Source organism: Nansenia antarctica (assembly GCF_963989245.1).
Source record: "Nansenia antarctica genome assembly, chromosome: 19".
In the NCBI taxonomy this organism is placed as follows: domain Eukaryota; kingdom Metazoa; phylum Chordata; class Actinopteri; order Argentiniformes; family Microstomatidae; genus Nansenia; species Nansenia antarctica.
In genome coordinates, this window is record NC_137692.1 from 7530695 (window position 1) to 7598894 (window position 68200).

General features: G+C 45.6%; 1 protein-coding gene across 1 annotated transcript; it reads left to right on the forward strand.

The window, feature by feature from the left end:
• The first annotated feature begins 1924 nt into the window (after positions 1–1924).
• On the forward strand, positions 1925–39562 carry ube3c (ubiquitin protein ligase E3C). The gene is made up of 24 exons (XM_080549138.1): positions 1925–2018; positions 2770–2864; positions 3031–3084; positions 3284–3358; positions 3540–3686; positions 3870–3985; positions 4106–4263; positions 4429–4582; positions 7608–7828; positions 8741–8892; positions 10477–10661; positions 14477–14563; positions 18314–18471; positions 19214–19440; positions 21495–21599; positions 21758–21845; positions 23486–23583; positions 23846–23978; positions 24805–25052; positions 32709–32921; positions 34585–34773; positions 35261–35327; positions 37170–37300; positions 39220–39562. Exons 2-24 carry the CDS (start codon positions 2799–2801, stop codon positions 39388–39390), a joined length of 3243 nt encoding a protein of 1080 aa, XP_080405264.1. The 5' UTR covers positions 1925–2018; positions 2770–2798; the 3' UTR covers positions 39391–39562.
• The last annotated feature ends 28638 nt before the right edge of the window (positions 39563–68200 follow it).

Sequence of the window (68200 nt, forward strand, 5' to 3'; positions counted from 1 at the left end):
AATAGTATTTATGCAACTCAATGTCATGCAGCTTAGGTATAAGGAACAGGGAGAGGTAAGGAGGGGTGTTTCCGATATTCGTCTCAAGGCTCAAGTGTTTCATAAAAAGGTTCCAGGACTCTTTTTGTTTATGGCTCATTGTGATAAACTTGAATTTCCATTAAATTAAGTGTCATCTCTCTTAATTATTACAATTAACACTAGTTGTACCAATGAATACAGTGTCAACAGGAAAAAAATGTCCTAAAACGGATCTTTTCATCCATTAGCAAACTGCAATGAATTTCCTTGTGGAACATCCATCACCCAAAAACCTACCCCCCCCCCCCCCCCCACCACCACCACCACCACTACCACAGACAGTAAATTATGCTGATTTATTTTTCAAAAAGACAGGCTAAATGGATTAGATTAGATGTACAACATCATGCAGACCTTCTATTTTTCAAAACTGAATCCTTTACACTTATATAGGCCCACCCTGACTTGCAGATGAAGCACACAGATGGATGATATTTTCAAATGTATTCACACAACATCAATGTTTTGGCTCAGTCTTAACAAGATAAATAAAACATACCTATGGGCCCTCATTATTAGCACTGAGGCAACTCTCAACAGTGTTAGGTTAATAGTATATAGGCTTCGATGTTTCTGTTTACATGGTGTCAGTTGCCTGTGATTGTGCTGATGCATTCTAATGAAGACGTTTTAGATAGTGATGGTTATGGGAGTCGTAGGTGAATAAGAAGTGTAGACATAATAATGTCTAAGGAAGTTTCTTTGCTGGGAATATCAATAAAGCCAGCAAACAGTTGACAGACTAACGGTCCCTCAAACAATTAAATGATTAAAAGGTCTTGACCATGAAGTATGATGTTTAATTGCACACAGAAGATGTCACAAATGCTTTACCTTTTTAATCTAATTGGAGGGAAGAGAGTGACTGAAGCATCTCCAGCAGAATCACTAGATCTGCTCCTTATATCTTTTTCAAACTGAAAGTGGATTAAATCAATCAGAAGTCCATAAATCCCTTGGAGTGTAAATGGGAATTTAAGTGAACAGTTTCAAGTACTACTTTAAACAAAACAAAACTGTCAGAGTCATGTGTGGATACAGTACATCCTGGAATGGGGTAGCAATGTGGATACCGCTAGGTTATAGAACTCACAACCAACAGATTAACCAACTCTCCACTAACCCTCATGATATCGTAACAACTAACCCTTACCCTCCCTAATCCAAAACCCTACCCAACTGAATTGGTGTACATGGATGTACAGTCTACAGATGTTCAAACTATAAACTATTGATTTAAAAGGGGCGGTCCAGTTTGACAGGCATTCATCTTTCTAGCCAAATCTGGAAATGCAAGTGACTCAATGTTCAATGCATTGTGTTTATATTTGGGTGTTTAATAATGATAATGATCTAACACATGCGTTGAGGAACTTACAGGTTACAGTTGTCTTTGCCAACACATTGCTCCAGCCCTGTGTCTCCAAACCCAGAACCAAAATCGTGAGCTTAGAATGATAAGGTTCTATCTCCGTTTAGGGCAGTTCAGAGATATTGAGCGTCAAAGTTTTTACATTCCATTATGTTTTGTGAGATGGAACCTTTGTGTTTTATTAATTACTAACTAAAAAATGTCAACATTTTTAAAATAACACCACACAGGCATTGATAAACACCTAATGGATCAGATTATGTAAAAAACTAAATTTTGACAAAAATGGAGATAGAACCTTATAATTCTAACGTCACGAAATCATGAATCCACTGAGCAGGACCCAATGGGGGAGGGACCACGAGGAATGTTGTTGACATCGCATCTAACCAATAGGGTTCGAGAGGAGAAGCGAACGTCCAATCAGATGTCAGCGTTGTGACGCGAGCGGATGTACCGTGTGTGTTGTGTTTCTGGACAGAAGAGAGAAGAAGGAAACACGATTCGTTTTTTGTTTCATTATTCTATGCTCTTTCATTTCTGTCGCTCATTTCATTAATCAAAGGTAAACTAAGTTCTAGTTCATGTGTTACTGAGTCTAACAGGTGTGTCGTGTTGAGACACAGATGTCAGAGTGGCTAGGCAGAGAGACAGTTAGCTAGCAGCTAACTATGCTATGTGTCTGTTAGCTAGCTGGCTAACCACCAGCCTTGCCAACACACTGAGGGTCCTGTAAGCGACGTTGGCGAACGAATAAAGTCTATAGATCGACTGTCTGACACATGTTATGCGATGAAGCTTCTCCAGTGGTCGTTGGACTGACCGCTAAGAGTGATGTAACACAGTTTGACAGCTGCTGAGTCATTAGCTAACCAGGCTAACTGAGCTAACTGAGCTAACCATGGCTCTGTCATCCCATGACAGCACACAGTGTTTTACCTGATCACCCACTGCTGTGGATACAGTCATAAGTTAGCTGAATACATGTCATGTTATTTGTCCCCATAGGGATCTGTCGTTAGTGATGTCATGTTGTGATGAACAGTAGCTGCTACACATAGCTAGCTGCCTAGCTAAGCTGCCTTTGTTGATGGAGAATGTCATTGTAGCAATCTGTTGTTGACAAGACCTGATGAATCACTTACTGCCACAATCACAACAGACAGTTGATCACTATGGCTGTGTTTATTCAGCTTGATGTTGTTGGATGTCAGATCAGATCAGATGGCCCCCCAGCAGTGACATGTTTGTCTGGTCATGTGACATGTCTGAGCTTCTGACTCCTTTGTTTGTTTCACTTTCTTCTCCACGTAAAGGATCACTCCTCAATGGGAAAAGTCTAACCATGTTTAGCTTTGAGGGAGATTTCAAAACAAGACCCAAGGTGTCACTGGGGGGAGCGAGTAAAAAGGTATGTGTGCCATAACATAGGAATACACACACACACACACACACACACACACACACACACACACACACACACACACACACACAATGCCAGACAATTGACATTGTTACTGTGTGCATTTTCTCTTTAATTTCCTCTGACAATCAAGCTAACATGCTTTGCCTTTCAGGAGGAAAAAGCAACTCTCCTACATCGCACACAAGAGGAAAGAAGGAAACGAGAGGTAACAACATGAATTAAGAGCTTTGTGTGAAAGAGGCTTGTGAATGTAAAATCATGGAGCTTTATGTGAATTGGCTAAAGTAATTTCTTTGTGATTGAGAAAGCTTAAACAAGTCATTTAGATTATTGTTTGGAAAGAAGATGTGCACTGTCACCCTTCTGCAAACATTGCAATTAATGCCGCCCTGTCATTCTCTTAGGATGAAAGGAGAAGACTGAAGAATGCAATTATAATTCAGTCCTATATACGAGGGTACCATGACCGGAAACAGCAAGTATGTCGTCAAGCATTGTCCTCAAGTCCTAAATGCACTCACACTCCTTCATCATAGTTCCTTTTTCAGCACACTTCGTCCTTACAATTCTTCATTGTAGTATACACTATCATTCCTAAACGTTGCTATACTGTTCCACCTAACCCCTCTAATCATGTCCACGTGTTTGACCTGGTTACAGTATGCCATCCAGAGGGGCAAGTTTGACCACTGTGTCTGCCAGGCACAATCAGGGGGTGGGCCGCCTGTCTCAGACAGTGCCAGCCTGAGCCTCCTAACAAGACAACTCTTATTTTTCTACAGACAGAGAGAGGACTCACATAGATTGGTGAGGACCATTGTTTATTTAATTGTGCTGTTTAGTAAGAACCTTTATTTTATTTTTATTTTTAAATTTATTTATACATTTTGTTTATTGTGATGTATTAGTTAAAACATAAACGTGTCATTGGATCTGGCTGATCCTGATGTCATGCATGTGAAAATAACACATCTTTTTCTATTTCCACAGATATGGATGTGTCAGAATCTAGTGAGAAGTAACAGCCAGTTTGTGAAGCTTCTGGCAGGGCCTGAGAGTCAGACATGTTTGTTTCAGATCAAGAGGATGCTAGGCTTTTGCTGCAGGTACAGGGGCTGCCTCCTGAATGTCTGGAGGAATGAATGAATGAATGAATGAATGAATTAATTAATTAATTAATTAATTAAATAAGCAGTCAACATTGCACCTCTCCCTCTCTCTCATAGACTTCTGCAGATTTGCAAGGATGACAGTTTGAATGTTGCTGTTCCCATGAGGATGCTGGAGATCTTTTCTTCAGAGAGAACCTATCTTCCTGTCCTTCAAGATGTCAATCGTGTAGCATCGTTAATTGAGCAGATTTTGCACTATATGGTACAGAAAGGTAAGGTAACACAATGACACTGCTTTTGTAGCGGTTCACTATGTGATCTTCATTTACCTTTTGCACAAATCGTGTAATTCCAATGTCCATTGTATTTATGCTTCATCTTCTCCTTTTCCGTCTCTTCTCCTCACATCTTCTCGCTCTGTCTTTCTCCTCTCTCAGGATACTACAGGTCGCTGTATATTCTAGTGAATCACAAGCTCCCTTCCAGTCTGGAGTATAGTGACTCTCCTTCTATCCCTCTGGCAAGCACACTGTTGGAGCACACGCTAAAGCCCCTGCACTTTACCTACTCTTCCTGCACAACAGGCGCAAGGTACAGCTTGAGAAATCTCTGTAGAGTCAAAAACATACAATTTACACATGTTTTTAAAAGATTTTTAAAATGTTTTATTTATGAACATTTTCGTTTTAAGAACTAGAAACTCAAATAGAAAATCTGAGATTCTTTACAAGGAAATATAACACAATAATATAACGGAAACAAACAAATATCAGGTCATGGGATAATCAAATTAAATAAAAAACAGAATTAGTCTATTTTTTAACATACATCGTTACATATTGTACATACAATAGTCATGAGGAATGAGATGCATTGGCTAAATAAATACACCATTTATCCCAGCGTTTTTCTCCCAGTTCTTTTGCCTTATGGTGTGAGTCATGTGTTCTAAATGATGCAGTGGGTTAACAATATTGACAAAGAGGCCAGCAGTAGGGCAGTTTCTGGAGCCAGTATTTTGTAATGGCTAATGGAAGTAAATGGAAAGATGATACCTACCTAAATGGAAGTAGCCATTTTTACTTGCCGCTAACAAAATCTTTAGGAGGTAGGTATCATCTTTCAATCAATTTACACATCTTAACCAGAACAGATATCAAGACTTCTCAAAGTTTCACTTCCAAAGAACACATGAAAATAGACTTCTGAACATGTGGGAAAGACCATAGTTTGGAGGCGGGATAGGAATGTCTTTGTCTGTGGTGTTTGCTGTTAAAATTGTCCAGTAAACTGATAATACAAACTTCAGCACTGTTTATCCTTCGAGTCGGTGGAGACATCGTAATTGATTCACCGACCTCTTTACAACAAGCAATAAAAGTGACCCAGACTCGCTTACTCGACAGAGTGCAGAATAACTATTTGCCCTCAATTTGAGACATTCTTAATGACAAATGACCTGGGGTTTCTTTTCTTTTTGAAGAAAGGCAGGACAGGAGTGAGAACAACTTGTGTACACACTCCCTCTAACAGCTGATTATCTGCCTGGGACCACCAGATGTGTTTGACAAGACAATATTGGTCCACTTACAAAGCTGAAAGGAGGAGACACTTTTAGAACAACCTACTCTCTCTATAAAACTGCATTGTCTGTGTATGAGTAATGAGTTTGACAGAAAAACCTTCTAGAATCATCTCAATTCATATGCTTGCTTATATACACTCATGAGAACTTTATTAGGAACACTACTAATAATGTGTAGGGCCTCCCTTTGCTCTCAAAACAGCCTCAATTCTTTGAGGCATTGATTCCACAAGATGTTGAAAACATTCCTTCGAGGTTCTGGTCCAAGATGACATTCAGGTGTCCTTTCAAGATGTAAATCTCCCATTCTAACACATCCCAAAGGTGTTCTATTGGATTCAGTTCTGGTGATTGGGAAGGTTTTTGCTTTGTCATATCAGGTGCGTTATCATGCTGGAAGTAGCCATTAGAAGATGGGTACATTGTGACCATGAAGGGATGCACAAATGCTCAAATAGGCTGTGGCATTCAAGTGATTGATTGTATTAACTGTCTGGCCCAAAGTGTGCCAAGAAAACCTTCCCCACACCATTACACCATTACACCACCTGAATGAATGAGAAGGTGTACAGGTGTTTCTAATAATGAGTTTAGTGAGTGTAAAGGCATTATCATGTATTACATATGAACTTATTATTCATCCATCTGACAGTGTTTGGATTGTGTGCCCTAGACATGTGTGTAATTACAATTAGGGCTGCAACTAACGATTATTTAGATAATCGATTAATCTGCAGATAATTTTTCCGATTAATCGTTTTTTTTGGGGGGGGGTGGGGAATTAAAAAAGATTTATATGGCAAATTGTATTTTATGTTTTCTAAATCAGCCAGGCCTATACATATACATGTGCAAAATGAATAAGTATTAATAACAAAATAAAAATAATATAAATAAAAAAGGCTTTGCTACATCAAATAGGTTTAACAACAGGCCATGGACTATGGCGGTAGATTGTTTCAATAAAGTAGTTGAACTCTAGCTCAATACATGCATTGTTTTAGGTAATAACTTTGCTTAATGTAAAGGTCAGTAACCCAAAGTGCAATATAGGCTACAGACAAGACACTAATGTTTTTATATAACAGATATGCTCCAAAACAATGCAATGTGTCCTCTCACTCCATACAATAGGCTAGGCGACAGTCAGTGCCTCACTCTAACTCACGGGTAGCTTGGTAGGCTACCACTAGCTAGCCTTTAGCTTATCACCTCTGCTCTACCACTGACGTTAGCCAGCTAGCTAAATACACTTGTCATGCAATATTGAATTCATGAATGCGAGCAAACACTCACTGGCTATCGCATTACATTACAGTCATTTAGCTGACGCTTCGCCAGAACTCACACTAACACATTTGCATGGAGAGCAGGAGACCATGGAAGGGCTGAGCCCAGCAGGACTTATATAATAAAACAATAGGAAGTTAGCTGTAACCCTCCTCTATAGAAACATAGTTAGTGTAACCCTCCTCTATAGAAACATAGTTAGTGTAACCCTCCTCTATAGAAACATAGTTAGTGCTCTGGTTCTTAGCACAGCTACGCAGACTACAGCTGGACGAGCAGCGTAGTGACAGTCAGCTAGCGGCAGCAGCGAGCTAACCCTGCTAGCTAACTCACTAGCATGTCCTGACAGCAGACAGCTTCACTCTCAAGGCTTTTGAGTAGCATGATTTAAATGTAGCCACCGCGCCGGTGTAGGTACCGGATTTTCCCACTTTTCCGGTTCCGGTCATAGGTTCTGCCCTTTCCGGCCATAGGTAGCGCTATGATTCGCTATGATTCGCGATGCCTACACCGGCCGGTGCGTCAACAGAAAGTAGGTTTGTTATGGAAACAAAACCCGAAAAAAAAATTTAATAAAAAAAATAAAAAAATAACAACGAATCGATAATGGCATTCGCCGCCAACGAATTGCATTATCGATTTTTAGCGATTTAATCGATTCGTTGTTGCAGCCCTAATTACAATATTGCTTGCCCTCTCCCCCTTCTCCCTTTCTCTCTCCCTTGTTTTCTTGTCACACAGGCAGTTTGTGTTTTCAGCCTTCACAGAGGAGTTTATCTCAGCCCCGTTCACAGAGCAGATCTTTCACTTCGTCATCCCAGCGTTATCGGACCCCCGCCTCTCCTTCCCATTTGAAGCCTTCCTGGGCTCCCTACAGGCCACCGTAGGCTCCTCTGCTGCTGCTCAGAGCCAGGCGCCTTGGCTCTTCTACTTTGTCCTGTCGGTGGGAGAAACCTGCTTAGGTAGGTTCTCTTAGGTATACCAGTCATGGCTTAGGTAGGTTCTCTTAGGTATACCAGTCATGGCTTAGGTAGGTTCTCTTAGGTATACCAGGCATGGCTTAGGTAGGTTCTCTTAGGTATACCAGTCATGGCTTAGGTAGGTTCTCTTAGGTATACCAGGCATGGCTTAGGTAGGTTCTCTTAGGTATACCAGGCATGGCTTAGGTAGGTTCTCTTAGGTATACCAGTCATGGCTTAGGTAGGTTCTCTTAGGTATACCAGTCATGGCTTAGGTAGGTTCTCTTAGGTATACCAGGCATGGCTTAGGTAGGTTCTCTTAGGTATACCAGGCATGGCTTAGGTAGGTTCTCTTAGGTATACCAGTCATGGCTTAGGTAGGTTCTCTTAGGTATACCAGGCATGGCTTAGGTAGGTTCTCTTAGGTATACCAGGCATGGCTTAGGTAGGTTCTCTTAGGTATACCAGGCATGGCTTAGGTAGGTTCTCTTAGGTATACCAGTCATGGCTTAGGTAGGTTCTCTTAGGTATACCAGTCATGGCTTAGGTAGGTTCTCTTAGGTATACCAGGCATGGCTTAGGTAGGTTCTCTTAGGTATACCAGTCATGGCTTAGGTAGGTTCTCTTAGGTATACCAGCCATGGCTTGGGTAGGTTCTCTTAGGTATACCAGTCATGGCTTGGGTATGTGTTTGGGTTAAATCGCCCTTAGATGGCTGACTCTTTTGCAGTCAGGGTAATAAGGGGATGTTTATAAAATGTGTGGTGAAAGGGAATGTGTGTGTGTGTGTGTAATCATTGTGTGTGTGTGTAATCCTTGTGTGTGTGTGTGTGTGTGTGTGTAATCATTGTGTGTGTGTGTGTGTGTGTGTAATCATTGTGTGTATGTGTGTGATCATTGTGTGTGTGTTGGCAGGCAAGCTATCAGAAGAGGGCCTCCACCTGTACCTGCGAGCCCTGCAGACTCTGCTGCCCCTCCTCCCCGTGTCAGAGAGCAGCAGCAGGCCTGAGGTCCACAGTGACTCAGAGGATGAGGATGACTCTGGCACCCATCCCAAATCCACACAGGTAACTATCACACACGCAGGCAGCGACCAGAAACCACTTTCGCATAATGACATATTGACATGCCTTTTTATACCCCGCCCCAAAAAAAAGGAAATTGAGTGTTCTCTAACGCAGTGGTTCTGGACTGGTCTGGCTTCTCTAACACAGTGGTTCTGGATTGGTCTGGCTTCTCTAACACAGTGGTTCTGGACTGGTCTGGCTTCTCTAACACAGTGGTTCTGGACTGGTCTGGCTTCTCTAACACAGTGGTTCTGGACTGGTCTGGCTTCTCTAACACAGTGGTTCTGGACTGGTCTGGCTTCTCTAACACAGTGGTTCTGGACTGGTCTGGCTTCTCTAACACAGTGGTTCTGGACTGGTCTGGCTTCTCTAACACAGTGGTTCTGGACTGGTCTGGCTTCGGGACACATTTTCCCAGGGTCATTAAGTCTGACCCAATTTTATAGAATTCAAACCAAGCAAATCTATTTCTAAAAAATGGACTAGTAAACAGTCCATTTAGTTATAAAATAACAAATCGAGCACATTACTCTAACAATAGCATAGCACACTGATCCTGATTAATAAACGGACGAGTATGAGCATCACAGCTGTGTGCTGCTGATCCTGGTAATTATGAATAAAATGAACATCCTAACTACATATCTGTGTTTACACACGCAATATGATCATCTCTCTGAGTTGGCTACTAAACGGGCTGTCACTCAACATGCGTTTGGGCAAGCTGATGAGATAATTGGGGATGTGCTTTACTCCTGATAAGTCGGGTGATGGCAGACAGAATCACCTTTTAGGAGTACTTCCACTACATGAGTAGCGAGGGACGGATACTAAATGGTGAATGGTAAACGGACTGCACTTATAGAGCGCCTTTTATCCAAAGCGCTTTTCAACGGCCTCTCTTTCACCCATTCACACACACATTCACACACCAATGGCGGCAAGCTACCATGCAAGGCGCCCTGGGAGCAATTTGGCGGTTCAGTGTCTTGCCCAAGGACACCTCAACATGTGGCCAGCCGGGGCTCGAACCGCCGATCTGCCAACCTTGCGATCATTAGATGGCAGCTCTACCTCCTGCGCCACAGCCGCCCCAGGATACTATCCCATCACATCGTTACACCAGAACTGGGGGAGGCTTACCTCACCGAATTTCCTTTTCTGAAAGGAAGGCTGTGATTTCTGTTCTTAAAAAAGTGACGAGAGCTTTCCCCCCGATAGCCAGCGATAGCCAACAAACCACTGAGTGATACAACATCAATACGTGCTCAGAGCCACACACTGGGGCTTCAGTCCCTTCTTATATTGTTTTTATATTATGTCAATGTACGTAAATCCCTATTTGCACTTTGCCATATTTAGCTGCTAATGACAGGTGACAGGCTGAGTCCATGTCGTCAATCAAATGTTGACGTGACCATGGCAACGACTAGCCTACCGCACGTCTTTCACGCACGTCTGTCAAAATTCAAAATAAAAGTCTGAAAGCTAAGTACTAGAAATATTTTTGGCTTTTCTCGTGTTAAAATAGACAAATGACCCACGAGCTCTAACGCTTGTAAATGTTGTATTCCCCCCCCACAGGATGACAGGATATCAGTGCAGCTGATCACAGAGGAGTGTGTCCACAAGCTGGACACCAAGCTGCAGACCAATGCACTGCTCAACCTGGTGTGGAGGGACTCTGCCAGCGAGGAGGTCTTCACCATGATGGCCTCCATCTGCCACACGCTCATGGTGCAGCACCGCATGATGGTTCCCAAAGTCAGGTCAGTAGCCCAGAGGGCTTACCAGGGTTCCCTACCAGGGTTCCCTACCAGGGTTCCCACAGGTCGTTGAAATCCTTGAAAGTTTGTGAATTTGCGGGAAAAAAATCAAGGAACAAAATCGACATGGGTCATTGAAAGTGCTTGAATTCCCCTCTCTCTCTCTCTCTCTCTCTCTCTCTCTCTCTCTCTCTCTCTCTCTCTCTCTCTCTCTCTCTCTCTCTCTCTCTCTCTCTCTCTCTCTCTCTCTCTCTCTCTCTCTCTCTCTCTCTCTCTCTCTCTCTCTCTCTCTCTCTCTCTCTCTAAAAAATATATATAGGTAACATGTAGAAGGGAATAAAACAACCATACTAGTTAATTAGTTAGCTAGATTTTAAACCGACATAACGCCGTTAGATTTGAAAACCGTTCATGGTCATTCCTATTATATACATTCTCATCTAGATCTGTCTCAAACGATGCCGTGGTGGGCCCTTGAATTTGAAGGAATTTAGTCTTGAAAGTCCTTGAAAGGTGCTTGAATTTGATGTTTCAAAAGGTGTGAGAACCTTGTTCTTTACAACATACTTCTTTGACCAAAGTAGTGTTCATTTGATTATTGTCTTAGACATTCTAGAAACTGTCTAGAAACCTGAATATTTGATCCTGAAACTTCTGTGGGGAGCTGAACAAACAGGACGGACAGCAGACTCATCTGGATTTGCACAAAAGTGAAACTGGGAGCGTCTTCTTCATTCACGTGTTGTAAGCACTAATGTAAATAACGCTGAAGCCAACCCGTTATCTGTCCTTTTAACCCACTGGCGTTTTACGGCCGGCAGAGGAAGTAGGGATGTCAGGGAAGCTGTCACTCTTGGATGAGGGTTATTAGCTGTCTCTCTTCAGGCTCATTGCATTAGAGGCAGGATGTGAGGGGGGAGATGGGAGCTGCTGCAGCTGACTAAGGGGGCTCCTGGCTGGGCTTCATGGTAGGCTGCCACCCCCTGGTTAATCATTACTGGAGCTAAACGAACAGTACTACCTGTAGGCACCGCGTACGAGTGAGATGGATGTGTATCTCAGGGTGAGATCATTACTACACTCACCACAATGAAGCTCTTGCAGGACAAGGTAAATGTGGTCATTATTTAGTACTTTAGTAGAGTATTTAGTATTTAGGAGAGTATTTAGTATTTAGGAGAGTATCACCTGAGACATTTGGCCTGGTCTCATTTTGCAAGATTCCACAATGTTCTCTAGATTACATAAAAAACAGTATAGCCTCAAATTAGTTACCCCCCCACCCCGCCCCAAAACTAAAATATGCTATCTGATAGATGCCACAGTTTGCTTACCAAATCACTTGGTGGAATAGTTCCCTCCTTAGTATTTTCCTCCTCATTTTACAGCTTCCTCAGTTCCTACGGCTTTTACCATAAATCCCCCTCCTCGTCCTCCATCATTATCGGATATCTGTACAAAATAATTAGCTCACTGAGGAAGATTAATTACTGCAGAAGTGGACGGGATAGCTTTACAAGAGGCTAAGGGGAGCAAATTGCATCCCTGCCCTGATTTACTGCTTTAAAAAAGAGAGGCTGCCCATTTGGCCCGACGGCCGGCGCATGCCTTTAATAAATATCCCAACGCTCTCCCTGATCCTCAGAAGTCAACCTCTTTTATGATTTTAGTCTTGTATGTTATGTGTACTTTATTTGATTTGTTTTAGATTAGTTTTGATCTAGCTGCAACTTTGTCTTTGTCATTGGTATGGTGTAATTTCACTTTAATTGTGTTTGATGATTATGTTTGGTTAGCCTTACCCAAATTAGCACACTGTCGCTAACTGATGGTCCCTGACAACTGTAAGTGCTAGCGGGCCACTGTCCTTCATTTGTTTTGGAGCAGTTGCGGTGATTGTGGAGTTTACGTGAGATAATTACAAATGAGCAATGCGAACACAGTGAATGAACAGTTGTCTTTACGAACAGGCCTTTGTGAATTTAACAAGTCTACTGTTATAGTTGTAGTTGTATCCCTAGATACAAAATAGAGAAAATATGTTGTCCTACTTCAGAAAATCTATTTGTATACCTGTCAGTCGTATTGAGGTTGATGAATGGTGTAGGCCTAGGCATCTATATATGTACATGGCTTTCAGTGTTGAATAAGGTAGCTGAACATCTAAGTATTAGGTATAAAAGTAGGATTAATATAGTCCCTGTTTTCTTTTGCATTGTTTCTCAAATACATTTAACTAATTATTTCATTATTCCCAAATAAAAATGATCTGAGTGGGATTTATCAAGGTCGTTTTTATGGTTAAAGCATACACACACACACACACACACACACACACACACACACACACACACACGCACACAGACATACACGTAAACATACGACCCCTTTTGATGCCTTGACTGTGTTTATTAGTGCTTCATTCCATGATTGAAATGGAGGTTTGGTTTCTAGCAGGCCGTAAATCACTGTGTCAGTCAGAATTTTAGTGCTTTGTTTCCCATTTCAATCAAACACCCAGTGCACTGACTGTAAAGGACCAAAGCACTAAGCCCAGCTCCCCTCCTCTCTTCACTGACTGTAAAGGACCAAAGCACTATGCCCAGCTCCCCTCCTCTCTTGTTCTGACAGATGGGGGGGCTTGGCACAAACTATTTCTCAAAGGTATTAAGGGTGTCACTCTCTTCACTTTGAAGGCTCATTTTAATTTTCTGCCTTTCAAATAATTTGGACACCAATGACACCAGCATTAGAATGTGTTTTTATGTGAAATACCAGCCATTTCCATTCTCTCTTTCTCTCTCTCTGTTGAGAATCCCCTTCTTAAGGCAGGCATCCTTAAAGGTGTCATTACCATAGCTCTTTAGACAGAAGCCCATTATATGCATTTTTTTTCTTAGCTTAATTACAGCATTGGTGTTACTTAGTGTTAACCCTCTGTTGGAAAGAAAACAAGCACAGTCTATGAGGAGTGATAAAGGAGCACACACACACTTGAACAAAGAGTAGTTTCACACCCCGGTGCCATGGGCCGCTGGGCTGGAGTGTTGGGGATGATGATGAGGGCTTGCTCCCCCCCCCCCCTCTTCAGTGTTATCATGTAATTCAGCCAGAGTGTGGAAGCATGCTGGTGCTCTGGGGGTCACTGTGAGGGCCAGGCCTCTCCCCCTCTCTCCTCTATTGTCTCCCCCCATCGCCATTAACTTAAATGGCGCTCCTTCAGGAAGCTCGAGGGCTGTTTATGACCTAGGGCCCATATCCTTGCCAGCAACTAGTTTACTAATGGAAGGTGCCTCGCCTAAATAAAGCTTAATGGCTCGTTTAATCTTTTTTCGTCGCGCACAAGGAATAAGGGGGGAGGGAAAGGCCAAGAAATTCCTTGGGGGAAACACTGGTCAACAGCTTTATTTATTTATTGTGTATTTTCTTTACGTGCGTCCTCTGGTTAACTGTAGAAAGTTAACAACCTCTGCTTAGAGGGCATCATGGCAGAGAAAGACATGTACCCATAATAAAGGCTACACTGACACACAGATGGATAGATGTTCAAATCCAGACAGAACTATTTAGTCCTCTTCGTAATACCTATGGATCTGCTATGGTAATACCTATGTATCTGCTATGGTAATACCTATGTATCTGCTATGGTAATACCTATGGATCTGCTATGGTAATACCTATGTATCTGCTATGGTAATACCTATGTATCTGCTATGGTAATACCTATGTATCTGCTATGGTCGCTCGTTAAAATGAAAGGCTTTGGGAAAAATGTTTTGGTTGTTGACCTGCCTGTTCCTTTCTTTTGTCACCTCCAGGCTCCTGTACAGTTTAGCTTTTAACGCACGTTTCCTGAGACATCTGTGGCACTTGATAACGTCCATGACAACAAAGATTATCACTGGGTGAGTGGAGCTAGTCTGATGTCTGCGTGTGTGTGTGCGTGCCTGCCTGCGTGTGTGTGCCTGCCTGCGTGCGTGTGTGTGTGTGCGTGCCTGCCTGCTTGCGTGTGTGTGTGTGTGTGTGTGCGTGCCTGCCTGCCTGCGTGCGTGTGTGTGTGTGTGTGTGCGTGCCTGCCTGCCTGCGTGTGTGTGTGTGTGTGCGTGCCTGCCTGCGTGCGTGTGTGTGTGTGCGTGCCTGCCTGCCTGCGTGCGTGTGTGTGTGTGCGTGCCTGCCTGCCTGCGTGCGTGGGTGGGTGCGTGAGACTCATCCTCCTGTCCCCCCCCCCTCCTCCCTCAGCTCCATGTGAGACTCATCCTCCTGTCCCCCCCCCCTCCTCCCTCAGCTCCATGTGAGACTCATCCTCCTGTCCCCCCCCCTCCTCCCTCAGCTCCATGTGAGACTCATCCTCCTGTCCTCCTCCCCCCTCCTCCCTCAGCTCCATGTGAGACTCATCCTCCTGTCCTCCCCCCCTCCTCCCTCAGCTCCATGTGAGACTCATCCTCCTGTCCTCCTCCCCCTCCTCCCTCAGCTCCATGTGAGACTCATCCTCCTGTCCCCCCCCCTCCTCCCTCAGCTCCATGTGAGACTCATCCTCCTGTCCCCCCCCCTCCTCCTCCCTCAGCTCCATGTGAGACTCATCCTCCTGTCCTCCCCCCTCCTCCCTCAGCTCCATGTGAGACTCATCCTCCTGTCCTCCTCCCCCCTCCTCCCTCAGCTCCATGTGAGACTCATCCTCCTGTCCTCCCCCCTCCTCCCTCAGCTCCATGTGAGACTCATCCTCCTGTCCTCCCCCTCCTCCCTCAGCTCCATGTGAGACTCATCCTCCTGTCCTCCTCCCCCCTCCTCCCTCAGCTCCATGTGAGACTCATCCTCCTGTCCTCCTCCCCCCTCCTCCCTCAGCTCCATGTGAGACTCATCCTCCTGTCCTCCCCCCCTCCTCCCTCAGCTCCATGTGAGACTCATCCTCCTGTCCTCCCCCCTCCTCCCTCAGCTCCATGTGAGACTCATCCTCCTGTCCTCCTCCCTCCTCCCTCAGCTCCATGTGAGACTCATCCTCCTGTCCTCCTCCCCCTCCCTCAGCTCCATGTGAGACTCATCCTCCTGTCCTCCCCCCTCCTCCTCCCTCAGCTCCATGTGAGACTCATCCTCCTGTCCTCCTCCCCCCTCCTCCCTCAGCTCCATGTGAGACTCATCCTCCTGTCCTCCTCCCTCAGCTCCATGTGAGACTCATCCTCCTGTCCCCCCCCCTCCTCCCTCAGCTCCATGTGAGACTCATCCTCCTGTCCTCCTCCCCTCCTCCCTCAGCTCCATGTGAGACTCATCCTCCTGTCCTCCCCCCTCCTCCCTCAGCTCCATGTGAGACTCATCCTCCTGTCCCCCCCCTCCTCCTCCCTCAGCTCCATGTGAGACTCATCCTCCTGTCCTCCTCCCTCCTCCTCCCTCAGCTCCATGTGAGACTCATCCTCCTGTCCTCCTCCCCCCTCCTCCCTCAGCTCCATGTGAGACTCATCCTCCTGTCCTCCCCCCCTCCTCCCTCAGCTCCATGTGAGACTCATCCTCCTGTCCTCCTCCCCCCTCCTCCCTCAGCTCCATGTGAGACTCATCCTCCTGTCCTCCCTCCTCCTCCCTCAGCTCCATGTGAGACTCATCCTCCTGTCCCCCCTCCTCCTCCCTCAGCTCCATGTGAGACTCATCCTCCTGTCCTCCCCCCTCCTCCCTCAGCTCCATGTGAGACTCATCCTCCTGTCCCCCCCCCCCCCTCCTCCCTCAGCTCCATGTGAGACTCATCCTCCTGTCCTCCTCCCCCCTCCTCCCTCAGCTCCATGTGAGACTCATCCTCCTGTCCTCCCTCCTCCTCCCTCAGCTCCATGTGAGACTCATCCTCCTGTCCTCCCTCCTCCTCCTCCCTCAGCTCCATGTGAGACTCATCCTCCTGTCCTCCCCCCTCCTCCTCCCTCAGCTCCATGTGAGACTCATCCTCCTGTCCTCCCTCCTCCTCCTCCCTCAGCTCCATGTGAGACTCATCCTCCTGTCCTCCCCCCTCCTCCCTCAGCTCCATGTGAGACTCATCCTCCTGTCCTCCTCCCCCCTCCTCCCTCAGCTCCATGTGAGACTCATCCTCCTGTCCCCCCCCTCCTCCTCCCTCAGCTCCATGTGAGACTCATCCTCCTGTCCTCCCTCCTCCTCCTCCCTCAGCTCCATGTGAGACTCATCCTCCTGTCCCCCCTCCTCCTCCCTCAGCTCCATGTGAGACTCATCCTCCTGTCCTCCCCCCTCCTCCTCCCTCAGCTCCATGTGAGACTCATCCTCCTGTCCCCCCCCCCTCCTCCCTCAGCTCCATGTGAGACTCATCCTCCTGTCCTCCTCCCCCCTCCTCCCTCAGCTCCATGTGAGACTCATCCTCCTGTCCTCCCCCCTCCTCCCTCAGCTCCATGTGAGACTCATCCTCCTGTCCCCCCTCCTCCTCCCTCAGCTCCATGTGAGACTCATCCTCCTGTCCCCCCCCCCCCTCCTCCCTCAGCTCCATGTGAGACTCATCCTCCTGTCCTCCCCCCCTCCTCCCTCAGCTCCATGTGAGACTCATCCTCCTGTCCTCCCCTCCTCCTCCCTCAGCTCCATGTGAGACTCATCCTCCTGTCCTCCCCTCCTCCTCCCTCAGCTCCATGTGAGACTCATCCTCCTGTCCTCCTCCCCCTCCTCCCTCAGCTCCATGTGAGACTCATCCTCCTGTCCCCCCCCCCCCTCCTCCCTCAGCTCCATGTGAGACTCATCCTCCTGTCCCCCCCCTCCTCCCTCAGCTCCATGTGAGACTCATCCTCCTGTCCTCCCCTCCTCCTCCCTCAGCTCCATGTGAGACTCATCCTCCTGTCCTCCCCCCTCCTCCCTCAGCTCCATGTGAGACTCATCCTCCTGTCCCCCCCCTCCTCCCTCAGCTCCATGTGAGACTCATCCTCCTGTCCTCCTCCCCCCTCCTCCCTCAGCTCCATGTGAGACTCATCCTCCTGTCCTCCCCCCTCCTCCCTCAGCTCCATGTGAGACTCATCCTCCTGTCCCCCCCCCCCTCCTCCCTCAGCTCCATGTGAGACTCATCCTCCTGTCCTCCCCCCTCCTCCCTCAGCTCCATGTGAGACTCATCCTCCTGTCCTCCCCCCTCCTCCCTCAGCTCCATGTGAGACTCATCCTCCTGTCCTCCTCCCCTCCTCCCTCAGCTCCATGTGAGACTCATCCTCCTGTCCTCCCCCCTCCTCCTCCCTCAGCTCCATGTGAGACTCATCCTCCTGTCCCCCCCCCCTCCTCCCTCAGCTCCATGTGAGACTCATCCTCCTGTCCTCCCCCCTCCTCCCTCAGCTCCATGTGAGACTCATCCTCCTGTCCTCCCCCCCTCCTCCCTCAGCTCCATGTGAGACTCATCCTCCTGTCCTCCCCCCTCCTCCTCCCTCAGCTCCATGTGAGACTCATCCTCCTGTCCTCCCCCCTCCTCCTCCCTCAGCTCCATGTGAGACTCATCCTCCTGTCCCCCCCCCCTCCTCCCTCAGCTCCATGTGAGACTCATCCTCCTGTCCTCCTCCCTCAGCTCCATGTGAGACTCATCCTCCTGTCCCCCCCCTCCTCCCTCAGCTCCATGTGAGACTCATCCTCCTGTCCTCCTCCCCCCTCCTCCCTCAGCTCCATGTGAGACTCATCCTCCTGTCCTCCCCCCCCTCCTCCCTCAGCTCCATGGTGAAGTTGCTGCAGGTGATCTCGCGAGGCTCCCCCATGTCTCTGGACGACTCCAACCGCATCATCCCCATCTTCTACCTGTTCAGCTCCCTCTTCAGCCACTCCCTCATCTCTGTACACGACAGCGAGTTCTTCGGCTACCCCATGGAAGGTAGGTACCTCCCCCCATGGAAGATAGGCCCGTCACGCACCTCCAAACCATCCCATCAAACAGTACTCAAGCATTTTCACTCTTCTGATCCCCCGCACCCCCAAAAAACAGATGTCCATCTATCCCAATTGCAAGGTTCTCTTGATGATTTTGAACATCAGCATTTTATCTAACGGTCCTGTATCACCATCGCCTCGCCTGCGTCACCCCCTCACATCGCCTCTGGAAAACATCCTCCTCCTCACCTACGAATCCCTCCACGCCTGCGCCCCCCAGTACCTCACTGACCTTCTCTGTCAACACACCCCTTCCCTAGGCATGGGCCTACTCTCCACCCCCCGCACCAACCTACGGACCTTCGGGGCCGGAGCTTTCAGTGTGGCAGCTCCCACCCTCTGGAACTCTCTCCCCACAGCGATCCGCAACGCCCCCCCTACCCTGGACACTTTAAATCAGCCCTCAAAACCCACCTGTTCTCTAAGGCCTTTGGCCCCTAGTCTAGTTTTGTCACTCTCACTGTCTTTGTTTCTTTGCTTTGTTGTTGTCTGTCTGACTGTCTGTGTATGAAATCTGTTAAGCGTCCTTGGGTTAGAGAAAGGCGCTATATAAATCTAAGCTATTATTATTATTATTATTATTATTATTATCCTCCTAACGACGATGATTCTAATGTAATGCGTTTCACCCACCCAAAGTGCGACCCTAGTCTCTCCTGTGAGTAACACCACTCCCCCCTCGGCAGGCCAGAGCCAGTCCTCCATGATGCCCTTCACGCTGGCGGAGCTGGTGACGCTGTCCCGCTGCCTCAGGGACGCCTGCCTGGGCATCATCAAGCTGGCGCACCCCGAGACCAAGACGGAGCACCGGGAGGAGTACATGGCCGCCTTCCGCAGCGTGGGGGTCAAGACCAACACCGCCGTGCAGCAGCGCATCCAGGCCGAGCAGAAACGCTGGGTCCAGCTCTTCAAGGTGACACGCACGCACACACACACACACACACACACACACACACACACACACACACACACACACACACACACGCAGGCAGAGACAGACACACAGACAGAGACAGAGACACAGACACAGATACAGACAGAGACAGACAGAGACAGACAGACACACAGACAGACAGACAGACAGACAGACAGGCAGGCAGGCACACAGACAGACACACACACACACACACTCACACAGACAGACAGACAGACACGCACACGCACACACACATACACACACACACACACACACACACACACACACACACACACACACACACACACACACACACACACCCACGTCCTAGGAACGGCAACATCTTCGGTCCATCCCGTGGAGGTTTGCAATCTCACTTCCATGAAGATTTAGTTTTTGAAAAAAAACAAGCGTTTTTCAATATCCTCTCTCATTTGATGTCATCATATACTAGTTTACATCACTTCTGTTCTCATGACTATGATGAGCGTTAGCAGCCGGCAGGTGTAATACCTACCCTTCCTTTATGAAGTGTGTGGAGAAACCCAGCGTCCACGCATGGACAGACTAGACCAGGCAGAGAGGAGTCATTGAGGTCATTCAAAGATTATTTACAGACAGGAAATGAGGCAGGTAACGACATTAGGTTAATTCACATCTGCTCTCTTCTCTCTACCTCCATCTCACTCCTCCTTGTCCTCCTCCTCTTCTCCCATCTCTCTCTCTCTGAAAGAAAGAGAAACAGTCATTAAGGGGACTTTTGTTCTTGGCTGGGAGTCTTTGTGAGAGGGATCTGAAAGGTGGTGGTGTGTACGAACACAGGCCGGATTTTCATAAAAGATCGGCGTAAACGCCTCCTGTCAGCTAAAATGACCCATTAAAGAAGTGGGAGCAGGGGAAATGCATTTTCCAAATTGAACGGCTGGATTTACAGTGGGTTTAACGCCGCTGACCCCTAACACGCTAATGTTTGGTTCGAGTCATCAGCCGTCCCTCCCCATCTTTTATCACCTCCATTGTGGAGCTATCTATTTAATTGAAAGAAGTTAATTGAATGAAAATGATCAACTAAGCTTGTATTAATATTGCTAATGGAACTTTCTTCTTGGCCATGTTTGGAGAGGGATGTCACGCCGGAGTTTGGGAAAGGCCCATTAAGGCTTGCACTTAACCCGATGGGCTAATTAAGGAATGCTTATTCATTCTCCGAGTCAGGGGGGTAGTCCCGCTCCAAACCGATTGCTGCACTTTTTACAGCGTTTTGCACTTGCCATTATTACCAACTCCGGTCGTCGCCGGACGAGGGCTTAAGATTGATTTCAGTGGTATGAAAATGAAGTGCTCTAAGGAGAACATTTCTATTCAAACTATCTCGCCTGGTTATTATATGGAAATTCACTCACTGTGACTATGATGTGACTCTCCCTGAGAGAGTGTGTGGAATGCCTATGGAGGGAGCTCTTCAGAAGGAGAAGTAGAGGTGACACGGTCAGCGCAGTGGAGTCTTCAGTGTGTTCTGTTTCATATTGTAACTGTAAGCAATTATCCTGTCATTACCTTTGTAGCTATGATTCATCGTTAGCAACTTCTTAGCAACACTCATTCACAAACACTGTGACTGTGAGACCTGGGACAACCACACATCTTACCTTGACCCTCCGCCTCTGAGAAGCACACAGAATTATAATGGTCATTCACACAGATACTGTGTCTTTACTCCTCATCCAAAGGCTGACGTCAGCAGACTCTGCTGTAATTAACAGCGCTGGACATTGAGGGACGACTCAAGTCGTTTCTCTTTTATACAACCTATAAAAGGCACACTAATGGCTGAACTCTCAAATTGTTTTCTTTAAGAGACAGAAAGGTATCCTATTGTTTAGCCCCCACATGACACTTATGGTCTTTGTTTGGACACGTATGACAACTGAAACATTTGGATACCTGTTATTTATTATATGGTTATTTTAATATGTGGGGTCAGAAAGAGGAGAGGGTGATGCATGGCTGGAGCGTGGTCAGCGTGACGGGGTGTGTGATGTATTTCACAGGTCATCACTAACTTGGTGAAGATGGTGAAGGCTCGTGACATCAGACGACCCTTTTGTCCAGTAGGTCATTGGCTCTCTGAAGAGGTCAACATCAGAGCAGATAAGGTAAGGGGCTCTCGCTTCAGCGTCTTAATGTGCTACTCAGGCTGATCAACCGTCCAGTTGACTCAATCAGACTGGCTATGGATGTATGCCTACGTATATGTGTAGTAGTTAATATGTCATATATTCCATGTTGAGTAACACTAATCGTCCTGGTCTAGGTGACTCAGCTGTATGTCCCCTCAGCCAGACACGTATGGAGGGCACGCAGGATGGGACGCATCGGGCCCCTGCAGTCAACACTTGATGGTATAATAATAATAATAATAATAATAATAATTCATTGTTTTTATATAGCGCTTTTCCTGGGCTCAAAGATGCTGACAATATGGGAAAAACAGAAAACACAGAAACAACAAGCAACAGATAACATGAGCACATAGAACACAGAGTTAACGAATGGGGAACAATTAACGCAGCAATGTCCGGGGGGGGAGGGGGCAGGGTTAGGGGAGATGGTTAGGGGTAGGGGAGGTTGTATGCATGGGAGAACAGGTAGGTTTTGAGGTGGGATTTAAAAATGGAGAGTGAGGGTGAGTCTCTGAGTGGTTGAGGGAGAGAGTTCCAGAGGTTATAACGTGGTGTAATGAGAGAGAGAGAGAGAGAGTCAAACCAGCGCCAGATAGAGCTGCTGATTATTTCGATCACCACACCGAGACGGTGTGAAAATGAGCAGATAACAATGTGTGTATGATCTCCCTAATGCCACTCCAGCCCGTACGGGATATATTCAGTTAGTGTGAACGTACTGATGAGCTCAGCCACATCTGGCCCTGTGTTTGTCTGCTCTTTTTTCATTTCCTTAAATGGACAGGCCCGCCGCTGATGGATGGGAAACGGATTGACCACCTAGGGCCATATTTCTCCTCAAAGATGGAAACCTGATGGAGACATTCAGATAGGATTGACTAATTGAGCAGAATAATTGAGCTCTAGTGGAGGGGAAGGGGGTGAATAGTGGTTTAACTCTGCTGTTGTTGCAGTTTCTTTTTGTTTTTTTGGTTTAAACGGTCTAAACCACGAGTTTAATACAAAACAAACGTCCGCTTAATGGAAATGGCCAGGCAGGTGGATGGGCAGCTCACAGTTGAGTTAATTAAAAGTGTGTATGTGTGTGTGGGTGCGTGCGTGCGTGCGTGCGTGCGTGCGTGCGTGCGTGCATGTTAGTGGAAGGGGGGGTGGGGGGAGCACGATGGACTATGCTTTAATGGCCCTCCTGTCAACGGGCAGAAGGCAGGGAGGAGAGGCCAGGCAGGGCAGAAGGCAGGGAGGAGAGGCCAGGCAGGGCAGAAGGCAGGGAGGAGAGGCCAGGCAGGGCAGAAGGCAGGGAGGAGAGGCCAGGCAGGGCAGAAGGCAGGGAGGAGAGGCCAGGCAGGGCAGAAGGCAGGGAGGAGAGGCCAGGCAGGGCAGTTAAATGATGGTTTTGGGTGGTATGGGGCTTTGGCCTATAACCACCTTTAGGTGAGACCTTTGGGGGGAGTCAGTGTCTGTGTTATCTGGTCAGTGTTGGTCATTATAAGGATACCTTTGTGAGTTTGAGTTCTGCGCTCTGGTAAGGGGAGAGAGACATAGATACAGCCTAGTTGTACATTCACCAGACAGTGCTATCTCAGCAGAAATACATGGAAAACCCAACATGGAGCTGCATTGGCCTTTTGTAGATGGATGGATGGATGGATGGATGGATGGATGGATGGATGGATGGATGGATGGATGGATGAAATAACGGGTTAATTGAGACATGGATGAATGGATAGATGACTAATTGAAGGACCCAGCTAATGAATGGTTGGATAGATGGTTTAATGGATGAGGTAAAGAAAGATGGATATACAGATGTTGAAGAGCATTGTGATCTAACATTTTTCTTGTGGTATTTGCGTTTCCAGTTGGTATGGAGCCACACCAGCTTTCTGTGTCAGAGGAGAGACATCTGGCCATCCTAACAGAGCTGCCCTTCGTTGTGCCCTTTGAGGAGCGAGTGAAGGTACTCCACATCTCATCCTATGTCCTGACACCATTACCCTTTGGTAGTAGTCTGTCTTAACTATCATCCTAAATATCTTCTTAGAAACCCATCCAAGATTGCAAAATCAATACTTCATCTTCATTTAGAGAAGAAAAAAAGCTAAGAACATATAACAACTGTTAAGTGTATTTAGATTATTGTTCTCCAACTACTATATGAGCACTAGAGATGTCCTGCTATGGGGGTTATAGGATGTTTCTCTCTCGTCCCTCTCCTGAAGATCTTCCAACGGCTGATCTATGCAGACAAGCGGGACGTGCAGGGCGACGGGCCGTTCCTGGACGGCATCAACGTCACCATCAGAAGGAACTACATCTACGAGGACGCCTACGACAAGCTCTCTCCAGAGAACGGTAAAGCGCACAGGGCCTGGATGGGGCGGCACTCTGAAACCCAGACAGTATTTATCTTCTTTGTATGTTCCATAAAAATCGAAGAATATTGAAGTTCAGGTTCCAGACTATATTAGAGATGAAGGTTAGCTTTCTCAGCAGTCTGAACTATTGAATTCCAGTAAAGCATAATTGTGATCCCGATTATTATAATGGATCACATAAAAGCGGAAATCAATTATTTTAAGTCACCTCTTATTGTGTTTGAATTTGAAAGAGCACTTTTGTCAGGGCAGTATGATTAAGAAGAGTAGTAGGGACCCTGCCTTTAGAAGCCTGAAGACGTGATCTATATCATTTATGTGTTTTTCTAAGTTATAGCTGCTCTGATTTATCGCCACACATTCATTATGCTGAAACCTGACCTCTCATGTGGATGGATTTGAATATTCCTCAGGTCAGGGAAATGCTGCCATACAAGATGTGATGTTTTTTCGGGGGGGGGGTATTTTCCTTTCCACCAATGCATTCCTAGTTTCTTTTTGTATTGTAGATGAGATGTTGTCACAAGTAAATGTGCATTTCCCCTTCCCCATTCCCCATGTCTTCTTTACCACTCAGAGACTCACCCTCACTCTCCATTTTTAAATCCCACCTCAAAACCTACCTGTTCTCCCCATGCATACAACCTCCCCTACCCCTAACCATCTCCCCTAAACCCTGCCACCCCCCTCCCCCCCTGGACATTGCTGCGTTACTTGTTCCTCGTTCGTTAACTCTGTTAACTGTGTTCTATGAGCCCCGGGAAAAGCGCTATATAAAAACAATGAATTATTATTCTATCCAGAGCCTGATCTGAAGAAGAGGATCCGGGTGCACCTGCTAAACGCCCACGGTCTGGACGAGGCGGGCATCGATGGTGGGGGCATCTTCAGGGAGTTCCTCAACGAGCTGCTCAAGTCTGGCTTCAACCCCAACCAGGGCTTCTTCAAGACCACCAACGACAGCCTACTGTACCCCAGCCCCACGGCGGAGATGCTGATGGGAGACTCTTTCGCCAGACACTACTACTTCCTGGGCAGGATTCTAGGAAAGGTAAACAGACGTCTCTGATTCAAAGCCTGGTGGAAAGTCAATGTAGATCAATATAGACTTCCCAGTGTTTGCTTATAGCCAATGCAATGTAGTCAATGTCAAGGCTGTCCCCAGACAATCTCAGAATGGAACGTTATCCCTGAATGCTTTGAGATGTTAGTCAGACATCAGACACACTTCATTATCCATGAAGATACTGGATTATGTAAACTACCAAAACTAAATTTTACAATGACGTGATTCGATGGTGATGTTGTGTCCAGCATCACTATCATTCGTTATCTCAGTGTGTTGTCCCCTGCCCCCTAGTGGTCTGTTTGGTTCACAGCCAATGATGTGGCAGATGTGCCCCAGACACCAGAAGGTCATCTGTGATTGATCAGAGGTCACTAGTCACAACCAGTGTATGTAACATTAGTCTATGGTATTGACTGACCGACAATATCGGAGAACACACGTGGTTTCAACATAACTGATCTTTTTGGTGTATTGTTGTTGTTTGTATACTTGACTGCGTATGAAATGAAAGTGTTTGCCTGATGTGTTTTGTTTTGTTTTCAAGAAAGTGACGAGGTGTAATGAAATCCCAACCCAGTTGTTCTAAACAAGGTAGCATTTGGAAAAGACAAAGAACCGTAACCTGGAGCGTGTACAAGGCATAGTTGACTTAATTAGCCTCATATGTAATCTGTTGATGGCATTGTTTTGCTGCCCCCCTCCCCCGTTGATAGCACTATTTATTAGAGCCTAATGTTTTTAAATCTTCCTTAATGCATGTGCTGGTGATTGTTTATCGTGATGCCTTGCCTGGTGGGGGGGGGGGGGTCATCTCAACCGGAGAAGAATTACCTCATGACAAGCGGTCGCCTCTCAATTAGGGCTTCCATTAGCCGATGATTCCTACCTCTTGTTTGTGTAGTGATTGCATTTGGCCGACGCTAAATCAGCTAGCCCCCACCGACAGCACATAAATAAGCGGTCAAAGCATGTGGTAATAGCATTTTGATCTGTTTTACAGTCAGGAGCATCTAAGCCTCTCTCTCTCTCTCTCTCTCTCTCTCTCTCTCTCTCTCTCTCTCTCTGAGATGGTCCAGTCCACTTATCAGAGAACCATAACTCCTCTACCTCTCTTTGCATTCATCCACTGTGAGAAATGGCTAGTCAGCTGCTAGCACGCTCTCCCCGCTCTCTCTCCAGCTAATGGCTCAGGCAATTAAGGTGGGGGGAAATTAATTTGAATTTGACTTTCAATTAACCCTACCTTAAGTTCCTCTTTCTCCATAAATACGTGTGGAGTGGCCATTTGAGTAGTGTATTGATATTTATTTAGTGCTGTTATTACCTGCATCCCGGATAAAGGGAACAGTTATAGATTAGGATTGCATCACTGGTGCAGTGACGTGTGGTACACACGCTAGGCCTTATGGGACACAGGAGATTAATATGGGTAATTAATGGTCGAGGCATGCCATTGTTGCTGGGGTGATGTATTACAGCCAGGAGTGGCTTGTCTTGGGTACTCACTGAAATGGGATTGAACATGAGAATATGGACCCGCCATCCTTCTTCTTCATTTGTCTGCCCAACTGACAAATATGCAAACACAACCACAATAACTTCCATGTGTATTTCTTCCCCCCCCCCACTACCGTAAGGCCCACTCTCATTTCCCTTTTTTACCCCTACCCCTCGTTTTGGAGTGCCACTCGCTTTTCGGTTTGTCCCTCAGAACAGAGTTACAAGGGGTAGTGGTTGAAGTCTTCAGACCCTGATACGTCATCAGTAGTGTCATAGAAAAACATGGACACAAGCGATTCATTCACAACTTAAGTTGCACGCTGTCAATCCAACAAACAAGCCATCAAATAAAAAAGAACAATGCTTCATTACCAGGCCAGGTTCATGACAGAATAGCAGTGATCTGTAGGCTAGCAACCTGTGCTCATACCCTGCCAGTCTGCACTGATGATAGAGGAACGGTAACAAGTGCAACAACTTCGCGGTTGGACTTTAGTTACATTTCAGGCATCATATGCCATCAAAGGAAATGCGACATGGAAATATGTCAAAATGCGGGACTGTCATGCACAAATCAGCCATAAAACATTGGTGCAACGTTAGATAGCAGCTAGACACATCGGCATAATAGCGACTTTTTTGTTATGCTTGTTTTAAAGAAAAGGTCTATAATACATTAAAATGACATTAAACTAAGATAATACGAGGGTTATCATACTTTTTCAATTTGTTATTAATGAAGAAAATATTTACATTTGTGGCTTCTTTTTTGTTGCTAGTGCGATCTCCAGTATCTTGCCGGTGATTTGCAAGGCATTCTGGGATTTCGCATAACACTTGGTTGTAACTCCGTTTGGAGTGTGCATCTGGAAAAACTCAGTTTGGAGGCCTATGTAGCTCTACCACTTGGCCCTACCCCTACATGCAAACAAGAATTGGGACACCACTACCCTACACGTGGACTTGCAAAACGGAGGGGTAGGGCTAAAATGGAGTGCCCAAGTGTAGAATTGTCAGTGTCAGAGTTGATTGAAGCTCAACATAGTGTGAAGACGGTATTCCTTCTGGGTCCAAGTTAACAGGCCTCTATCAGTTTCATTCTGGCCTCTTAAACCATTAGTCTACAGGGCTTGACATTAAGCTTTTTCAGGTACTTGTCCTTCGGACAAGTGAACTTATCTTTTACTTGTCCTAGAGCTCAAGTTACTTGTCCAAATCCAAAGATTTTGAAAAAGCAATAATATGAATAATAATATATTATACTCTCACCGGCCACTTCATTAGGTACACCTTTTCAACTGCTTGTTAACGCAAATACCTAATCAGCCAATCATGTGGCAGCAACTCAATGCATTTAGGCATGTAGACATGGTCAAGACGATCTGCTGAAGTTCAAACCAGCATCAGAATGGGAAATAAAGGTGATTTAAGTGACTTTGAACCTGGCATGGTTGTTGGTGCCAGACGGGCTGTTGCGTGATATTATAGTGTCAATATGGACCAAAATCTCTGAGGAATGTTTCCAGCACCTTGTTGAATCTATGCCATGAAGAATTAAGGCAGTTCTGAAGGCAAAAGAGGGGGTCCAACCCCAAGGTGTGCCTAATGAAGTGGCCAGTGAGTGTATGTGTATGCAAATAACACATTTGACTACTATTGATTTGATAATGATGTATCCTTAATTTTCAAATGTATTCATTAAACAATATTTTTTAATTATTTAAAAACGTAGGGGTAATCAGTGCATCATATCTAACCCTTTTAGATTAAGATTGGCCACAAAAGGGATGAATATCTAGGAATATTTACAAAAAATGTTTGTAACTACAGTCCCTCCCCAATGGAAGCAATCTTATTTGCTAGCCTTTGGATAGTAGCCTATATTCAAATTGAGAAATCTATCATTAGTGTCATTCTGAAGTTCGTATTGCGATGTGCTGGTCTTAAAACTTCAAACCTAAAATATACGATCGCATCGAACTACATGAAAATAAGACATAGGCATTGAGAAGAAGCGAATATGCGCACGTTCACGTGAATGGCACTAGTGACAGGAGACCCACAACACTATGGCTGCGTTCGTAAACTCGCTCTGGAATCTGATCAGCACTCATGGAATGCCTTTTGTCCAATCAAATTACTTGGTCTCTTTATGACGTTGAACGCAGTGTGCGCTCTGGCGCTCTGAGCGAATTTACGAACTATGACGATAACGAACTACGAGAGACTGAAATAGCCAGAATGAGGCGCGGCATCGCTTTGCTTGCTATTTTTTTTTTACTATTCAGATCGGAAGGAGGAATTAATGTTTGCAGATATTAATACATATTGATTTGTTTTTTTGTTTTGACTTGTCCATCGGACAACTGCAGGAGGAAGTCCACTTGTCCAAACATAAAATGTACTTGTCCCGGACAAGCGGACAAGCCTTAATGTGGAGCCCTGGTCTAGTCTGGGCCTGGACATGGTGTTGTTCTTCTGTGCTCTCCACAGTTCGGACACGGCATACCTCAGAGTGTCCTGATACCAGTTTCATGTCTTGCGTTGTCCCTGTTCCGCCTGACTGGTTTATGTTCAGCAGTGACGTGTGGAGCCAGATGCCAACCACAACCCCCTTCACCCCCCCAACCGTCTAAAACATCTCCCCTGCTCCTTCGGAATACACATCACTTAAAAAGCCACCAGTAGCCTGTACCTGACCCTCAAACTGTCTGGGTGTCTGAAGTTTTTAGTTTTCATCCCCCACCCCCCCTCCACTTCCTCCATCCATCCATCCATCCACCCCTCTGTCTGCTGCAGTGCCTTTCCACATTGATCTCCTCTGACTAAAAGTTCCCTTTCCAGGTGTCTGGGGTTGAACCCCTGATTGATAGTGATGCGTTTGAAAGGCATTATATTTTTATTGATTCTTAATGTTGTAAATTAATGAATTTATTTGGCAGCTAACAGAAGGCACCTGCAATGTTGTTGGCGTTTATTCTCCTGATGGTGCTGCGATCTGCTTTAATTGCGTTGCCACGGCACTCACTTATATTAAAAGGCCTGGGCCATAATTAATCCTTTTTAGCCCCAGTCATTTTGGCACAATTTCTGGCAATAAACACTCATAAATAAAGGGGCCATTGAAAAATATGCTACAGGTTTTTTCCATATACTTATTGCTACCTCTTCCCGACACTGGTGTTATTGATAGGTTTCAAGGGGGCAAGGCGGCCCATATGGTCTGGTTGAAGACCGGCATGACAAATGCTAAGTGGATTATTTTGCATAAAAAATAGACTGTGTTTGAAGTTGCGCAATTAACCTGTGTTTAGAAAATAGCTGTGATTTATGCCTGTGTGTGTGTTTAAGATGCATACATTATGGAAATTCCCTAGATTTATAATCCATTTAGCTGATGTGGTCAGGGTTTTTAGTGCAATCATTTATAAAGACCTGTATATTTTAATGCCTTCAACGGTCTCTTTTTAGGACTATTCTAGTACATTAGCTTTAGGCTTTATGACTCACCTGCCTGCCCATGGTTCTTAATGGCATTTAAGGTCAAGGTCAGAATTGTCATTTATAAAGTTTGAGGCAGGTGAATTTGAGGCCTGTGTGTTTTAGATAGATTGGCCCTTGTGTTCTGTGTTGTGCTCTTGGGCTGATGTGAACAGATTTAGGGGGTGTTCTCACTAGAACATTTGCTTCACTTGAAACAGAGTTTAGGATAATGTTCGCTTTGCTCTGCGCCGGTTGGAGCTGTGAGAACGCGCATTCGAAGTAACTCCCGGAGCAAATAGCCGTCGGATGCTCCGCTTGAAAAGGGTGGTTTCGCTTCGGTTACAAACGACGCATCCATCACTTTGTTTCGCTTCGCTTTTGGTGAGAACCCTGCTCGAGGCAGTCCATAGGAAAACAACAGACCTGGATAAGAGCGGGGCAACGGGCAGTGAGAACGCAAATCAGAGAAATAATTTATGCAACAATGTTGCGAACTCATCCACTTGCTACGGGTCTTCGATTCGGACTTTCATGTGAGAACATGACCTAAGTGTCTTATGCTTTGCTACCGGGCCTGCTGGGCACCAGTCAGGGTTTTAATCTTAGGTAATGTGTTGCACAAAGACTTTGAATTGAAACTTTGTTACTTCCATATCGGCACTTCTATTGAAAAGATAGCTCCGCAAATATACTTACCGGTAATTGTTATTTGATTTTCGATGTCACAATTTGGCTTATTATTATTATTATTATTATTATATTGACATCATTCTATTTCACAAAACAGTATGGCAACCCGAGCAATAAACAGATGACAAGCGTATTTATTTTTTATGCCAAATGCCATATAATGCCATATTCTTCATACCATATTTTGTTTATTTTTGTTTATTTATTGGAAGGATCCCCATTAGCTATACCCATAGGCATGAGCTACTTTTAGTGGGGTCCACATTTAAAACATACATTACAAATAACATTTAACGTGTAAAACATACTTAAATTACAAATATCAAACAGTAAAATATATCATACATCATACAATTTTACATTTGGCATATTATAAAACACTTATATATCTAATTGGAGTCCACATTTAAAACATACATTACAAGTAACATTTAACATATAAAACATACTTTAAATTACAAATATCAAACATTAAAATATATCATACATTATACAATTTTACATTTGGCATAGCCTAATATAAAACACTTAAATCTCTAGTTACATAAAAATAGAACAAATTACAACCATGTTAGAGAGGACTACACATTTCCATCTACGGTGCGTCACCATCTAGTGTCACAAGTTTGCTGTACCCAGGTGTTTCCTTATCTGCTATTTGAACATACGTTTACTTGTCAGGTTTATAATTTCTGTTTTTAGTTAATCATGCCTGTACTGTATGCTCTCTGTTGATACATAGTCTGACCACCACTAAATGGATGGGGCAGATAAAGACAGGGATTGAATGACTAAAGTAGGAGGAGATATATTTTGTCCCCCCCTTTCTGTGCTGCTGTACTTGGACGTTTGTCACAGAGTATCTCTGCTTTCTGTGCTGCTGTACTTGGACGTTTGTCACAGAGTATCTCTGCTTTTGTCTGGTTTTCCAGGTAGACACACATACAGGGTTCCCACGGGTCCTTAAAATCCTTGAAAGTTTGTGAATTTGAGGAAAAAAATTCACGGTCTTAAAAGTTTTGAAAATAGACATGGGTCATTGAAAGTGCTTGAATTCCCCTCTCTCTCTCAAAAAATAAATATATATATATACCGTATTTTGTCATGAAGAGGAAAAAAACATATATAAGTCGCACTTGGACTATAAGTAGTATTTAGAAATGTATTTCACAAAATCCACGACCAAGAACAGACATTTAATCTGGAAAGGCAAGTTATTCAGCTACACAATAGCACACACAACAACAGGCTGAATAGGTGTCCGGTATGTTAACATAACACATTAACAGTTATTCAGCTACACAATAGCATAAAGAACATACCTGGGAGGCTGAATAGGCTAAATTAACATAACAAGCCAGCGAGTCCAACAAGCAAGTTACCGGTAAGCAAGTTCACCAAGCTAATAATGTTTCAGATAATTTCTTCAGTGATACAGGAGCAGCATATAGTTGTCACAAGCCCAGAGCGCCCTCTGGCGGCTGTAGACGGTAATGTTTACTCCTTGGTTCATGTCAGTCAGTATGAAATTATATATATTTATATATAAGTCGCACCTGACTACAAGTCGCAGGACCAGCCAAACTATTTTAAAAAGTGCGACTTATAGTCCGGAAAATACGGTATATATAAAAAAATGTTTTACTTAGCCCGTCAACTAGTAAATAAGTCTCTGTATTGCTTAACTTTACACATATTTCACAATATATTGTTTTGCTGTGCTGTGGTAGACAAGGCAAGAGACCATCTAGTGTTCACACATTCAAGCCTATCTTTTTAATTGTTGTCTGTGAGCGGATAGTATAAATTCTCATCTAGATCTGTCTCAAACTGCCGTGTTGGGTCCTTGAATTTGAGGGAATTGAGTCTTTAAAGTCCTTGAAAGGTGCTTGAATGTGATGTTTCAGAAGGTGTGGGACCCCTGCACATATGAGTTGTAATGTGATTGGGGTTATTTCTCCCTAGGCCCTCTATGAGAACATGCTGGTGGAGCTGCCCTTTGCCAGTTTCTTTCTCTCCAAGCTGCTGGGCACCAGTGCAGACGTGGACATCCATCACCTGGCCTCCCTGGACCCGGAGATGTACCGCAACCTGCTCTTCCTCAAGAGCTACGAGGACGACGTGGAGGACCTGGGACTCAACTTTACTGTGGTCAACAACGACCTGGGAGAGGCACAGGTGTGTTTGTGTGTGTGTGTGTGTGCGTGGTGTGTGTGCGTGGTGTGCGTGTGTGTGTGTGTGTGTTGGGGGGAGTGGGATGATTGAGATTACTCACCACCTGGATATGAACTCTCTATGCTGCTCCTCACTACACCACTGGTCTCTGTCAACCTCTTCCTCTTACCGTCATATCACTCAGTGAGTCATTCAGTCTGGCCCTCTCTCTCTCTCTCTCTCTCTCTCTCTCTCTCTTTTCTTTCCATTTTCTCTGTATTGCTGTTCTCCCTCCATCTCTATGGTGTGTCTGTGAGGCGTTAATGATTCCTTTCCCTGGTGTGTCTGTGTTGAGGTGAGAGAGATAAAGCACGTCGCTGCTCTGGCCCTGAGTGCTGCGCTGCTGCAGGGAGCAGAACACCTCTGTTGACCGTTCAACCACCGGGCCTCGCCAATCACCTCAGAACACGCCTGACGGGCGCCACTTTCTGCTCTTCGGCACGTCCGCCAGTAGGCCAAGGCCGCGTTGACGAGAGAAAGAGCCTATTGACTGTGGCCAGTGGCCTGTCCCCCTGCAGACTCACCCTCCACCCGGAGACCCTGTTTGTTCAGGGCCTAGCTAACTCTTATTAGCTCCTCTTTAAACAGGCTTCAACGGTGGCCTTACAATGAGACCCATGGTCGCAAATAGGCCACCGCAAATACGATAGGGAAAACAATTTTGGAAAGATTAGGCACACACACACACAGGAGCAGTCTGCCCCACATATGCCCTCGGGAGATAGCCAAAGTAAACAAGATAACGACAATAATTCTCTGACATTAGCCCATAATCAGAGTAGAAAAACCCCCCACACAAAATGACTTGTCAGAAGTGGACCACCATGCATCAGGGAATCATAAGGAGTTGTATAAATAGTTGTTTGTTAAAATTAAGATTTGATTAAATCAAATCAGTCAAGTGAATCAAGTGATTTGTATTGAGATTTGACCAAGTGAACAGATAAGAAGATTCTCTAGAAATACATAAACCCTTGCTTGTCAATATAAAAAAATATATTTTAGTCACAAAACCTCATCGATGATTTAAATGTTCTGGATTATTTCACCATGATTGGAATGTGCCATAACTCCTCCTAGACCATTCAATTAACACACACATCCCCCTGGATGGATATAGATGAGGTTTGATGCACATTTGACCCAATGCTAAAGACTCTAAAGCTAATGAAACAAGCTGGTTGGATAACTCTGCCAAATGTTAATGGACCAGCTGTTCATGGGGCCTGCCCAAACCAGGAACACCGAACTGTTCCTTACCTCGCACCCACACCCTCTTGGTGCCCAGCCATGCCACACTAGGGTCCCAGACCCAGGGTAGAGAGTTCTCCCCTAGCCTCACTCCTACCCTCGTCCCTCACACACACTCCCCCCTGTGTCTTCACACTTCAGAGAGCTTGTCCGTGTAGCGCTGTTCTGAGATACGGTTGTCGTGACAGAGATTACACGATCTACTTAACGTTGAACGAGTAAAACTCCTCTTGTCACTTGACTCCACTACGCTGGAAGGTTGAGAAAGTAATACACTAAGTAAGGAGTGACTTCAGGGTGACATATGCCTGCTTTCTTGCCTGACTGAGCTCTGCGTAGAGTGGAAGCTAAATGCTTGTCTGTGCCTTTCTTCCAGGTGGTTGAGCTGAAGCCGGGGGGGAAGGACATCCCAGTGTCCACGGCCAACAGAATAGCATACATCCATTTAGTGGCCGATTACCGCCTGAACAAACAGATCAGGCCCCACTGCCTGGCCTTCAGACAGGGCCTGGCCAACGTGGTCAACCTGGAGTGGCTGCGGATGTTTGACCAGCAGGAGATCCAGGTAACAGAAACACATTCAACACCATGCAGAGGTGCAGACTTGTCTTCCTGCTAAATTAGACGTTTTTTTTTTACCTCAAACTAGGTCATCCATGTGAATCGTGTGGATCAGATCTTTTTCGGGGGGGGGGTGGGGTGGGGGTGTCAAAGTCGCATCAAAGTCACATGATGCGCAAGCTAATTTATGTCTGTCTGCTAAACTCCGCTGCTGTTGAAATAACGTTTAGCTTAGTGCTAGCGATATCCATTTGCCACCATTAGTGCTAGCGCTATTCCCCCCCCCCCCCCCTTCAAAAATGTTCTCCTCTAAGGTTAGCCGCACATTGCTAATTTTCTTTGTTTTCAGGCAAAAAAAAGTCTCACCTTTTTGGCCCATCACCAGTTTGCCCCCCTGGAGATGGATGGATGGATTAATGTCTACACAGCAGAAGCATTTACATTTCTAATCTTAATTCACCAAAACTAATACTACTTTTTTCCCCCCCCAGGTGCTGATATCTGGAGCTCATGTGCCCATTTGCCTTGACGACCTGAAGAAGTTTACTAACTATTCAGGTATGAGTCAGAACAACCTGCCTTAGGCTGCCATTGATGAACATTGTATCAAAGTGAAAGCTCAGTTATTTGCATATCATAAATTAGGGATGCACCGAAGGTTCGCCCACCGAATATATTCGACCGAATAATAGCAAAAAAAGCACATTCGGTATTCGGCCGAATGTGTGAAAAGACCGAATGTTTCATGCTGAGTAGTAGCAGGGTTTTTCCTGCATAGAGAATTATGAGGTGGCCTTCTCAGTCATATTTCTTGCCGCCTCCAACCCTCGACAAAACTCGTCGTATCGACCCCCTGAGACTGATGTGGAGGGGGAGGGGGGGGGGGGGGGCAGGCTGGATGGGGGGGGGCTGGGGGTAAGGGGGGGGGCAAGGGCAAGAGCATAGTTTTTATTATTTGGGTTTTTAATGTAATGTTGTAACGACGGTGGTATTTTCTACAAGCGTTGCACTGGGTGGATTTCTGTCATTTCGAACTGCAATTGTGGCGATGTGGTGGCAGGGGCACTATTTAGCACTCTTTAGCTCTATTAGCACTCTGAGATTCTTTTGAATTAAAAGTGCAATACAAATAAAATGCATTATTATTTATTATTATTATTTAACCCTAACCCTGGTGGCGCTGTACTGCAAATAATTTAGCTTTTGTGTTTGCTAGCGAAATAGCTTGCTAGCTATCATGGTGAGTGTGCACGTAAAGACAAAACAGGGAACCAGCCGACCAGCCAGCAACATGTTGCGCCCTGGCCTTGCACACTCGTAGCTTTGTCAACTGTCAGTTGTCTTTTAGGTCTAATCGTCATTTCATATAAAAAATCATGGAAGTCACACTAACGTTAGTCAGTGCTACTTTTAAACCATAAATTGATGCAGAAAAGGCACAAATTGGTGCATACAAATTCACCAGAATGCAAGAAATTAAGTATTTGATGCTCGTTTAAGGACCCCCAGACAGCCCCGCTTCATGGGTCCCCCGATGTCAAACACCACTGGTACCACCTCCACCTCATTTTGAGCCAGGAAAAATCCTGAGTAGATGTTTTTTGATGACGCGATCAAACAGTGCAAGCAACCCATGCTGTTCTGTTAATGCTGTTCTTATTTATATATTTATTTTCAGTTATTGTGCTTTGTTGGTATAGCCTAATGTCTGCTGGAATGTTCAATAAAAGGGATCAATAAATGTAAACATTTTTCTTTAAAAAGCATGAATAAAAAGCCACATTTATTTAATAAATGCAATGGTACAAAAATGAATGAAAAACTGCCAGTACGTATTCGGTATACAGCCAAATGTTTCCTTAAATTCGGCTTCGGCCAAGGATTTTCATTTCGGTGCATCACTATGGTAAATCAGGAGTAGTCTAAACCTAGTCTAAACCTAGTGCACAGTCAACCGTCAAGCTGAACATCTGTGGAAGTGAACTCTCCTGCCCAGCCGCAGGTCCTACTTATGGAAGAGCTCTGGAGTGAAAGAAGAAGCAGGTGGTTTAAATGGTTTCCCTCTTAGACGGCATGATCAGTGGGTATTGAGTGTAAGCTTAGAACGCTGTGATGTGCTGCTGTGTTGTGATGTTGGTCTCTCCTCTCCTCCAGGTGGTTACACCGCCACTCACCCCGTCATCACCATCTTCTCTGTTTCTCTCTGTCTCTCTCTGTCTCTCTCTCTGTCTCTCTATCTGCTGCTGTGTTGTGATGTTGGTCTCTCCTCTCCTCCAGGTGGTTACACCGCCACTCACCCCGTCATCACCATCTTCTCTGTTTCTCTCTGTCTCTCTCTGTCTCTCTCTCTGTCTCTCTATCTTCTGCTGTGTTGTGATGTTGGTCTCTCCTCTCCTCCAGGTGGTTACACCGCCACTCACCCCGTCATCACCATCTTCTGGGAGGTGGTGGAGAGCTTCACAGACGAGGAGAAGCGCCAGCTTCTCAAGTTTGTCACCAGTTGTTCTCGGCCTCCACTCCTGGGCTTCAAGGTGAGGGTTGACCAAAAGTTCAACCTGCCTGTTTTTTGTGTGTTTTTCTTTCTTCTTTTCTTGTTCTTTCTGCTCTGGTAGAGACTGTATTGGTTGTAGCTGCACTATCAGGAGGGTTAACCTAACAACCACACAAAGCTGAGCAGAAGGGAGTGTTCATTGTTAATCGGCATGTAATGAAAATACCTGGGCCCGATAATGTCCTCCAATGATCATTTTCAAATTATGAGGTGATAATACCTAGTCTGGCCTGGGCTTATCTCCTCCTACAGTACACGCTTTATAGTTCACAACCTCCTTCTGTGTCAGAACTCCATTGGAGGCCGTTGCCCAGTCCCTTTGGGCGTGGGCTCAGTCCATCACGTGTTAGATAAATATTGCAGTTTCGGAGCCAGTGGCACGGTGAACTTTTGCACTGTTGCCTCCTTTTTGACTTCAGTGAGTGTAAATGTTTAGTTACACTCTGACGTTGTCAGACCACATAGTGTAGTACAACCCCAAAAGATATCTGGAAGAAATACTGGATGGCAGTAGCAGTACCAAAAACCCCGAAAACATGACGTTACATTATGACTAACTTCCGGCAAGATTTAGAACTTGTGAAAATGGTGGGATTGCATTTATCCTTGCACCATTACTGTATCATCAGCTGACCATTTCCCCAATAGAGAGCCACTTCACTTTTCCTAATTGCGTGATTTAGAGGGACACTAAAACGGTTTAAAATAGAAAAAAGAAAAGTGCTGCGGAAATCCATTAGGAATTTTATATGCCTTACTTAGTATAACCAGAGGCCATAATTGTCATATGATTGGTTTTACTACTGTTTATTACCCTCGTTAGTTAAGAATACTTAAGTGCTCTTTTTCAGCAGGGATAGAGAGGATCCAGAACTAAACCTAAAATCTCCCTAGGTGGCTCAGACATAGGCCTAAGAGTTACCCTCATTTAATGAATTTGACTTTGGGGTGTGTATGAATGTGCTGCCCCTCCCTCCCTCCTCTGGAGAGGGCAGTAATGTGTGGGGGAGTGACCGCTGACCCGGCCCGCGCCTCGCGCCAGCTCAGCCTTAATTAGCTGCCGTTAAACGGCCCGGGATTCATTAGAGGAGAAATAGCTCTGTCAGGATGACCATTTAAAAAAGATGATGGAAACCCCTTTTTTTTCTAAATGATGTCTCCTGTAATGACACTTTCTCAATAAGCAATGATAGTTTAATACGGTAATTGTCAGAAAAATTGGATCATTACGGCGAAGCCCTCCAAAACCATTTAACCAGGCTAGTACAAGCGCTGAACCCCACACACACTTACACACATGCGCACAAACCCATACACACACCCCGCCACCCACCCACCCCCATCTTAGGTAGCAGGGTGAATAGACGACAGCGCGGCTGCAGTGGAGCTATGGAACAGTTTCTCCAGGATTGTGATGGGAGTGGTCAGTGTCGTAGCCTGGTGATGGCTGTGGTGATGAGGTGGCGGCCTCATCTCTTCAAAGTTCCATTTGAAAAGTGCCAGATAGACAACATGAAATTATCATTCCCTCAGTAGCTCATCCTACGGGTCACATAGTGGGGAAATGTCACACTCACTATTGCTCAAGCTTTGTGCTTTATTTATACCCTTGTATCGGCTTAACGTTAAATGTCAGTCTTTTCACATTTATTCCCTAATGTAGCTTGACATTTATTGCTAGATTACAATTGCCAGGGATATGATGATGCATGTCTCTCTCTGTCCGTCCTTCTGTGATTGTACCTCTGTAACTGTGGGTGTGTCTGAGTGTACTGTCTGTCTGCGTCACTGTGCTGATCTCTGTTTAACATGCCTCTGCCCATCTCTGTCCCTGTGTGTAGGAGCTGTACCCAGCCTTCTGTTTAACATGGCTCTGCCCATCTCTGTCCCTGTGTGTAGGAGCTGTACCCAGCCTTCTGCATCCACAACGGGGGGAGTGACCTGGAGCGGCTGCCCACCGCCAGCACCTGCATGAACCTGCTGAAGCTGCCAGAGTTCCTTGACGAGCACCTGATGAGGAACAAGCTGCTGTATGCCATTGAGTCCTCTGCCGGGTTCGAGCTGAGCTGAGGGGGGCGTCTTGTCCCTGCATCCACGGACTCAAGGGCCAGGGAGGGTCAGTCAGAGAGAGACTGTCTGCTGAGAGAGAGAGAGACGGGAGACAGAGGAACACAATGCATTGACATGCCTCACTTATTGTGTGTGTGGAACAGAGAGAAACTGGGTGAAGGGATTGTTGCCCCCTGAGACTGATGTGGAGGGGGGGGGGGGGGGGGGGGGGGGGGGGCAGGCTGGATGGGGGGGGCTGGGGGGAGGGGGGCAAGGGGAAAAGAGCATAGTTTTTATTATTTTGGTTTTAAATGACTTAATGTGTATACAAAATCAAAGATACAAAAATAAAAAATCAATATACAGATAAGAACAGTGACAGTAGGATCTCATGGCTGTTTTTAAGACTTGTATTTCATTTGCGAAAAAAATAACATGCTCCATGAGTGTCCATGCAACGCAGTTTACCCTCCAACAGAGCATATAGTGAAATAAAAATAACATGGCAACAACAGAGTATTTTCACCAAAGATAGTCAGATGCAGTCAGTGTGTTTTAGGATGAGAGGAAAAGGCAATATATGGTGAGGGACGACGTCAAGACTGCAGCACTCTAGACGTCAAGACTGCAGCACTCTAGCACCTCTACATCTCCACAGCTGGGGGAGCCAGGGTGTCAAATAGAACAATGCATTTTCATGCAGAAGTCATCAAACTCATATTTGTTTTATGATTTCTGTGATTATTATTATTATTGATAGTAATAATAATGATTATCTGATTTCCATACGATAAACATGCAAATGGTTTTGGCTAGCTACTGTGTGGATTTTTCAAGGTGAAGGCAAAAGTACGGAATGGGATTATACTATTGATTATATATGATGATTATGGATTTGTGAATATGTATATGTTTACACACCCACTCTTGTATTCAGTATTTGTACAGGTTGCTTTTCTCTTTTCTTCTCTCCTGTGTTTCGAATGAAGTCTTGTGTTCTCACACTCACTAAAGTGAACAATCTACAGTATGTGCCCTGCAGTGTGCACCTATGGAGCAACAACTGTGTCAAGTTGATAAGGCTGGTGATACCTTATATCCATGTACCAACAGTGGAAAAAAAGAGTGTCTGAAGATGATTAAATACCTTTTTTTGCATTGAAGTTCTGTGAGTCTATGTTTTGTGGCCTGTGATTTACAGTAAGGACCTGGACATAAAACATGGTGCTTTGTGGGAAATCTCCTTCTGAGTTTTATGGCCTCTGACATATAATTAAAAAAACATCCAGTTAAGAAACACCGAGCAGAAGTATTCTGGCATGAGATGCATTATCCGGCTAGGCAAAAATTAAGATTGTGTGCGCTCGTCATAAATCTACCAACACCCTGATGCAGTTCAGCCGAGGAGATATTTTTTTTATCCCTCTTTGGACCGTTTCCCTAAATCCAGACCCTGTGGATCCTCTGTCAAGCCAGGAGGACTCAAAGTGGTAATTGGGTCTTAAAAACCTGACTTCTCTGGCTGAAATGAGGGATTCATCTCAATTACAGGGAGATTTATATAGGCCTATTTCCTTGTGATGGATTATAAGTTACAATGTATAACTGACAAACTTAATTCAGGTGGTTATAAATCATTACAGGTGCAAGATATAGGCTATTTAAGATTGTCCAAAGGCCATATAAAAGGGTTATTGACGTTTTTCATCTCTTATTTTATTTAAGAAGAAGACAAAATTAACATTCATTAGGGTTGTAATTCATCAGAAGGCCATAAACCAACATCCAGGCCAAACCAAAAGAAAGTATGTATCTGGTTCAATGCAGTTTGAATAATCTCTCTTTTTACGACGTTGATAGCTGATCTAAATGGATCTCTTTATGCTACTGCCATTGGGACACTATGGGTTTGTTGGTTTATGAAACATTCATGCCATCGTGTGGTTTATGAAACATTCATGCCATCGTGTGGTTTATTAAACATTCATGCCATCGTGTGGTCAACTGAGGTTCGGTCTACTTGCGGGGACGGATTGACAGGTTGATAACCGACCTCCAGCTACACTGCATATTGCGGGCGGTTTCCAGGACCCAGATTCGGCCTTCTTCTTCTGGGCTAAAACGCACCTTCAGTAGTTGAGGTTCTAATTGGGTTTTTGTTTATTTGTTTGCCTGAAACTTAAATCAATCAAACTTTATTTATATAGCACAAGTTGAATTGAATGCATTGAATGCAAGTCCAAATGCTGAACAATAGTAAATAAACCACAATACAATAAAACAAGAGGTAGCCTGTAGGAGATAAGAACAATAGACATAAGACCAGGAATAAAAACATTACAATAAATACGAGATAAGAAATAGGGGTAAAAGTGAAAGTTGACAAAGACACTACTAAAGGACAGACTAAAACGGTGTTTAAGTTGACTTTTAAACATATCCTCCAGTTCTGAGACTACTGTCCCCCAGCACTGCGTCCCCTGAAGACACCCTTTACTGTGTCCCCTAAAACGTCTACTGCCCCCCTTGTACTGTTTCTCTGTCTCTCTCCAGTGTCTATATAATTAAAATAAAATAAATAATAATAATTTAAAAAAAAGGTCTAGGTTTAGAAGGTGATAGAAGTAGATTTTTCCTTCTATCACAGAGACTGCCAAACCCCCCCGGGCCTGCTGCTACGACTGGTGGATTGATGATTCACTTGCTTAGTCAAATGTATTCATTGTAAGTCGCTTTGTAATAAGGCGTCTGCTAAATGCCAAAAATGTAAAATGTCAAGTCCTGGTTTATGTGTCCGGGCAAGTTAGGCCTATTTCGAAATGGTCACATGCGACATTTAAGCAAAGTAAATCAAATACCAGAGAAGGGCTACAATAGACGTCTCACATCCACGCATAGTACAAATAGCATATTGACATACAGTAGCTTATACACGTGTGTGTTTGGGACTGTTCATGCTCGTTAGGAGAGCGCCTCAGCATGTCCACACATGGAGAAGGAGTGGCTCGCATACAGCTGCTTTCCTCCATTAACCCTCTCAAGTGCCTAAGTCTTTTTTTATATATTGAATTGATCAGAAGGCCTAATCATGAATTAGTCTCTATGTCCTGATTCTCTTTTCTTTGTGCCATGACCGATGAGACTAATTCGATATTGACCGCCTCTAATAGACATCTATCATTTCCATTGAGACACTCAGGGTTACGCCGGGTGCACACAGGGCCATTGCGTTGCGTTGCGTTGCACCGGAAGTCATTCATCTCAATGGGGCCGTTGCGTTGCCGTTGCGTTGATCAGTTGCGTTGCTCTGCATTGCGTTTCTTGACCGCCAGGGTGCGGCAATCAGTCAAAAAATGTCAGCTTTTGCGTTGCGTTGGATCCGTCAAAACAACCGGAAGTAGTTTCTTGCACGGAGCTCTCGCCTCAGATTTTAAATCCTCAATTTTGGCCGCCATTGGCTAAAATCTGTAATTTGGCTCTACAAGTGTTACGCTCCGTGCACACCAGGGACCGTGACCCACCGTTCTGGCGCAACCTGGTGGGATGGGCTTGACGTACTTCAACGTGCGATGCAGATGCAAAGCTCTACTCGTGTTGCTAGCGAAGTTTCCCATAGAAGTGGGGAAAAAAACGTCAGATAAGATATATAAACGGGTTATTTTGATAAACTGGACACATTTTGTGAATATATATGGTTACTTTCTCGCCTGAAAACATATAAAAACTTCATAAAATGACATATTAACACTTGTAGAGCCAAATTACAGATTCTCGCCAATGGCGGCCAAAATTGAGGAATAAAATCTGAGGCGAGAGCTCTCGGCAAGAAACTACTTCCGGTTTACTTCCGGTTGTTTTAACGGATCCAATGCAACGCAAAAGCAGAATTTTTTTGACTGATTAGCGCACCCTGACGGTCAAGAAACGCAATGCAGAGCAAGGCAACTGATCAACGCAACTGCCCCATTGAGATGAATGACTTCCGGTGCAACGCAATGACCTGGTGTGCACGCAGCTTTAATATGTCATTTTATGAAGTTTTTATATGTTTTCAGGCGAGAAAGTAACCATATATATTCACAAAATGTGTCCAGTTTATCAAAATAACCCGTTTATATATCTGATCTGACGTTTTTTTCCCCAGTTCTGTGGGAAACTTCGCTAGCAACAAGAGTAGATGTAGCTTTCTGCATCGCACGTTGAAGTACGTCAAGTCCATCCCACCAGGTTGCGCCAGAACGACGCAACGCAACGCAACGGCCCTGTGTGCACCCGGCGTTAGGGTCCCGCAGACGGCCGGGAATGTCCTTGTCGCTAATCCTCTCGGCTATAGAGTAACAATGAAATACAAGCCTACACTCAGCTACCACAAGTTAGAGCACTTTTGAACCATTCCACCATTTAGGGGTATTCCTATCAACAAAAAAAAAGAAATACAAAATACATTGATTATTTCCATTATAATATTCCAATGCAATAATTTAACCAATTGAATTAGTTGATTGATGGTTCCCAAACACTATGCAATAGCCTGCGGACAAGGTTAATTCAAATACATCTAGCCAATTTAGACCTAAATAACATTTATTTTATACAAAATTATACATTTGCCTACTGTAACAGTGTGTTTTTGTTGTTGTTGTTGTTGTTGTTGTTGTTGTTGTTGTTGTTGTTGTTGTTGAAAAAAGTACCTCACCAACATTATGAGGTTATATATTTGTCTATCTAGGCCTATCTTCTCTGGGGTTATAAATGAGTTAGGCCTATAATAAAATATAATGTAGCAATTTGTAGGCTACCGTTTGCTCGCAGCAGGTGGCGTAAGGCATGTTATAGTTTTCCATCATTTCCTAACTACCGCATTCCTTCACACAGAATTTAGTTGAATTAGGATCTGCGCATTTTTCACCGCTAGGGCCAACAGCGGCCCGCTCTCTTCCATACAGGGAAGACTGATAATCTGGTGTACTGGCGCCCTCTAGTGACTCAAACGTAAACTGCTTAAACATGAGGATTTTATATTGCAAATGAACACAGCCAGCCTGCAGTATGGAGGGTGTATCGTGCCATATTTAAATGCAATACACACATCGGAATGCAATACACACATCGGAATGCAATACACGTGTAACACTAAATACAATGCAAAAATACGGCATATTTGTGCCAAAATAAAATCAATGTGTATTACATTTGAGCGCAGCGTATTACATTTGGTCATGAGTGTATTCCATTGAGCATGTGTATTACATTTGGTGATGAGTGTATTCCATTGAGCATGTGTATTACATTTGGTCATGAGTGTATTCCATTGAGCATGTGTATTACATTTGGTCATGAGTGTATTCCATTGAGCATGTGTATTACATTTGGTCACGAGTGTATTCCATTGAGCATGTGTATTACATTTGAGCGCAGCGTATTACATTTGGTCATGAGTGTATTCCATTCGAGTGTCGGTGTACTAATTTGAATTGCTTTTCGATATCCGATGTAAATCCGATGTAATTTGCATTGTATTGCATTCCGATGTAGGTACCATATTTTCCTTCCGGTTCCGGCCATAGGTTCTGCCCTTTCCGGCCATAGGATTCGCGATGCCAACGATGACGACGAAGACCCATCTTTAAATACCACATTCGCTCTTGGAAAATGTCACTACAGTTTCTGTAATAGCTTATTAATAAAGATTCGAAAAATTATGCTGACCATCGTATTATCTTAGTTTAATGTCATTTCAATGCATCATAGAACTTTTATTTACAAGCATAACACAAAAATCGCTATTATGCACCGTCTTTGCCCGTGAATAACACCGGCTGTGAATGTGGTAGAAACACAATACTCCTTTGCTAACTTCACCATCGGTATACGGTCATTTTGAGCCCTTAACCACCGCGCTGACACCCCGAGAAGTTATGCTTTTAACCGTAAACTCAATGAACCGGGAGTTCACCCGCTCCTGCAAGCGTATCTCTAACGAACGCGGAGATTGTATGAGCCCCGCGTCGGTCAGCCTTTCCGTAGAAATACATCGCTCCGTTATATATCTAACGTTACATGTTTTAAGGCTGATCTGTGCATGATAGTGCTGCATTATGTTGATCTATTTATATCGATCTATTCTTGCCAATTCCTTATTACCAGTGGAAAGGGGGATGGCTAAATCTGCTGACCCCCAGCCTGTCTGCCGACTACTCCGCCTGCCTGACCCCCAGACGGTCCATGTGGCTGGTAGGTAGAGAGGCTGAGTTAGAGGCACTGATACTGGGCCTAGTGATGAGGACATGTGGTGTAGGACTGGTAGTATTACTAGGCCTGGTACTTAATGGGACTTATGGTGCTTTTCCATCAGCAGCCCGGGTCAGTGCAGTTCGGATCGGATCGGGTCACTTTTGATCTGTTCTGGTTTTCCATTATACACAAACCGACCCGGACTAGTAGGAGGAGTAGACGATAGTAGGTGGAGTTACGCGTCACACGCAGCCTGGCAAAAAGCTTCCGGGTGTACACAGCAACAACAGTGATTTTTTTGGAGAGAAAGAGAAAGAGAGAGAGGAAGCTATGTACACATAATAAAGTCATGTTTTTTGAACCCTTAAAACCACTGCCTTCACTTGTCTGCTTTATGAACTGTAGTATCATCATCGAGAAACGCCGACAAGACGCGAATCTACCGGCATTTGACTCATGAGTGAACGGCGAAAATGGCTGGACAGCACAGCAGCAGCGCCGGGTGAACTCCCGGTTCATCAAGTTTACGGTTAAAAGCATAACTTCTCGGGGTGTCAGCGCGGTGGTTAAGGGCTCAAAATGACCGTAGACAGATGGTGAAGTTAGCAAAGGAGTATTGTGTTTGTACCACCTCCACAGCCGGTGTTATTCACAGACAAAAACGGTGCCGTTTGCGGGTTAATAACTTCGGTTTACCAGGGGTTAGGATAACAATTCAAACGTGTCCGGAAAGAGGAGAAACCAGGGAATCCAAAAGTTTTTGAATGGAGTCGATCCTCCACTCCTATCACCGTGGACACAGCGCGGAGCGAATTCCCTGTTAAAACCGGCATTTGACTCATGAGTGAACGGCGAAAATGGCTGGACAGCACAGCAGCAGCAGCCGGGTGAACTCCCGGTTCATCGAGTTTACGGTTAAAACCATAACTTCTCGGGGTGTCAGCGCGGTGGTTAAGGGCTCAAAATGACCGTAGACAGATGGTGAAGTTAGCAAAGGAGTATTGTGTTTGTACCACCTCCACAGCCGGTGTTATTCACGGACAAACACGGTGCATAATAGCGATTTTTGTGTTATGCTTGTTGTAAATAAAAGTTCTATGATTCATTGAAATGACATTAAACTAAGATAATACGATGGTCAGCATAATTTTTCGAATCTTTATTAATAAGCTATTACAGAAACTGTAGTGACATTTTCCAAGAGCGAATGTGGTATTTAAAGATGGGTCTTCGTCGTCATCGTTGGCATCGCGAATCCTATGGCCGGAAAGGGCAGAACCTATGGCCGGAACCGGAAGGAAAATATGGTACCTACATCGGAATGCAATACAATGCAAATTACATCGGATTTACATCGGATATCGAAAAGCAATTCAAATTAGTACCCAACACTCGAATGCAATACAATGCAAATTACACCGGATATCGAAAAGCAATGCAAATGAGTACACCGACACTCGAATGGAATACACTCATGACCAAATGTAATACGCTGCGCTCAAATGTAATACACATGCTCAATGGAATACACTCATGACCAAATGTAATACGCTGCGCTCAAATGTAATACACATTGATTTTATTTTGGCACAAATATGCCGTATTTTTGCATTGTATTTAGTGTTACACGTGTATTGCATTCCGATGTGTGTATTGCATTCCGATGTGTGTATTGCATTTAAATATGGCACGATACACCCTCCATACTGCAGCACCAACATGTACCACACAGTAACCCCGTAGCTAATCAGATAGGTATTACATAGAACATCGTATTTATGCTAATCAGTGCATCTCGTATTAAACATTTAGAGCCCGAATGCTAATCAGTGCATCCTGTATCAAAAAGAATAGCCTGAATGCTATAATATCATTACAGGGCTGCCAAGTTTCACCAAAAGTTTGGAGTGAGATTTTTTGGCGGTGGAGCGACCCAAAACTGTGCACGTTTTGGCGGCAGCGGCCCCTCTCTCCCACCCAATTATTTGTGCTAGTTTCCTGCAATTTTACATGTTGTTCATAATAAACCAGCACAAGAAATGAAAATAATTAACATTTTATAAAACAAGACAAAAATTCAGACAATATATCATATTTATGAAATCTTAATGAACAAATACAGTAGCCTACAGACTCTAAATGAAAATTGGGCCCCATCAACAGGACTCAGCCCCTTGGTCAGCAGCAGAAAGACCCTTGGTCATCATCTTATATACAGTGCATTGCTCATAGATGGCTATCATGTTATACAGTACATACCAGGTACATACCAGGGTTTTGCGTAGCGCGGCCACATTTTTTTTGAGGGACCCCCAATTGTTGTATTGTAAATTGCAATTACTATTTATTATTACTATTGTAGGAGCCAGATATGGTCCTGTGATACGTGTTGTAATTCACTGTGTGGGCATGGGGTGGCGCTGTCACAATACCTGAGGCAGGTATATCAGGTAGCACATTTGTTGTTGTTGTCGTCAGGTGTTGACCCCGGAAGGGCAAATAGGTTTGACCGCAAGGGCGCTAAGTTTATTATTGTTATTGTTTGTACCAGTGATTAAGCCATTGATGGCACATAGTAACACAATAAATGTTTATTATGCAGCAAACCAACGACTACGGATCTTATATAACCAACAGCAACACATCAAACTAGGACGCACGGCGCGTCAACCGGACAATCCGTCGGGTTAGCATCTCAGTAGCAAGTAGTAGACTATGCTCCTTTAACAATTATTATTAATGTACCTGGTTATGTTACAGTAGAGAAACAAATGCATTTAGTAAAGACTTACGCCAAATTGGTGCAACCCAGTCCAGTAGGCTACCAGATACGATGTTGTAATGTATGCACATAATTTGCTACCACGGTTGCCAGACGGAATTGACAATGTCCAGCCCAACCGGTCTAAAAACTGCCGAATCCACCCGTCCAGTACCAAAAATAGCCCAATCTGGCAACACTGCTTGCTACGTTCTTGCAGCTCGCGTGAACACAGGTTCTTCCATCAGCGCTCGCCTGCCGCTTCGACTGCAGACTCAAGTTAACGCAAGTGCAGAAAGATGCCACGAAACTCATGTCCGGTAAAACACATTTTTATTTCTCGCTGTGAGAAGACTCTTGAGTTAGAGATAGAAATACTACAAGCAGTGGAGCCCCTAGACTTTTGGGGGCCCTAAGCAAACAACATTATGGAGGCCCCTGGTAAGGGTCTTAGGCGGGTGACGATGTGGAACATTTAAAAATGTATTTATTTCCCTGACACTAAAATATAATACGGTTTTACGAAGTTCGCGCATATGCGCGCGCTCGTGTGTGTGTAAGTAAAAAAACAGTCTGAAACAAAGGAATTCATTATAAATGTCATAATGTATTAATTAACAGTCACACACACGTCCGAGTATTTGATCAACAAAGGAGCCATGTGTAGTAACATCAAATTGGAGCAATATAAATAATGAAATATCAACTCACAATGGTGCTTATTAGAACTCTTAACACACTTACATTCTGAAACTGCTGGTGTTTTCACATTCTGAAACAGCAACATTAATATGTAATATCAAACAGAGCAAGAACAACAAATAAATAAAAAAATCAATAAAAAAATCAATAAACAAGTATATTCTGAAACCGCTGGTGTTCTTATTTACATTTTACATGACTCCACTGGGTCTGTCTGTCTGCCTGCCTGCTTGCCTGCCTGCTTGTCTGTCTGCCTGCCTAAGACATCTTACTTATTTTGCACTCTGCATCTTATTTACATTTTTGCACTCTGCAGCTTCTTACTTATTTTGCACTCTGCATCTCCTTGCTTATTTTGCACTCTACTTATGTTTGCTGTTTGCTATTTGCTGAGCCCTACTCTGAACCTGCTCTATACTCTGAACCCTGACATACAGTAACCTTTTAGAATTTTTTGGTGGCCAGAAATGTGCGATCGCTTCATGATTGCTGCTGACAGTTGAGGCAGCTAGAAGTCAATTTCAAGCTAGAAGGGGGCGGGGCCCCACTAGGGGGGTTTTGGGGCAGCGGCGTGGATACTGCCAATAGTGGTTACGGATATGGATGTCCGTGGTGTTATAGATCATAATAACGCCGTAATTGCAGGGAATACTTTACCAAACTAGCTATTTCACAATGAAAAGTAGTTAAACTCTTAACTACCCTCATATTGTTTAGCTTGTCAAACTAAAACTGTCCTTGGATGAATGTATGCGCAGCGTGAGCGCAGCGCGAGCAGACTCAGAGCGACTGAACAATGATTTCCATTGAAAATACTGTAACGATCCTGGATGAGGCCCGTTAACAGCTCCGCCAAGGGAGTTAACTCTCTTGGTATAGTGGTTAGCGCGGCCGTCGGTTATGCGGGAGATCGGGGTTCGATTCCCGCATGGGGCGAGTTACACTACAAGTTCCCGTTCGCTACAATACATTCATCCAAGGACAGTTTTAGTTTGACAGCAAAACAATATGAGGGTAAAACAAAAATTTGGACGGCGCAGCGGTCTAAGCATCAGTCTCTGATGCAAGCTGCCCACTGGGGACTGGGATCAAAACCCGGTCTCGCCAGACCCGGATATGGCCGGGGCCCACGGGGAGCAGCATATTGGACGGCCGCTCCCGAGGGTGGTATAGGCTATTTCCGGATAAGGATCCGTCGCGCAACACCGCCCCCGTCTGGTGCCGGAATAACAGTGTTGGGCTCGAGGGGCCGGTAAGCTAGTCTATCGGCTCTCTCATCTGGGCTGCCGGCCACGGGGTGCACGTGCGGCCGATCCTACGCAATAGGCGACAGGGGATAATTGGACACTAGGTTGGGTATAATTGGATACTAAATTGGGTGAAAAAAAGGATAAAATAATTGTAAAAAAAAAAAAAAAAAAAAAAAAAAAATTTAAAATAATTTGGAGGCCCTTTTTGTTTGGTGGCCCCAAGCAATTGCCTTGGTTGCCTCTATGGACGGGGCGCCTCTGACTACAAGGATACGGCTTTTTGGCACGTTGCACCTGTTGTCATGACAATGTCGCGCAATATCAACGTCAGTCACTTTTGAAGTTCAAACAGCCTCACAGTCATCCATAGGGGACAAGTCATTCTAAAATAATAATAATATATAAATATAAAATACGTAATTTCACATTCTCTTCCTTCCGTTTTTTATATTGTAGTCATGAGCAGGAAGAATCAGAGGAAGCTTCGGCAGGCTGCTAAGCGGAGAGAGGAGGCTGCTGGGCTGACGGAGGACAGACCTGTTACTGTAAGTGTAACCATCACTATTAGCACACACGTCCCTGCAGTTATACCAGTGTTGTGTAACCATGCAGCCATGAATGATGCCACACTTCCTCTGTTCTGCTCCTGCAGGTCTGTTCGGCTGACAAGGCCTATGAGACCAGTGCCTCTGTGGCCACGGTTGCCCCCATCATGGCCGCCCCTAGGGACAACCAGGAGGTCAAGGCAGCCCCTCAGAAAGAGAAGGCAGCGCCCCAGAAAGAGAAGGCAGCGCCTCAGAAAGAGAAGGCAGCCCCTCAGAAAGAGACGGCAGCGCCTCAGAAAGAGAAGGCAGGCGTCCAGGAGGTCAAGACAGCTCCCCAGAAGGAGAAGCCAGCCCCTCAGCTGGTCAAAGCAGCCCCCCAGGGTGAGGAGCCTCAGGGAGATATGACCCCCAAAATGTCTCGTGTGGCCCAGGCGTGTGAAGGCGGAGGAGAAGGAGAAGTGGAGGGCCCTGCTGGAGGCGGAGAAGGCCAGCAGCGCTCTGGCAAAGGCGGAGTTGGCGAGGGAGGAGGTGGAGGAGGGCCGACGGAGAGAGAAAGGCCTCCTCCAAAAGCTCCACGATATGGAGCAAGAGAGGAGTAGCCTCCTCCACAACATCTCTGACCTGGAGAAGGAGAGGCGCCAGGCCCTCCTGGAGGTGAAAGAAGGCAGACTTAGAGAGAGCGACCTCCAACAAAAGCTCCACGTTATGGAGAAGGAGAAGAGGAGCCAGGCCCTCGCTGCAGAGCGAGAAATGGATAGGAGGCTGGCCAAGATCAGGGCCGAGGTCAGGGCGACCCTCCTGGAGACCGGAGACGCCAGGGCCAAAGAGAGTGAGGCCCTGCTGGACCTGGAGAAGAGCAGGGATGAGGCCTGCACGAAGCTCCAAGAGGACAGAGGCCGGTGGGAGAAGGAGAAGGCCTCCTTCACAGCCGCCCACCTGCGCACCGCTGAGGCTGAGGAGAGGAGCAGGGCGGAGACGGACCTGGTCACCTCTCGTCAGCAGCTCTCGCTCTCCCAGACCAAGCTGCAGCAGGTGGAGGTCCAGACCAAGCTGCAGCAGGCGGAGGTCCAGACCAAGCTGCAGCAGGTAGAGGACCAGGCTCTAACAAAGAGGAAGGAGGAGCTGGACGACCTGACGTTGGTTCGCGACGAGTTGGACGCAGTGTGGGAAGTAAAGAGAGAAGAAAAGAGAGAGGAGGAGAAGAAGTCCAAAGTTCCCTCTCTTAAATGTTTAGGGGTAGGGTTAGGGTTAGTGTTAGGGTTAGGCTTTGGGTTAAAACGTTTATTGGGTTAGGGTTAGAGAAAGAAAAGAAAAGAGAGAAGAAAAGAGAGAGGAGAAGAAGAAGTCCAAAGTTCCCTTCTTTAAATGTTTAGGGTTGGGGTTAGGGTTTGGGTTAGCACATTTAATTCGTTTAATTAATTACATTTTTGGGTTACTTGGCATATTTATATGGTGTTTGAAAAAAAACTAAAAGTGTTTGAATGACACACACACACTTGCCAGAATTTCTATCTTTTCAATAAAAAGCGTGCTAAAAAACATTATGTGAGACTTCATTTTCAATTTTATGTGAGATTTCATTACAAAAGTCAGTAATTAGTGTGCTTGCTGTAGGCAAAGTCAACCAGGACTATATACACGTGTCCTACAGGTCCAAGAGCACCACTGAGACATGGGAACTGGCAGCCCTTTCTCTGACAAGACAAGACCACGTGGAAAACGTGAAAAACACAAAACACGTGTGTGCCATTTCTACAGATTTAACAATACACAGATATCTTACATCAACATGTTAATCTCTTCACACTGTCACTCCACATCTGAATATCTAAGCCATAACATTAATAGTTTTCTGTCTGTTCTGGCCGTTTGACGTTTGTTTGTTCTTTATATATCCTGTTTTTTAATTTTCAAATGTCTCAAAATCTTTTTTCTCTTAGCTGGACACCCTAATCCATTTACATTCCAGGTGGAATAGCACAAATTCCTCTGATTGCTAGTCATAGATAAATGTTTACGTATTTAACCATAGAATGAGTGTTGGTTATAATATAATGTAAGACCCCTGGTGCATTAACAAAGTAAATAATAACATAACAACTTATAAGACACAAAACAAAAAACTTGGTGAACTCTATAAGCAGAGAACAATATGACTAAGAACAGTATTGTTGTGCCTCCTAATCTGACACGCCCCCGTGAGCCTCGTTCTGGCGCCCCCTCCCGGCCGGATTGAGTGGGCCGGATCTCTGGCTCTGTTTGCAGCAGGTGTGGGCTATTACCTTTCAGCCCAGCTGTCCCAATCACCACCTGGACAGCCGCCTACTTAACCCTGCTACAGACGGAGATCCAACGCTTGAACATAACTATCTGTATGGCTCGACCCCTGGACCCCCTCTGACTACTCTCTTCTGGATTTCCCTCCCTGGCTCGACCCCTGGACTCCCCTCTGGACTACTCTCTCCTGGATCACTCTCCCTGGCCCGACCCCTGGACATTCCCCTTGACTACCCCCTCTGGATCTCGGACTTTGCTCACTAGGGTAGTATCGCAGCACATAATACAACACCCCTGACCTCATACACGCACACACACATAGTATAATTACACACCCCATAACTATCGCCTGCATCACACCTTATGTTTGTTTTTCCACTAGTTAGTGTAGGGCCTATTTCTTTGTGTATATCATCCTTAATAAATCATTGTATATTCTCCTGGCCTCTGTCTCTGTTTCTCTGGGGTTCCACCACATTTGGCTTTTCCAGTTTTAAGGTGTGCATAACAGTATGTTCAAGCCATTATGAGCCAAGGTGGAACTCCAGAGAACAAGGGTGGTTCCCCGGGTATTGGGGTTCTCCCATTAGTCGTAGATTTACGCAGAGAGGTAAATAGCCATGCTACGCAACTTACCAGTCTGCAGGCCGAGCTCCAGAAGGCCTTCCCCACGGTCCAAGGCCAGATAGCCGTACTGGAGAATACCACCCGTGCCACCGTCGGGGCTGTAAATAGTCTCGAGACGAAGATGGACGCCCTGTCCGGGTCTCTCGCCTCCATCCAGCGTTCTCTGGACCTCATCGCCGCTGGCAGCAGACCACCCCCTGACACGAGTTCCATATCTGGGCAGATGACTAATCCCCCGGTCGATCCTGTGAACCCCGTTTCGCTCTATCCTCCTGTCGCTCACTGGGAACCCAGGTTAGTCAGCCCCGCTCCATTCCATGGTGACTTTGATCGTTGTCGGGGTTTCCTGACCCAGTGCGAATTAGTATTTACGCACCAGCCTTCCAAGTACTCCTCCGACGGGGCCAAGGTAGCGTTTATCATGTCTCTACTCGCTGACAAAGCGCTCAAATGGGCCATAGCCGCTGTCGGGAGCAGTTCAAGATACTCCACGGATTACCCCCTGTTTAAAGCAGAGTTCCGGTTCGTGTTCGACCACCCCCAGGACGGGCAGGATGTAACCGGCCGCTTGTTAGCCATCTCCCAGGGTTCCCGCTCTGTAGCCGAGTACATGGTCGAGTTCCGTACTCTAGCCACGGAGACAGGCTGGAATGACGGAGCCCTCCTCAGCCTTTTCCACAAGGGGTTACATGATTCCATCAAGGACCTGTTGGTGCGAGACGATCCCGGCACCCTTAATGAGCTGATTACCCTGGCCCTTAGGATGGATGCACGCCTCCAGGTACGACGCACCGACCGCGTCCAGCGAGCTGTCACGCGCCCCACTACCTATCGCGCCGGAACGACCCCGCCCCCTTCTCTGCCCATGCTGCCTCCTCTCGTGGCTACTTCCGGGTCTGGGGAGCCCATGGAGATCGGCCGCTCTCGGCTCTCGCGAGAGGAGCGAGAACGGAGGCTTCTCAACAAACAGTGCCTGTACTGCGGCAAGGAGGGGCACATCATCCGGGCGTGTCCTGTCCGGCCAAAAGACCCAGCTCACCAGTAGGGGGCATACTGGTGAGCAACACCTCTCTCTCTCAGCCCCAGGTCACCCCCAGTCGCCTATTCCCTGCCACTCTCACCTGGGGGAAGGACACCCTGTCTGTCAGCGCCCTCATCGACTCCGGGGCTGATGGTTGTCTAATCGATGAAAACTTAGTCCGCCAGGCGGGCATCCCCCTAGTCCTTCTAGACCGCCCCATCATGCCTAGGGCCATTGATGGCCGTTCCCTAGGAACTATCACCCACACCACTGGGCTTATATCTCTTACGATCTCCGGGAATCATACCGAGGAGATACGGTTCTTTGTCCTTCAGACCCCCACGTCTCCCCTGGTGCTGGGTAGACCCTGGCTCGAGAGACATGAACCTCACATCTCCTGGGCTTCGGGCCAGATCCTAGGCTGGAGAGGTACGTGTTACGCCTCCTGCCTTCGCTCCGCCCTGTCTCCCTCTAGCGACCCCAAGTCTAAGATCACTCCGCCTGACCTCACCGGGGTTCCTCCCATCTACCACGACCTAGCCCAGGTGTTCAGCAAGGACGAGGCACTCTCCCTTCCACCCCATCGCCCGTATGACTGTCCTATAGACCTCCTGCCTGGTGCCACCCTTCCTAAAGGTAGACTTTACAGCCTCTCACTCCCTGAAAAGGAGGCGATGCGTAACTACATTACGGAGTCCATCAACTCTGGTATCATCCAGCCCTCCTCCTCACCCCTCGCGGCTGGATTCTTCTTCGTATCCAAGAAGGACGGTGGGCTCAGACCTTGCATTGATTTTCGGGCTCTGAATGACATTTCTGTAAAGAACCGTTATCCCCTTCCCCTCATTAGCTCCACCTTCGAACCCCTCACCCATGCCAAGGTATTCACCAAGCTGGACCTACGTAACGCCTACCATCTAGTCCGCCTCAGGGAGGGGGACGAGTGGAAGACCGGGTTTAACACCCACCTCGGCCATTTTGAATACCGCGTCATGCCTTTTGGTCTATCTAATGCCCCTGCTATTTTCCAGGCCCTGGTCAACGATGTCCTTCGGGACATGTTAAACATTTTTGTTGTTGTGTACCTTGACGACATTCTTATTTTTTCTCAGTCCGTGGAGGAGCACCACCAGCATGTCCGGCTAGTCCTGCAGAGACTCCTGGAGAACCGCTTATTCGTGAAGGGGGAGAAGTGCGTTTTCCACACCAGCTCGGTCACCTACCTGGGTAATGTGGTGGAGGACGGACAGATGCGGGCGGACCCTGCCAAGGTCAAGGCCGTCGTGGAGTGGCCTCAGCCCACGGACCGGACCCAACTTAGACGCTTCCTGGGGTTCGCGGGATTTGTGAGGCGGTTCATTAAAGGGTTCAGCCAGGTCGCAGCGCCGCTCACTGCGCTTACCTCCACCTCACGGCCCTTCTGCTGGACCGCCGCTGCTGAGACCGCTTTCGGCACACTAAAACACCTGTTCTCCTCCGCGCCAGTGCTGATCCACCCCGACCCCGAGAGACAGTTCATCGTAGAGGTAGATGCTTCGGACACGGGGATCGGGGGGGTCCTCTCTCAACGGTCGGGGGAGGACCAGAAGATACACCCTTGCGCCTACTTCTCCCGGCGCTACGAACCCGCGGCCCAAAATTACGACGTGGGCAACAAGGAGCTGCTGGCGGTTCACGAGGCCCTGAGGGAGTGGAGACACTGGCTGGAGGGAGCCAAACTACCGTTCCTGGTGTGGTCTGACCATAGGAACCTCACTTACCTTGGGTCCGCCAAGAGGCTCAACTCTCGACAAGCCCGCTGGGCTCTTTTTTTTAGTCGTTTCGACTTCACCCTTACCTACCGTCCCGGCTCCAAGAACGTCAAAGCTGATGCTCTCTCCCGCCAGTTCCCCAAGGCGGATTCGGGTGTCGCTGAGGGGGGAGATACCATCCTGTCCCCGTCCCGGGTGGTGGGGTTCGTAACCTGGCCCGTCGAGGCTTTGGTGAGACAGGCTCAGCGGGCCGAACCAGACCCTAGGACCGGACCCCCTAACCGTTTGTTTGTGCCTACAGCTGTCCGAGCCAGGGTGTTGGAGTGGGGCCACTCCAGCTGCTTCGCTTGCCACCCCGGCGAGCGGCGGACGGCGGCATTCATCGTGAAGAGGTTCTGGTGGCCCAATCTCAGGGGGGACACCAGGGAGTTTGTGGCCGCCTGTACGGTGTGCGCCCGTAGTAAGGCCTCCCATCGGCCTCCTGCGGGTCTCCTGCAGCCTCTCCCGGTGCCCAGCCGACCGTGGTCGCACATCGCCGTGGACTTTGTTACTGGGCTCCCTGTCTCCCAGGGGTGCGACACCATTCTCACCATCGTGGACCGGTTCTCCAAGGCGGTCCACTTCGTTCCCCTCCCGAAACTGCCCACAGCGGCCGAGACGGCGGACCTCCTAACTCTCCACGTCGTACGCCTCCACGGGATCCCCTCGGATGTGGTTTCTGACCGGGGCCCCCAGTTCGTCTCCAAGGTCTGGCGGGCCTTCTGCAGAGGCATTGGGGCCACCACCAGTCTCACCTCCGGGTACCACCCTCAGTCCAATGGGCAGGCCGAGCGTGCCAACCAGGCTCTGGAAGCCGCTCTCCGATGTGTCTCCGCCCACAATCCCTCCTCCTGGGCGAAATACCTGCCGTGGGTGGAGTACTCCCTCAACACTATGGAGAGCGCCGCCACTGGTATGTCCCCATTCGAATGTTCCCTGGGTTACCAACCCCCTCTGTTTCCCCAACAGGAGCTGGAGGTGGCGGTCCCAACCACCAGGGCCCATCTCCGCCGGTGTCGCAACGTGTGGAGGACCGCCAGGGCGGCGTTGCTCCGCGCCACCGAGCGCGCCCGGCGGAGCGCGAACCGGCGGAGGGTGCCGGCCCCTGACTACCAGCCAGGTCAGAGGGTTTGGCTGTTGGCCCGGGACCTGCCCCTCCAGACCTCCCAAACCTCCACCCGGAAACTCAACCCCCGGTACGTTGGTCCCTATCCCGTGGACCGTATCGTCAACCCCACGGCGGTACGTTTGACCCTTCCTCCCTCCCTCAAAATACACCCGGTGTTCCATGTCTCCCAGCTTAAACCTGTGGCCGCCAGCCCTTTGTCTTCCCCCAGCCCGGCTCCGCCGCCGCCCCGTGTCCTGGATGATGGGGACCCGGCATGGACGGTAAACAAACTACTGGAGGTCCGCCGCCGGGGTCGCGGGTTTCAATACCTAGTGGACTGGGTTGGCTACGGGCCCGAGGACCGGACTTGGGTGCCTGCGTCCTATCTCGCCGACCCGTCCTTATTGGAGGATTTCTACCGAGCCAACCCCGGGGCCCTGGGTCCGTCGTCCGGTGCCTCCCCTGAGGAGGGGGGTACTGTTGTGCCTCCTAATCTGACACGCCCCCGTGAGCCTCGTTCTGGCACCCCCTCCCGGCCGGATTGAGTGGGCCGGATCTCTGGCTCTGTTTGCAGCAGGTGTGGGCTATTACCTTTAGGGCTGCAACAACGAATCGATTAAATCGATAATAATCGATAACGAAATTCGTTGGCGACGAATGCCATTATCGATTCGTCGTTTTTTTTTTTTTTTTTTTTCTTCTTTTTTTTCGGGTTTTGTTTCCATAACAAACCTACTTCCTGTTGACGCACGCCACGCTGTCTTGCGGCCGGTGTAGGCATCGCGAATCATAGCGCTACCTATGGCCGGAAAGGGTAGAACCTATGACTGTCCTATGACTGTCTGCTGTCAGGACATGCTAGTGAGTTAGCTAGCAGGGTTAGCTCGCTGCTGCCGCTAGCTGACTGTCACTACGCTGCTCGTCCAGCTGTAGTCTGCGTAGCTGTGCTGAGAACCAGAGCACTAACTATGTTTCTATAGAGGAGGGTTACACTAACTATGTTTCTATAGAGGAGGGTTACAGCTAACTTCCTATTGTTTTATTATATAAGTCCTGCTGGGCTCAGCCCTTCCATGGTCTCCTGCTCTCCATGCAAATGCAGAGTGAGGCACTGACTGTCGCCTAGCCTATTGTATGGAGTGAGAGGACACATTGCATTGTTTTGGAGCATATCTGTTATATAAAAACATTAGTGTCTTGTCTGTAGCCTATATTGCACTTTGGGTTACTGACCTTTACATTAAGCAAAGTTATTACCTAAAACAATGCATGTATTGAGCTAGAGTTCAACTACTTTATTGAAACAATCTACCGCCATAGTCCATGGCCTGTTGTTAAACCTATTTGATGTAGCAAAGCCTTTTTTATTTATATTATTTTTTATTTTTTATTAATACTTATTCATTTTGCACATGTATATGTATAGGCCTGGCTGATTTAGAAAACATAAAATACAATTTGCAAAATAAATATTAAAAAAAACAAAAACTTTTTTTAAAAATCTTTCCCCCCCGCTTTTTGTGTATCCGATTTATCGATTAATCGATAAGATAATCGTCAGATTAATCGATTATCAAAATAATCGTTAGTTGCAGCCCTAATTACCTTTCAGCCCAGCTGTCCCAATCACCACCTGGACAGCCGCCTACTTAACCCTGCTACAGACGGAGATCCAACGCTTGAACATAACTATCTGTATGGCTCGACCCCTGGACCCCCTCTGACTACTCTCTTCTGGATTTCCCTGCCTGGCTCGACCCCTGGACTCCCCTCTGGACTACTCTCTCCTGGATCACTCTCCCTGGCCCGACCCCTGGACATTCCCCTTGACTACCCCCTCTGGATCTCGGACTTTGCTCACTAGGGTAGTATCGCAGCACATAATACAACACCCCTGACCTCATACACGCACACACACATAGTATAATTACACACCCCATAACTATCGCCTGCATCACACCTTATGTTTGTTTTTCCACTAGTTAGTGTAGGGCCTATTTCTTTGTGTATATCATCCTTAATAAATCATTGTATATTCTCCTGGCCTCTGTCTCTGTTTCTCTGGGGTTCCACCACATTTGGCTTTTCCAGTTGTAAGGTGTGCATAACAAGTATCATAGTAAAACAAAACAATAACCTTCCTAGGTCCATGACTTAGAACAAATCAGCCCAAAAGCCCTCTGCTTTGGGTAAATTGTCCAAGATGTGTTCAGATGATGTGTCCATCAGAATTGTAAGGGGTTGTACAGTTAGTAAAATAACCCACTGGGGAATTATGGCCATAACAAGCTTACATGTTGGTCACATAGCTTAGAACAAACTCAAATGTCAGATAAACTGTACAAGGTGCCAAGCGGGTAATAGACCAATACGCATATTGCGTTAACATTTTTTAAATAATCCCCGCACCTATTAAACCATATCCCAAATTAAGGTTTCTTGAAAACGCACCATTACAGTAGGCCTACCGTCCTCAGCGATGCTCAATAAACTGTAACACTGACTCCGGGTTGTCAAACACCCGTGGGCCATTTCCATCGGTGGAGATCCTCAGACGTGCAGGGTAGAGCAGGCTGAATTTGATCTTGCGCTCATGGACTGGCTCTCTCTGGCTCTCTTGCAAAGGTTGAATGCTTCTCTCTTCCGCTGGGTCTCCTTCGAGTAATCTGGGAAGATCATCACCGGTTTGTTGTCCCACGTTATGCGTCTCTTCTTCCGTGCCTCCTCAAGGATGTTCTGGCAATCTTTGTAGCGCAGAAAGCGGGAGACGATGGTTCTCACTTTGCCCTTGTCTCCGGCGGTATCCAAACGTGTTCCAATCCTATGAGCGCGATCCATTTCGATTCCACCTGGGGAGGGTTGATGTCCAGGGATGTTGAGATGAGTTTGTTCAGGAAGGCAGTCATGTCGTTCTTTTCAGCTCCCTCTGGTATCCCAACGAATCTGAGGTTATTGCGTCTGGATCTGTCTTCAGCGTCAGCTAGCCTGTCTGTTAGTTGTTGCAAGTCCGCTTTAGTGACTGCAGGAACGGCACTCCTGTTAGCTTGTTCGTCCTCCAGCCTACTCACTCGTTCCTCCACCTCAGTAGTGCGTGTGCCGAGTGAGGTCAGTTTAGCGTCCATGGAACTCACAGAACGTCGGATTTCTTTCATTTCTGCCGTGCCCTCCGATATCTTCTTCAGCATCTCGAGTATTTGAGCCATATCATACTCAGTGGCTCTGCTATCAACAGGAGCTTTGCTAGCTAGTTCTACCTCGTTAGCATCATCCCCGTTAGCTTGCATGTGGAGTTGCGTTTGTGTGGCTGAACAAAGTCTCTGTCTTTTTTTTTTCGCCGAATTTTTTGGGTCTTCTGCCATATCTAACGTCACTTAAAAATGTCCCCTCAAATTGTTAACAGTTGAACACTATTAAGGATAATTTAAAGGATTTTAGTCCCAAAGTCGACGAGAGCACGCTTTAGGCTGCCATCTTTTATTCCTGCATCACGTGACTCCGACCAGGTTGATTGTTGATCAGAAACAGGTGTGTGGAATGATGGGACTGAACCAAGCAATCATCTGTGAACCTAGGAAAAATGACAACAACAGGGGGAGACAAAAACACAACACACAACACAATACAAACAGCAGGCCTGCTATAACACAAACACACACAGAACACGAACACCGTATGTAACAAGGGGGCTATTTTATTTAAAGCTCAAACAGCCCAGCTACATACCCAGCCATCACCTTGTCTTGAGATGTCTTAAGATGTCTTAATTAACCAAAATAAGAAATTTTGTCTGTCAAGATGTCTTAAGTCGTCTTAAGACCTAACCTGAAGACATGCACTCATGCACTCACTTAAGACATGGAGCATAAGAGCCATATTTTCTGTGTCTTGAAGACACAGAACATCTTGAGATGTCTTAAGACACTGAATATCAATGTCTTAAGACAGTCAGGCGATCTTGTTCCAATTGGAATAATTCAAGTATAATAATGAATTATCTAAAATAATAAATTAAAAACAATCTAAATGATATGCTATTATCAATAGCATACCCCTTTTAGAATTAGCATACTGAATTTCATTCTCAGATTTGATATAAAGACTATCAGAGTTGGGTCATTTGTGGAGACAACCCCAACCCAACTCAACCCAACCCTACTTGGTGAAGACAGGAACCACAGGCAACCGGTGAAAATCACAGGCATATGGGCTACCATGTCAGGTAAAATAGTCTTACTGAAAGACCTTGTATAAAAAATATTGATGGGAATCTATAGCCTACCTTAATACTTGATGTCTTTTATTTTCAGAGAATCCACAGCTCCTGTTTGAAGGGACCGTGGTCCTGCCACTCCACAGAGAAGATCCCCTGACAGGCTGTGAAGAGTACAAGGAGGGAGCAAAGCTTCTCTTCCCACCCTCAGCCATCACTGACACCCTCCTGTTCCTACATCATAAATGTTTTTGGGAACCACGGCAACTTGTTGGGATAGGTATGAATTCAACTGCCACCAATGGGCAATACTGTGAAATTGTTGATAAAAGAGTAGTCCACAACATCAGGAACACATGCTACCTGAAGAATACGTTTCTCCACTCTCATATGGAGTAACTCTCCCATGTCACACTGTGATGGTGGTCATTGTAGTCTGTCTGGGATGGAGGATGTCAGTGTAGTCTCTTTCAGAAGGACAGTTTAGTCTCTCTGTGGTGGAGGGGAATCTTGGGGGAGTTGTTACACAACACATTCTTGTTTATTTATTTATTTGTATTTTAAATAATTAGAGTTAGTAGATTTGTGACAGCCCCCCAGTGTGTCTGAATTGGAGTCTGTACTTCCAAATGGTTTAGCATGGGGGGTCAGGTTCAGTACTAGATTTGGGCCGAGGTCCAATAGTGTCCTACCTACAAAAGGTTTTGTACATATAATAATGTTGTACACATAATAATTTTGTTCCTATTTATAATAGTTCCTGCAATTTCCTGTAAATGTCTTTATCAATTAGTAATCCACAGTATGATTATGTATTTGTGTATGTTGTTTTTTAAATAATAAAATGCTGAGACAATACTATGACATTCATTGTGTTCTTCATATTTCCAAGACATCTTAAGACCCATGTCTATAGACACGTCAAACTCTCATGCAGTACCACATAACGACACCTGGGGTCGCACGTCAAACTCTCATGCAGTACCACATAACGACACCTGGGGTCGCTTGACACAGGAGGAAGCGGGGAACATAGGACCCGGGGAACATAGGACCCTTTTTCGGAAGCGGGGAACATAGGACCCGGGGAACATAAGACCCTTTTTCGGAAGCGGGGAACATAGAACCCTTTTTCGGAAGTGGAGCTAAGAAATCGGGGAATATAGGGCCCGGGGAACATAGGACCCGGGGAACATAGGGATGACCCCGCCACAACCATCTCCCACTACTGAAGCTACAGAGCAGCGATGCAGATCCAAGGTCAACAACATTCGATCTCTGATGCCCAGCTCCTCCTCTCTGTCTCCCTCTGCTACCAACCCCTCGCCTGGGAGTTTGCCATCCCTCCCATGCTTCTCAGAGGTTCAGCAGAGCCACATTATTGAAATCCTTAGAGGTATGAAATCATGCACTTGCGCCCTGGACCCCATTCCCACTGCTCTGCTCAAGTCATACATCCCCATTCTCAGCCCATTCATTACTCAAGCTGTTAACCTCTCCCTTCGAACTGGTCATGTCTCACCTGCTCTCAAAGTCTCTGTCATCCGCCCCCTTTTCAAGAAGCCCACCCTGGACCCGGAGGTTCTAGCCAACAATAGGCCTGTCTCCAACCTTGCTTTCCTGTCCAAGGTGCTAGAGAAGGAAGTTGCTTTCCCTAGGTTTGACCCTCACCTGACCTTCAGTTACCATATAAAACACCTGTGCAAAACCTCCTATCATCTCAGAAATATTTTCAAACTCCGTCCCACTCTAACCCTCAGATGCAGAGAAACTTGTCCATGCCTTTATCTCCTCAAGACTGGACTACTGCAATGCGCTCTTCATCGGGATTCCTGGCAAAAGCATACAGAAGCTGCAATGCATCCAGAACAGCGCTGCCAGGATCCTGATGAGAGTCCGCAAATACTGGTTTACTGGTTCTATTGTTCCACATGTAGTGAGGCCTATGACTCTGTTTCCATGCCCATGATAGTGTCTCTCTGCTGGGCTGTGTGAGTAAATGAAGCAGCCTGGTTCTATTGTTCCACATGTAGTGAGGCCTATGACTCTGTTTCCATGCCCATGATAGTGCCTCTCTGCTGGGCTGTGTGAGTAGCTCAAGCAGCCTGGTTCTATTGTTCCACATGTAGTGAGGCCTATGACTAAGAGTCCATGCCCATGATAGTGCCTCTCTGCTGGTGCTGTCTAATGTTGTCTAATGTTACCTGTTACCTCCAAACTTCCTCACTTTGAATGCCAACCACCAATGGGGGTGGGGGGGGTTTGGGGGTTGCACCAGGAAGTGCTCTTGGTGACAAATAAATGCTTGCAATCAACTCAGAATCATGAAAAATGCCTAGTTTGACCCCTCAAAAGTTACTCAAGTCCAATTTAAGCATTTTCGAATTTTCGAAAATCGGTTATCGGTACCCCAACTTTGAGCAGTTTTTTATGAGGTTTCCCACAGGAGTTGAATTTCAACCTTTTAGGACATGTTATTACACACCTTTAGAAACACATTGGTGAAGAAATTTCTTGGTAACGATTTACTTCGCAGATTGGTCAAATATCTGGTAAAATGCCCTTACTATTAAAACATGTAACGTTAGATATATATCGTTATACAGGGAGCGATGTATTTCTACGGAAAGGCTGATAGATTGTAGAATCTTCTTGTCGGTAAAACGATGGAATCAATCTATTGAGGATTGTGATCTTAAATGCGTTGTCATCTCATGGTGCACAGCAATGACAGCATACACGATTTGACAAGGAAATAGAATGTTCAACACGGGTTGGAATCTCTGTACTTGATTTATTAAGACAGTCAGCGAATGGTTCATTCAGCACAGTACCACAGCATCGGCATTCAACGACATCATTATACAGACAGGCTGATAGATACGAGTGCAGCGCTGTCTGGGGCTCCAATCTCCGCGTTTATAGATCGATATAAATAGATCAACATAATGCAGCACTATCATGCACAGATCAGCCTTAAAACATGTAACGTTAGATATATAACGGAGCGATGTATTTCTACGGAAAAGGCTGACTGACGCGGGCATTTGAATGGAATTCCGGGGTAGAAATATTCTCTGCCCCAGCTGTCAACTGGACAAGCGGTGCTGCGAGCAGCAGCGGCCGGGTGAACTCCCGGTTCATCGAGTTTACGGTTAAAAGCATAACTTCTCGGGGTGTCAGCGCGGTGGTTAAGGGCTCAAAATGACCGTAGACAGATGGTGAAGTTAGCAAAGTTTGTACCACCTCCACAGCCGGTGTTATTCGCGGACAAAGACGGTGCATAATAGCGATTTTTGTGTTGTGCTTGTTGTAAATAAAAGTTATATGATTCATTGAAATGACATTAAACTAAGATAATACGATGGTCAGCATAATTTTTAGAATCTTTATTAATAAGCTATTACAGAAACTGTCGTCATCGTTGGCATCGCGAATCCTATGGCCGGAAAGGGCAGAACCTATGGGCGGATACTAATTTGCATATGGGCGGATACTAATTTGCATTGTATTTGCGAGTGCCATAATACCTACAGCGCTCAAATGTAATACACATGCAGAATGGAATACACTCGTGACCAAATACAATACACATGCTAGAATGGAATACGCTGCGCTCAAATGTAATACACATTGCTTTTATTTTGGCACAAACATTCCGTATTTTTGCATTGTATTTGGTGTTACACGTGTATTCCATTCCGATGTGTGTATTGCATTCCGATGTTTGTATTGTATTTAAATACGGCATGATACACCCTCCATATTGTTAAGGCACTAGGTGGGCCAAATGCTACACCTGTTTAGTCTTCTACAAATAATTTACAATTCAAACAGTGCAGTTTTACATTTGTTAACTTAATGTTTTCCTTTTGAACCATTTATCTAGGAATCAAGGTAAGGCAAATACATTACAAAAAAGAAACAATACAAGAAAAAAGAAACAATATTACAGGGGGGTAGGTGCGGAAACGTGACCATAGCTCAGCCTAAGAAGGTCTGATCGACTAGGGGTCGATATCTACTGTTCAGGAGACTCAGGTGCGTAAAAAAACCTCTGGTCTCATGTCTCTATCACAACCACAGCCCGACCTACGAGCGAATCATACGAAGGGGAGCAAGATATGGCAGGGGACTTTTTCTGGCAAAACTCTTTTTTGTAGAAAAGCAGTCCATACCTTTAAGAGGTGATAACCACTAATAAGCTGCCAAACCAAAAGGTCTATCATATCAAAACATAATCTAGGGATGTAAAGGAATAAAAAAAAATCACATTCTAGAATGTGCCCACCCAGATGGTAATGAAAAATGGTTTGGCCCAAGGACGACCTCGACTTTGTCGCTTTTACCACGTCACGAGCGGTATCAACCAATGAAAATGCGTGGGGCATCAACCAATGAAAATGAGAGACACGCCCCCATATTTGCATACAGATCTGATAATCGGGGAAAGAATGAAAGAATGAATGTGGAAAAGAAAGAATGAATGTGGAAAAGAATGAATGAATGTGGAAAACAAAGAATGAATGTGTAAAAGAATAAATAAATATAGAAATGTATTTCGTTATTACTGTGTGTATTCATTCATTTATTTATTCATACACTAATTTATTTATCTATATATTTATTGTTAATTTTGACAGACTTGGTCCTCCATACAGAACTGCGCGGACAGCCCGGGCCGATATAAAATGTGTTGGGCCGCGGTTTGCTGAAATAAGTTATTTTCAATGAAAACCACCAGAGACAAAATTACAAATTTTATTATTTATTTATTTATTTTTTAATTTTTAAATAATACATTCTGAGTGGCACAGAGTCTCGCGGCCCTCCTGGCATTTGCCCGGCTTGCCCGATGGCCAGTCCGCCACTGTTGACCACTTAATGCTTTAAAATGTATCGTTGACAATTACAAACAAGTGAACCACTATCGAGTTCACACAATGGAACGGTTCACACAACATGCTGTTCTGTATGAAAGAAATGTAGCCTACAAAAATAAAACAAACAACATATCCTGTAGGCTATTAGGCTGCTGTCAGGAGCTGCTCTGTACATGTAGTGTAGGCTAAATGCCTATTATTCTAAACGAGCGCGTCTCCGGGCTATAATAATAATTAATATTATTATTATATATTAATATAATATCCATTGTAGCTAATAAATGTTAAAACGGCTTGCCATAGGGCGTGGCCTTCCATACGTAGCGACTGCGTAGGGAGACCGTAGACTCCCACGTCAGTCATTTATGCACAACGTACTCGCTGCGTCGTTGTCGACATCAATGACATGACCCTCCTCATTAATATGTATGACTTACTTGATTCAAGGTCCCTCATTGGCTATAACGCGTCCACGCGTAAAAAACTAACGTGGACGCATCAAAGTATCACGTGTGGATATGGCAAGCCGTTTTAACATTTATTAGCTACAATGGATATTCATTACTGATATCTGCAACATCATTTTGCCTAGTCAAAACTCAAATTCAAGATATCTTTAATTATATTTTGACTAATCAAAACTCACATTTTAGATATCTGTAATTATATTTTGACTAGTAAGATTCAAATGTATTTTGCCATTCAAGTGTATGGGGTTTGTCATTACAGATATCTACAATTCAGTTGTAGATATCAGCTATTCACATTGCCGATATCTGCAACTGAATTATGACTAGTTGCAATTACAGTTTCAGATATCTACGGTTTCATTCTGACTAGTCAGAATTCCAGTTCAAGATATCTTTAATTCCCATTAAATCAAGATATCTACATTATCCTTAGAGATATCTTAAATTAAGTTGAAGATATCTTGAATGAAGTTGTAGATATCTCAAACTGGAATTAGGAATAATCGTAATTTAATTGTAGATATCTATTATAAAGTTATAGATATCTTGAAATTCATTTTAATGATTGATATCTCAAATTGGTGATATCTTTAACTTTCATTCTGCCTAGTCGAAATGTTATTACAGATATCTTAAATTAGAGTTTAGACTAGGCGAAATGACGTTTCAGATATGTCTGTTGTCATCAGAAAACGCTGGAGCAGCTTCAATTACTGCGCTGTAGATTTCTAGTACAAGCATCTAGTGAACGAATCTCACGTTCACCACAAATCCCTTGATGATATGTGACAACTGCCAATGAAAAGGGCTACCTGTAGACGAAATCATTTTTCTGTTTTTTACATGTGCTTAAACTACAGATTGTAAGCTTTCAAATGATGCATCATACATTGAAATTGACTAGTCAAAACTGAATTACAGATATCTCTAACTGTCGTTTTGACTAGTCAGAA

Excerpts from the sequence above, each read along its gene's own strand:
- ube3c (XM_080549138.1), top strand. The coding sequence starts at position 2,799 with ATGTTTAGCTTTGAGGGAGATTTCAAAACAAGACCCAAGGTGTCACTG. Across the intron at positions 4,264-4,428 it reads GCACTATATGGTACAGAAAG|GATACTACAGGTCGCTGTAT; the intron begins GTAAGGTAACAC and ends CTCCTCTCTCAG. Across the intron at positions 21,600-21,757 it reads TCAACATCAGAGCAGATAAG|GTGACTCAGCTGTATGTCCC; the intron begins GTAAGGGGCTCT and ends GTCCTGGTCTAG.